Source organism: Hoplias malabaricus, chromosome 13 (assembly GCF_029633855.1).
Source record: "Hoplias malabaricus isolate fHopMal1 chromosome 13, fHopMal1.hap1, whole genome shotgun sequence".
In the NCBI taxonomy this organism is placed as follows: domain Eukaryota; kingdom Metazoa; phylum Chordata; class Actinopteri; order Characiformes; family Erythrinidae; genus Hoplias; species Hoplias malabaricus.
In genome coordinates, this window is record NC_089812.1 from 35,184,507 (window position 1) to 35,255,788 (window position 71,282).

At 39.9% G+C, this 71,282-nt stretch overlaps 1 protein-coding gene, 4 non-coding genes and 1 pseudogene across 5 annotated transcripts; 4 read left to right on the top strand and 2 right to left on the bottom strand.

Moving 5' to 3' along the window:
• Positions 1 to 29,659: 29,659 nt before the first annotated feature.
• Positions 29,660 to 34,248, bottom strand: wfikkn2a (info WAP, follistatin/kazal, immunoglobulin, kunitz and netrin domain containing 2a). Its single transcript, XM_066642832.1, has 2 exons — positions 34,060 to 34,248; positions 29,660 to 31,813 (listed from the first exon to the last, which is right to left on the bottom strand). The coding sequence occupies exons 1-2, from the start codon at positions 34,246 to 34,248 to the stop codon at positions 30,302 to 30,304; spliced, it is 1,701 nt and encodes a 566-aa protein (XP_066498929.1). The 3' UTR covers positions 29,660 to 30,301.
• Positions 34,249 to 41,874: 7,626 nt separating this feature from the next.
• Positions 41,875 to 41,956, top strand: trnas-gcu (transfer RNA serine (anticodon GCU)). The gene has a single exon. It is a non-coding gene; the product is annotated as a tRNA-Ser (tRNA).
• Positions 41,957 to 42,277: 321 nt separating this feature from the next.
• On the top strand, positions 42,278 to 42,359 carry trnas-gcu (transfer RNA serine (anticodon GCU)). Its single transcript has one exon. It is a non-coding gene; the product is annotated as a tRNA-Ser (tRNA).
• Positions 42,360 to 42,680: 321 nt separating this feature from the next.
• Positions 42,681 to 42,762, top strand: trnas-acu (transfer RNA serine (anticodon ACU)). Its single transcript has one exon. It is a non-coding gene; the product is annotated as a tRNA-Ser (tRNA).
• Positions 42,763 to 43,083: 321 nt separating this feature from the next.
• trnas-gcu (transfer RNA serine (anticodon GCU)) lies at positions 43,084 to 43,165 on the top strand. The gene has a single exon. It is a non-coding gene; the product is annotated as a tRNA-Ser (tRNA).
• A 6,629-nt stretch (positions 43,166 to 49,794) lies between these two features.
• Positions 49,795 to 53,113, bottom strand: LOC136665116 (immunoglobulin lambda-1 light chain-like; annotated as a pseudogene).
• Between the last annotated feature and the right edge of the window lie 18,169 nt (positions 53,114 to 71,282).

Below are 71,282 nucleotides of genomic sequence, written 5' to 3' on the forward strand. Positions count from 1 at the left end.
CACACAGACACATATACCCTCACTCTCTCTCTCACTCTGTTCTGTCTTTTTCTGTCTTTCACACCTTCTCTCTCATCTGTCTCTTTTTTCTCATAATATATTTCTGTCCCTCTCCCCCTATATATTTCTCTCTCTTTCTCTCATTCCTTCATACACACACACACACACAGAGAGAGAGAGAGAGAGAGAGAGAGAGAGAGAGAGAGAGATTCACTCTGTGCAACAGCTGCATTGGGCACATTTGTTGTATCCTCTTCTCACTTTTTTTTTTTTTGCTCACACAGTACAGAGAGCGTGGGGTGGGGGCACTTTCAGCATAATGCGAGGTGGTGGCCCTTGCCCCTGCTGATACAGGTCTCCCTTTATGTGGCCTGTAATCTGAGCTTTTCTGGCCTGGGCCTCTTCTGCCCCTGAATGGATGGGCCCGCACCCCACCACTGTTTCCTGAGCTTTCACTCTGCTTAGCTCGGCACTATGATTATAGTAGGGCCTGTGGTGGGCCGTCCACATTTTGTGCTGAGGAGACATGGAGCCACAGGGTCACCTCACGCTTGTCCACACACACACACACACACTTACACTTACGTGATGATTGATTGCTCATAGAGCAAAATGAGTTTGCATGGCAAGGAGGTCAAAAGACCCGAAGATGCACTGAAGCACAATAATTACTATCAATTTTAGGTCATTCATTATGCATAGGACACTAGAATGAAGAGAGTCTTGTTACATATGTACTGTCTTCCTCAGTATCATATGCTCTCTCTCTCTGGTCATTATACGCCAAGGTCAGTTTCAAAGAACTGTTTTGTGGAACATTCAGGAAAATGGCACCCTGATTTTGGAAAGCTATTTACATGAACCACCATTATATTACAGGAGCAGATTAACCCCAAAAACTTTTCCTTACTCTTTTAACTACATAATTTACATAGTAGTTAGTGGTTATGCGTTCATGTCCCTGTTTAGTTCAGAAAAATATACTAATTAGGTTTAGAAATGTCATAATCATAATTTAAAGTTTGAGATGTGAATAATGTCCTCCATAGGGGTTCCATCTTGAAGTGGTGCATTTTGTTGAGACTTACAGATTTACCAATCTCTTTAGGGGTTGCTGATAGGAACCGGAGAGACAATGTTTATAATCAAATTTAGCCATTTTACATTTTACCCAAAGTGACTATAGATCCGGGGTACTGGGGTTGTGGGTTCAAACCCCACCTTAGGTGACTTGTCTGTGAAGAGCGTGGGTTGCTATGGTTACTTTCACCAGTCCAAAAAACAAACACTGATATGTTAACAGCTAGTCATAAGTGTCTAGAGGTGTAAATATTGTATGTTGTGTAGGTCCAGGGCCCACTGAGACCTTAAATATGATTAAATGTGCACACTTTCTTGTGTAATCTCCATAGAGCAACATGAACCAAATGAAAAAATCTGAAGCACCTATACATGAGCTTAAGGTCACCAAGCTCAATGTCAAGTGTGGGCCAGCAGGCCACAAACCCCCCCCAGTGTTAGACTGCATTAGACTGTGTTCTCTGGAGCAATATGCAACATCCAATGCTTTTGGAATAACCTGAGTTATTTTGTGCTGTAGAACTAATCCTCCAAGAGCAGGACCTGACCTTGCTAAAGCTCCCATGGTGAAATGGCATTTAGTAAAGCACAGAATACCTGCAACTGCAGCAAAGGGTACAAGCTGCCAATAAATATTAGTCAATTTTGGTGGAGTAGGTGCCCAAAAAAAGAAGTTTTGGCCAAATAGTGTAGATGTGCTATTTGTGTGTTAAACCACGCAATACTGATTTGTTCCACAGTTCTTTATATCCTCTGCTATACGGCAGGTACTCTTGCTGTGTTACATGTTTGCAGGTGGGCTAAATCCACTCCAATTCTCAAGTAGAGAACCAAGAACAACGCAAAAATGCTTCCTGCGACCTTCTTTTCTACCAACAGGCCTGTTTTTTTCATGTTTCAAATGTCACATAACTGTCCTCTCCAAGCCGTGAGTAAACAGTATGAGAGGGTGGTAATGGTCTCTGAGGAGACTCCTGCCTACGCCCCCCTCCTCCCCTATCCCCACCACCCCCCGTTTTTTTTTTATTGCTTTAATTGGAAGAATGACTCATGCCGACTACTTCTCCAGGGAGCAAATTAATATGTATCCTTGAAACAGCACTAAGAGCCTTCAAAAATAGGCCAAGCTCAGGAATGGTATGGATTTGCCTGTCACACTGCTTTACCTTGAAGGTAAAAACAGAATGTTACTGTTGTTTGCTGGAAAAGGTAGAGTTTAACATAAGTCTTTAGCAAGTGCTTCTGTACTTCTTGATCTTCAGTGTTTAGCCAGTTAATCAAAAGTCCTGAGTAGTTTTTAAAGGGATATAAATGAATGCATTATTGAGAAGAGGGGAAGGAAGAAAGACTGGGCCATATGGTAAGGGTCCACAGGATCTTTTTTTTTTTTTTTTTTCTTGTGGGTGGTTGTTGCTATGAAAATAAGTAGAGATGGGAAACAGCAGTCACCAAAAAATGGCTCTGTCACTTTCATTCTATATTTGTGTGTGTGCTTATGTTTAGCGGCTTGGCTCCCCGCCAGTAGAGAGTCCAAGAGAGAGAGTTTGAGAGAGAGAGAGACAGACAGACGGAGACAGACAGACTAGGGACACGTGGTTGTCTTTTTCTATCACACACATTGTTAGAGCAGGCAGTTTCCATTGTGTCTTTTTTTTTTGTGAAACCACCCATCTCTTTCCCTGTAGAGATGCAAGCACACAAGTTGTATTCATTGCTGTGAATAAAACACAAAGTCCCCCTGGGAACTTCAGCATCTCCATAGCTGTTTCTTCTATCGTTATATCTTTCATCTATTGTTGTATATAGAACTGTAGAAGAAAACTAAAGCCTCAACCTCGTTAGAACATCCAAATCTTTCTGTAGAACTTTCACTGTACTGTGAAATCCTCATACCACTTTAAGAGTTCTGATTTGCATTGAAATGAATGCTAAGATCTGAAGGTTGGAGCTGTAGGCCCTCTGACACAAAACACAACAAAATGAAAAGAGGTTTGTTCTGGAAGGCCAATCACAAAAGCCATAGCCTTGCTTTGCTGAGGCCTCCTCACATATGCTTAGTGATTGGGTGCTTTGTACTAGCATGTGCTGCACTGGTGGTGGCACTAGCATTGTGTTAGCTTGTGTGTGTGGGTGTGCGTATGTGTGTGTGTGTTTAAGGGAATGTGGTGCTGCTGTGGTGAGGTCAGGGTTAGAGGCCCAACAGGCAGGCAGCCCAGAGAAGCTCAGAGAAAACAAGTCGGCTTTGTCAAGGCAAGGCAATGTGTGGCCATGTCTGTACAGCATTACAATGGACCTGAGAGAGAGAGAGAGAGAGAGATTCAGAAATGTGTCCAAACATTATCATACTCTACCAATTGGTAACTTAATCCTCCTCAGCCATATCCCATGGATTACCACAGACAATGCTTTAATAAAGCAAATACAAAAGAACAAAACAGCAGTTGTATATATATATAAAATCAGTGTAATTGCTGCTTCTGGAACCAGATCATTACACACTCATGTTTAGCAGGTTGAAAGTTCTCCACAAGAGGGAGTTTTATCATTCAAACAATTTTGGTGCTGTTATGTTGCATTAGTATAGCTTTTGACAGTTTAGAAGATATTGCAAAAATTTGTTTAATACATTACCCAGCAGAGACATAAACATAGATCTAGAATGTTTTGTCTAGGCTAAAATATATTTCTTATATCTATAACAGTGTTGCATCATGAACTTTTTCTCACTGCTCAGCCTCTGGGAGGCTGCTTGTAGCCCACATAGGCATCAGTGTGTTGGTATCTGATTATGTTAATTGCATAGCTTTCACACTTTCTGCTAAAAAATAATACAATTACAGATCCATATATATAAACACAGGAAATGTGATTTACTCTACAGCATGCAGTTCAGCTCCATACATTTCAAGGAGCTTTAAAAATGCTGTATTGAGTGCTGGGTTTATAAAAGGCATAATTATTGATTTCAGGCCAGTCATAGTTTCTAGTGAGGCAGAGGCAGCGGTATGGAGTGTGTGTGTGTGTGGTGTGTGTGTGTGTAACTGTTCAGATTGTAAAAAGAAAGGGAGGAATAAAGTGCTTATCAATTTGACCTTGACTGCCCAGTGAAGGACACTGTCTGTGTTGTTCATCATTTTACTACATATGTAAATGGGCAGGTTCACTCCCCATCTACTTTGCCTGAAGCTGTTAGACGAAGGCTTTTAAGTGATTCCATTATATATCCGAATGTGCAAAACACTTAAACCCCTTATCTGTACAATCTAGACTGCAGGGTTGCTTTGCAAGAAAACATCAGCATATGATTTAGGATCCCCACTTACCAAGTTTTATTTATTATTTTCCTAAAGGAAGGATAATAAGAAACCTGTCCCACTTCACTGCAATAACATTTCCTGTAGAAGGACTTTATTAGAACTTGTTCTAGATATTAGATATTTCATTCCATTTCATAAACGTTAGTGAGGTTCTAATGTTGAATGTTCTCAGGCCTTTGCAGTTCCACTGTTTTATAGCCCAGTGCTGGGAGGCTTTATACCCCACACGTGAGAATGCTGAACTTAAGCTCATGATACAAATGGATATACAATATTTCGGAATGTAGATTTTCATGCACTTTTTAAGATTATTAGATTGCGTACGAGCGTCTATATTACCTATATTAGAAATGTAGTTTTATTTGCTGCATATATATTACATATGTAAATAATATTAATGTCACCTGTCACAGGGACAGTGTTTACATTCATTCATTCATTCATTCATTTCCTGTAACTGTCTTATCTTGTCTAAGATGCTAGGCTTGGAATCAGTGAGTGCAAGGCTGGAACACCTGCTCCAATGGAGAGTGAGTGTAGAAACAAGTAGGTAGTAATAATATTATGGTTGATCTGTGTATATCCTGAACTGTAAGAAGTGAAACAAACAGACATTTAAAATGTTAAATGTATTTTTTTTTATATAAATGTTACAGTGATTCAGGGACCCTGAACAGGATCAAGTGGTTCAGAACAAATGTATGATGAATAAATGAATGAATTAATGTGTAAACATATTAGTTGAGAACGTTGTCAAATTTAGTTTATGTATTGGCTCAGATTCCATGCTTTTTGGCGCCTCACTCTGGTGTAGTACTGACTGCCTTTAGCAAATTTGAGCTGAACACCACAGCACTCTTAATTGTTTTTGCTTTGTTTTTCTTACTCCCCCCACCCTTTCTTTAAATGCTCCTCACCTATGCCTTGCTTCTAACCCTGCCTTTTAATTAATCCCAAGCCTTTCTTGATGATGCTGTCATATAAATTCCTCCTTTTGTTTCCATTTGTCCTTGCCATGCATTGTTTTTCTTCTTTGTTCCCTCATGGGTGTAGTCCATGTTGCTGCTTGTTTCGTCAGTTTGTTAAATATATGTTTCCTAAGTCAAAGATTTGTGTTCTGAATTTTGTGACCAGCCTCTAGCATTTTTTAAAAACTAATTTTTGTTCTATTTGTGTATCACTATGAATTATACCAATAAAACCAGCTCAAACATGCATACTGCGTCCATAACTGCAATGTCACAACATCAGCATATTGTTTGGATGAGAAAAAAGACATAAAAACAAATGCCCACAAATAGTAACCCAGTGTAAAAGAGTTATAATGAAATCATATTTCATGTTCATATTTCTCTTATAAAAAATGGGAAATGTAATTCTCCTGTACAGAGCAAATTCTTCTTTTTTGTGACACTGGACTAATTCTCTTGAATTTAATTGGACAGCTGGGTGGAAACCTGGCTCACGTGAGCGAGTTAGTTTCCTTGGGTACACATAAAGTAACCTGACAGTTTACATACATTTAAAGGTGTACATTTATCTCTTGTGGGTTATACGGTAAATAATATAAATGGTATGTGGTGTGTAGATCCATTTCTCTGTATGTTTAAATAAGTGCAGTGCACATAGTTGGCATGACGTCTGCTCTGTGCTCAGGCCTCTGGAGCAAGGCTATAACACAGTGGTAATGAGCTGTCTCTAAGGATTCCACCTGCCAAGTGCCAGCTCAGCCCACGGTTGCATGGACTGGCAATCAGGGGAAATGAAATCAAATGTTTGCCGGAGGACACTGGCATGCTGAGCTGTTGTCATGGTGACAGGGCTTTGAGGCGAGTGATTTAGCTGACAGAGTTGTCCTGTATTCTGGAGTATTGGTTAGGGAGATTGTTTTGTAATTGGAGGCTCATAGTCTTTCGATTCTTAGTTGAGGCCAATGTAAATGCTCCAGGTTCTTTTCCACATTTGGCACTGTATTGGCACCGTAAATATCTGCAGATGAACTCTTACTTTATGAAGTACCAAAAGGCAAGAGCTAGTTGCACAGAGAAGTTACTAGACAAGTGTCACCTGTAGGTGCTAAATTCAGAAATCATCATCCTTCATCCCTGAGGTGAAAAACTTCTTTAGCAGGTTTATATCCTTCTCTGTGGAAGAAAAAACTTTTCAGTTCCATGGTGCTTTGTTTAGTCATACATTGTGATACATTTACTTTAGTTGATTTCCATTTGATTAAAATATATTACATCAACCTAAAAAAGTAAGTAAACTAAAAAACAGAACAGTGTAATATATATTATTCATGTGGAAATTATACACTTGAAATTAAATCAAGTAAGTTCAATGCATCACTTCTTCCAGAGTAGCATTATTATGTATTATTTATGAGTTTTACAAGTGGGAATAAACTTTTGAACATGAGTTTTAAAAAAGAGGTGCAGTGAAATGAATGATACATATGTAAGAACTCCATCCAGTGTATCTTGACTTTTTAATTTTGTCTTTGATACTTATTAAATAATATTCTGATGACCTACAAATGCTCTTCTATTCCTTCTAATTTCTTGAAAGAGATTTATTCAGAGTACTTGTCAGATCCTAATGAAGTTGCTTCTAATTAATTTTTCTTCTTAAGGTTTCTGTATTTGTCTATATTGTGTATAGTTTGTATGCTGTAGGGCCCTGCCATTTCTGCATATGGCATTTTTTATCATCATGTGTGTCTTTTAATTTTTGTCCCAGGAACAGCTTGTCCTTTTTGGGCTTACATTCATTTCCTCCTGCACTGCTATCTTTGACTTTGAAATGAAAATGGGGCTGAATGTGAGGCAGAGCAGTTCTCAATGCCAGATGGTTAGCTGCTCGCGTGCCAACTCTGAGCGTAACTCTCAGCGACGATTATCCCCTTTCAATCTCCTCCTTGCAGGATATTGCTCTGAGATTCCGTCATGGGACCAAACCAAGGTATTTGTTTTCATCTGTTCATCTGTGGACTGAACCCAACCCCAAGAGAGAGAGTGCAGACACCTTGAGCTGACCTAGTGAACAATACTGCTATAGAAAGGGTGGGCACATGATGACTCCCCCCAGTGGTCATTTATTCAGTTGCCAAAGGACAAGTTCCAAGATCTAGTTAACCCTCAGGTGCCACATTAACTGGCACTCTGGTTGTCAAGGCTAGCAGGGCAACATATGTACGTCTGAGGTAAGGCCCCAAATATTGCACGTCACATATTGAGGTATGTTAATGTTTGTAATTCAAAACATGTTGAACACCTAATCTTTCTTCTGCATTTGCTGCAGTGACACACTCTACACCACTTTTAGATATATATTGAAATACTGCTGCAAGGATTGGATTGCATTCAGCCTTACAAACACTTGAGTTGTCAAGCACTGATGTTGAATGCTTAGTTCTGCATCAAAAAATGCCATTCCAACTTACCAATAATATATTGAGTTCCATCATTCCAGAGAGCACAACTCCAAAGCTCAGCAGTGGGGGCAAGCAGCTGCTCAGAAAATCCCATTCTATTGACTTTGTATGGAGATTTTACTAACTGTCTTTGCAAAATTGAATATTTGTGTACTTAAAGTAGTTGAATCAGGTAACTCAAATTGGCGTATACACACATAAATATATTGTAGTTTATTTTTGCATGCTCATTTCTAAATCTGAATTCATGTACTAGAATTCAACTGGCTGTTTTAAGACTTCCTTTAATTGCACTTCAGTTAAAAATCTGTGTTGAGAAACTTTCTGAAACACTTCAATGTGAATGATATAGGCTGAAATGTGAACGTATAAAAGATTTGTGATGTCACCACATCGCAAACTTAAAGTTATATTTGCTTTCATCTTAGTTGCAGATTAGAAAGTGAACATTATGTTTTGTACTTATTTAGATTCTATGTCAAACTCTAATATAAAAATGAAACAGTATTTGATTTTCCATGATATGGAACTTTTAACATTCATACACTCATCTCAGCCAAACCATCAGACCATGGTTTTCTTAATTATATGATCGACTAAATATGAGAAGCACTGCTAGAAAACACCTCATTCTCCCCATCCTAAGATAAATAAGAAAAACTGATTCATTTAGTCTCCAAGTAATAGTTCCCAAGGGAAATTAAATGAGTGACTGGCAAGCTCACCTATTAATATAATTAACTTTTATTGTGGATGTTGGTGCTAAGAAACACAAAGTCGTTCTGAAACACTTCTCTCTGAATCACGTCCCAGTGTTCTTCACAGTGCTTGTGAGCCAAGTTTTGATTATAAGCTTTTACTGTGAAATGATTACCCTTCAGTTAAGTGTGACCTCAAAGGAAATGGCAAAGTGATGGCTTTTCCAGAAGAGTAGAGCTGAATCTCCAACAATGCTGGCTGATAGCTTCATTGTAATCTTTACGCTCCAAAAAGGAGCAACTTAAAATGCCTTCCTTGGGAAAATAATAATGGTTTGGGGTACCTCTAGAGAATTAGACCTAACTGAAACTGAGACTGGTACAAGAGTCAGTGCATTAAAGCATCGCATGCTTAAATTTTTTCCCCCAGCAACAGCATTCAATAACCTTTACGGACGTTTCAGTTATTAAACTACAAACTGAATTTAAAAACCCATAATGTGTAAATGTATTACAGATCTGTTTTAGTCCTACAGAAATGACCTAAAGACTCCTGTGAAATAAAAAATGGGCAAAAGAAGGATCTAAACTTAACACGCACTGAGCTTCTTACCAAGGGACCCCTGAACACCTACTCATTCATGCAATTATCTAATCAGCCAATTGTGTGCTATTAGTGCAAGACATGCAGATATGGGTCAGCAGATTTGAGTGATGCTAACGTAAACCAACAGAATGAGAGAAATGTGATCGATGTGATTTTGGAGGATTGTGTATTTCTGGTGCTGGTTTCAGTATTTCTATAATTGCTGATATCCTGAGTTTTCCATGCACACCAGTCTCTGGAGTTTACTCTGAATGGTGCAATAAAGAATAAATATAAACTGAACAACAGTTCTGGGATGACAATGCCATGTTGATAAGACAGGTCAACACTGACTGGTCAGACTGGTTTGAGCTGACAGTAATGCTGCTGAAACTCAGATAACCACTCAGTCCAAATCTGCTGAGCAGAAAAGTATCTCAGTCAAACTATGAAGTGAATGGGCCTCAACAGCAGAAGATTTCAGGTTCCGTTCAAGCTCCATTTCTGCCAACTAAAAACAGAAAGCGTGAGCACAACTCACCAAAACTGAACTGTGGAAGACTGGGGTAATGTCAGAACTTGCGCTAACAGCATGACTCCATCCAATACACAACCTGTATCAGCAGTCAAAGCTGATGTGAGTGGTGTAATGATGTGGAGGATATTTTCCTGGAACTCTACCGGCCTGTTAATAGCAATCTATCATAACTTGAGTATTACTGCTGGCCATGTACATCACATTATGAGCCCATCATTCAACCATTTTGTAATGGTTACATTCAGCATGGAAATGCACTATTTCACAAAGAAAAATTTACACTGACTTCATGAACATGAAAATATGCTAGATGTTCTTCACTGGTCTTTCCAGTCACCAGATGTGAACCAGGTCAAACCACTTTGTGGCAGAACAGGAGATTTACGACATTAAAATCTGTAGAAACTCGAGCGTGGATCAAAGTCTCAAAGCTAAGTTTCTAACACGTTATGGGATGAAGAATGCAATGAAGAATTGAGAAGATTGAGAATAAAAACTGATATGAGTTTGTCATATATACTGTCTGTATTTCTCATGTACTGCATTTTACTTCCCTGATAGTTGCAGTGTAACATTTTAGAATACCTAAGGTTAAATAACACTGTAGGTACTGGGGAAATACATTCTAAAACTCAGGCGCTATTATAATGTGTTACCATTGTTTATACAGCCAAGGGAAGAGTTAACCAATGAAAATAATAATGATTGTATTAGAAACACCTATCTTGTATATACACTCATTGTCCATTTTACCAGCTTCACTAACTATACTCGAGCAGCACTTATGTGTCTGATCCGCTTGTACCAGTGCAGCGCACACTAAAACACCACCAAGTCAGTGTCACTGCAGTGCTGAGAAGTTTCCACCATTTGAATCATATTTTCTCTTTGGTGGTCCTGACCACTGAAGAGGAGGGTGAAAGAGGGATAAGAAAGTATGCAGGGAAACAGGTGAAATACAGTCTGTAAAACTACTCCTGTAGAAAGTGCTCCTGTGTGGTCAAGGGAGCTGATAAAATGGACAATGTGTGTACATACAAGCTAGGCCTCCTTAATCCAGTGATGTGTCATTGTGGCATTCCTAATAAAGTTCTCTGTGAATTTATTTTCTCAATTATATGTACTGTCAAGTCAGCTCTCCCAATGTTTAGGACTTCAGGGGCTGACATATCAGATTAACCACATAATTTGTAACTGAGAGCAAATGTTTTAGTTTCACATTTTAATTGTATGTTAAGATCAATCCAAGCTTTCTGAAAATACTAGATATATCCCTAATGGTGATGAAAAACTCAAAAGACTATACAGTGTTTCAGGTAGTTTTAAAAATGGAAAATGTGATGCTCCATGCTAGGGCTCTTTACTGTGATGAACCTGCATACAAGGCACATTTTATATACTTAAATATTTTTTAATAGAGAAGGACAAAAAATGTTAATGTGAATTAGCTATCATTAGCTTAGTGCTAATATAACCCAATAGGGTGACTATCAGAAATGGACTTTATTGCATTGTACTGCGTTGTTCCTGCAAAATGTCCTTGTTGTTTAGATGATTGTTTTCCATTAGGTTCCAGAGAGACCTGAGGTACCAAACATGGCCAGAGCTGCAGAAGAGTTATTCAGGACCTAATAATAACCACCACTGCCTTTCTCCACTTCACTCGCCCAGAGCGTCAGGACGCAGCCAGGGGACACTCTGTACAAATACTGCATTGCATTTCTTACTGCTGACAACAGGCACACAAACTCAAACACTTCCTCACACATATTTATCCTCTCCAAGCCCCTCTGTAATTGGTACACATTCCTGAGACCACCACTCATGCTCATAGTGTGGACATTTGTACATTTGTAATAGCACTCTGGATTGCATGCATTACTGTGCAGCTAGTGTACTCTAAATTTAACAGATGTAGTGTAAGTGTATATTTCACACACTGAACATACAGTGTACAGTTCATGCATACACCACAGTGTATATAAATTGATATACAGTAAACTGATAAACACTACTTCCCCATAATGTATACACTCATTCATTCATTCATTATATGTAACACTTATCCAGTTCAGGGTTGTGGTGGGTCCAGAGCCTACCTGGAATCATTGGGCACAAGGCGGGAATACACCGTCGCGGTGCGTACACTGTCGCGGTGGCGCAGCAGATAGGCGTCGCAGTCACATAGCTCTAGGGACCTGGAGGTAGTGGGTTCAAGTCCCTCTCCAGGTGACTGTCTGTGAGGAGTGTGGTGTGGGTTTCCTCCCACAGTCCAAAAACACATGTTGGTAGGTAGATTGGCGACTAAAAAGTGTCCATAGGTGTGAGTGAATGTGTCACCCTGTGAAGGACCGATGGCCCCCCTCCAGGCTGTGATCCTGCCTTGCGCCCAATGATTCCAGGTAGGCTCCGGATCCACCGCAACCCTGAACTGGATAAGGGTTACAGATAATAAATGAATGTCACAGACAATTCATGTTCTTAATATTAATATTGATTGTTTATTCTCTTGTCTTTGCACAGTGCTACTATTTACACTTTTGGTAGGCCTTAACTGCATTTTGTTGCCATGTGTTTATATTGAGCAATGAAAATGAATGAGGTTAAAATGATTGTAGGCTACAGGAAAAAAAAGCCCCCAATGCTATACTGATATAAAATCCTTCAGAAATGAAATAGAGCTATTTTCTTATGCAGAACTTATCATCCACATCAAATCTCACTAATGTTCTTGTGACTGAATGCCATCAGATACATATAGACAATTTCCAACATTTACATAAACACTCTAGGTATACATATGTGTATTGGCTGGTAAAGCAACATAGATGTCCAAACTATCTGTTAGTAAAATTCATTTGTTTGTCCACAAACGTTTGGACACAGTGTATTTCCATAGTGTCCATATGCCTATACTTCATTTTTTAATTACATTTATTCCCAATGACCTTTAATTATCTGTGTGAATTTATATATCAAAACTTGTCATAATTAATTTTTACAGGACCATCCTCTAACCTATGTTCATCCTGTAGAATTAATCAGGATGTTGTTTGTTAATATAATCTTTAAGAAAGGCATATGCAAATGAACTCATTTGCAAAGGACTGGTAGCCTTCTCCCACACAGAAAACAGTTCAAGCTGAAACACCCCTTATGAGTGAATTTGTTGAACACCTGCACATCCAACATTTCATCTGAAATTAGGGGTTTAGTCGAGATCTCAGTAAAGTTTCACAGTGTGCTCAAATTTGCTGAAATATTAGCACTCATGTTCAAATGCAGCTGAGACATAAGCTGAACCAGACTTTTGTTCAGGACTAAGTGCTTTCTCAGTTTTCATCCTGTGTTCATAATTTTGATCTCCTTTTGTAGATTGTAGTTATAGATTGTAAGTGCTTTTACACCATGGAAAATTTCCATGGTGTCTCCCGAAGCAGCAGAGAACATCTGAGTAATAAGACATTTCCTCTGGGCCGTTATGTATCAAAACATTCATAATTTATTGGTACCTGAATCTCTCTTGAGCCCTTTCAAAACACGCTACTTTTGTTGCTGTGGCTTTAAGGCTGATATACTTAAATGACCTGTGTTCTGACTGGCTGCCCTATATTGTGCCTCATTCAAAAAAGAGTCTGGGATGAAATGTACAGAACAAACTGTTAAGTTTGGACTGAAATCCTCAGGGATGTTGATAAAAATAAACTTCATCCACTCAGTTTGGAAGAGGATACACAATGATACATCTGCAGCCAGGAACAGCTGAGCATTTAATAATCCCCTCCACAATTTTCACTCCAGTAACCCCTTAACAATGCAATATTTATGGGTAGTATAATCTTTGTCAATCTGAGTATCTGGTCATATGAAAATCTGTCACAATCATTTTTCATTCAAAACAAGCTACTTTTGCTGTTACAGTGTTTACAGACTACAACAGCAGGCAGATTCCTCTACTGTGTTCTATTTTGTTCCAATGATTTAAAATGTATTTAACTTTATATACAGTCCATATACATAAACTAAGCTTTAAAACAAGTATATGTGGAATTAATTGTTTTGGTGATTTTACAAAATATAGTGTATTTTCATGTGTCTGCCTATTTAATCTACAGCATTCTAGCTCAATTCACTCACGCTGACGTAACAATAAGTGTTTTCTTAAAAGAGCAATATAAAGAATAGCCTGATATATCATAATGATTAAAGTGTTTACTGCTATTGGTACCTAACAATAAACACTGGTTTTAACAAATATAAGCAGGATATTGTCATCATTATCATCATCATCATCATCTTTTTCTTTGAAGCTTAATCCATTTCAGGTTTGTGATGAACAGCAAAAAAAAAAGAATACTTGTCAAAAACTGTTCTCGAAATGCAGTCTAACATTTTAAAAAGTTAAAAGCTGTTTTGCAGATTAAATACTGAAAGTTTCATTTTTGAAAGTTAAATGGAACCAAATCAACTCACAAGAGAAACCAACAGATATTTTTGGTTTTCCATGTTATAGGTTCTTTAACACACACCCACACAAGCTGTATAACACTGCAACAAAAATAAAGCTTAAAAAATGCAAAACTCCTTGTCCTCATATTCTCTCTCTCTCTCTCTCTCTCTCTCTCTGTCTCTAGTTCACACACACAGGCACATAAAACCCTGTCTCACAGAACAAACAATGAAGCAACATGAATATGTAGAAGCAGTGCTCCCCTCACTGTGTGAACAAGGTTAGAAGGAGATAAATGTATTTTCCATTGGCTTTTTATAGAGCCAGCACTGTGATGAAGATACGACTGCGCATGCTCCAACACCCTGAAGTGATAAAACCCAGGGTACGTCAGAGCACTGTCATTTGATTAAGAAGCATAGTCGCTCCTCACTGTGCTAATTATGGACTCATTGGCAGGCAACAATGACAGGAAGGCAGTCATTCTGAGCATGAACAGCCCAGAAGAACATGAGAACTCATTTAAATGTAAATCTCTCTCTCTCTCTCTCCCCATAAGTCAGTGTGCAGCAACTTTATCGGACCACTGCTGGATCTTTGATGACTTCAGCTTAATTTCTTCTAGACCACAGTGGAAAAAAATGTTCAATGGACATTCTGGCACAAAAGAAAAATTAACTTATTGCTAAATTTACATCTTCAGCATTTGGCTGACTCTTATGACTCACAATTTCAGTCATGCAACACAAATTGGATAATGCAGTGTTAGGAGCCTTGCCAAAGATATCTTACTAATATATAGTGGTTCACCCTCGAGTTGGGAATTGCACATTAGGTGGCTGTGTGGAGGGCATTGGTGTTAGTCAATAAGCTATACCAACTGAAACTGCTAGTGATGTGTGACACCACACATTTCCCTTCTGATCTAAAACCAAGTAAAACCCATGCTGTTACTGCTGATGTGAATACTGATATTTTGAATAGTTTTTAAGTCTGATTCAGAAAGGGCAAATAAAATGTAGAATATTGTATAACTATTTTGTTTATTTAATTAAATCAAATGAATTTCATTTGTTTAACAATTATATTTATTTAGAACTATTTGAATTAACATGGGAAGTATAGGGAATGTACACATAAACTAAAAATGGGATTAATGACTCCCCACAGCCAGTTACAATCATTGCATTATTAGTTAAGCACTGCCTGGGTAAAGCCAGCCAAGTGGCTGTCTTTCCTACTTTTTCAACATGCCTGTGTGTGATGGGCAGCAGAGGGAGTAGGCAGAAGGAAAAATAGTTATTTTGTATTATTAATAGACACTTAGGATATATATCCATCCTACAAAATAAATGAACAAATTATATCAATATTTTGGAGCCAGAATCATTTCTTAAAAATAAACGCAAAGATCGTAAGTATCTGTATTTAGATATTGATCTGCCCATCACTAGCAACTGTTGTAAGCTTGCTAACTTGTGTCCCACAGCAGAGCTGTTTTATGGCAAGTTTGTGATTATGTGCCTGCATTTCTGCAAACATGCAGATATTATACGCAGACATTTTCATACAGTTATCAGCAATGACACTTTAATGAAACCTGAATATGTGCATTTGATGGCTGCATGTAATACAGAATTTATAAATAATACAGTAAAATTCTGTGTACAGAATACTGCGTATTACACTATAATTTTAGGTCAAAATATGTTTTTTAAATAGGATTCAAAATTTTAATGTTAGATGAAAATTTTTGTCATTAAAAATAACTATACAAGCTCCCATACATCTGTGTATATGTTGTCCCAGACAATGAAATATATAAAACATCCACAGGAATAATCTATTATGTAACTAAATAATTAATAATATAATAATAATAAAAATAATAAATATAATAATAATAAAAATAATAATAATATTAATTTACATAAAATTAAATATGGAAGACAAATCAAATTTATAACAAAACAACATCACTTTTCTAAAAAGTCATTAGGCTGGAACCACTGCTGTCACCATACTGGCTCCCACAGCCAAGGTTTAATTTTTAGACATGTGCATATGAAGGTCTAGAAAGTAATTTCTACTGACATACCACAGTGTCATTGTGTTCTTCCAGTGGTTGAGTGATTGTCTTCACAAGAGGCAGTGCTTGACTTTTGTCTTTCAGCATGGTATCCCCCTGCTCAGCATGTGACCAGCAGGCCAAACTCATAAAAAACAGATGTGAAGAAAAAGTGCTCCATGAAACATCAGTGACAGAGAATAAACTCTAAACCTTAAACTGGTTAAGCTACAGTTTAACTGACATATTTTTCCCTTACCCTACTTGAAGCCGATCCACTTGGATGTAGGCTGTCTGAAGTTTGCTTCTTTAGTTTTGCACTGAGCCACAACCCTAATGTTGGTAATAATTAATGAAAGTTTATAACATAGTTAGCAATGTGCAAACTGCATATATTATTATCACATATTTTCCTCATGTCAAACCGACTTGTTAATGTGGTTTCTGATATGCGTGCCATATTGTATTCTACAAAAAAGCCACTGTGTAGACATCAAGGTGCGTGCTACCAGGGATAATTTTGTTCATGTGACTGGAGTGATATTTTCAGGTGGGTGGAGTGGGATTGCATTGCAAACAGTTTATCCATTGTTACACAGCTTAAATATTAGTATGTAAGCCCTGAATACCTAGAGCAGGTTTGTAGGAAATTGATTTAGAACAAAAATGTACATAGAAGTACCTATTCTTAAATGTTTGTACTGGCTTACTTTGGACAAGTATAATTCCCCATCTTGTTTAGTGCCTGTGGCCACAGCTATCATATTTTAGTAGGGCCCTCCCGCTACTCATGTGGAAAAAAAATCTGCCCGATCGGACTCAAGGGGGCACTACAGTGAAGGAAAGCGAGAGACGAAATCTTTTTTTTTTTCTGATTCCTTGGATCCTGGTAAATCAAAAGGTACATAGGACCACTAAGCTCTGTCCACTTAGATTTTATGCTATTTTGCATAATTTGCCAAACATACTTTTCTGAACTAGTCCACGGTTTTCGCCCAATTCTCTTGAGCTTGATGAAAAATGTTTGCAGTAGTCTGAAGTTAAAAAATAATACAACAACTGTTGAAATTTCGATTCAAGATGGCAGTCATATGCAAATGAACACCTCAGGCTTATTGCAAGTTTTACATAAAAATCAACAATTCCTTCATATTTTACTCAAATGGGTTCATATTTGAGAGTCTGCTTAGGGAAACTATTTTGATGTACCATGTCAATTGTGGTGTGAAAATTAATGTAGGGGGGTCTGTAATAGCTAGGAGTTGATATATCAGCATCTGCAAGGCAGATCAAGCTGATACTTGGCCTGCTGCTCCTATAGACAAGGCTATAATTGGAAATTTAAGGACAACTTCATTCATTCATTATCTGTAACCGCTTATCCAATTTAGGGTCGCGGGGGGTCCAGAGCCTACCTGGAATCATTGGGCGCAAGGCGGGAATACACCCTGGAGGGGACGCCAGTCCTTCACAGGGCATAAGGACAACTTGATACTGAAAATTTGTTGATGTGATTGGCCAATCAGATTTCAGCAGCCGTTTGACAATCTTAAAAAGGACCAATCTTCTTGAAAATTGAATGGTATGACTATGAAGTCACTTACTAAGTACATCAAACATTTCATAATGATAGCCACTAGGTGGCCCAATTCACATTTTTAGGATTAAATATAGAATATGAAAATTAAGCATATTAACAAGCAATTTGGTTTAATGTGTATTCTCTGTCTCACAACTTTGCAAATTAGCATGTCCAATATGATCAAACTGCACCCACAGGGGCATTACCATTGGCCAATAGGTATTGGCCAATATTTTCAGCTGAATGCCACAATGAACAATTACTTTTAAGTTTTTTGTGAAAGTGTTTCTGAGTTACAGCTGTATTTGTGTGATTCGTGGAATGCATGCATCATATGTTATTGGAAGGGGTCTAAAAGCCACACACTGATAAAAGTTCAACAGTTTTTTGATAATTATTATTGTTCAGGTTCCTAGGATTCTGCTGATACCCATGTCCATACTGGGTCAATATCCACAGACAGCTCAAAAAACCTGTATGTCTGCATTTTTATCCTGGATGGCTGGAACTTGCAGCAATAATAATTAAGGATAATGCTCCATCTTGTGTAAAATATTAGTTAAATGCATTTCTAACCTGATATTCATCATAATTTAGACTGTACTCAACAGTATTAGCGAATAAAGGCCTTTTAACCAACATTGACTGTGAATGAGGTTCAACCATTTTATAGCGGTGTCTGAAAACAGTGGACAATTTTCTGGGCACTCAAACAATCTCACAACGCATTGTAAAACGTAGTGTACAGTCTATGTACCATAGTGGACAGCAGATACATATAATGTGTTTGGTTGTGCCTGAAATCGCTCACTACACTTCTGAATTTGTTTCCTTATAATACTGCCCTGTATAGTGAATAACTATACTAGGGAACTAGGGGACTAGGGAACAGAGAGCCATTTTGGACACAGTGCTGCATTAGTCTATAACAGGATATATGAACTAACATGCTGATTGACATAACATCTCAAAGGACTTCTCTACCCTTAAACACTTACAAACTCCAGTTTTTTACTGAGGGGCTGGGAGGGAGAGAGCCATGAAATAAACAGAATTTATGGCATTCTGACTTGAGCGCACAATAGATGAGGGGAGCAGAGAGGAGCACTAAGTCAACACTGGGCGTGGAGCTGACACCACTCTGTGTAATTTGCCTTTTGGCTCATAGCTGAATACTGATTGTTTTGTGTTTAGAGCGTCACAATGTTCTGTACTAAGTTCCATTATACAGTGAACCCAAGGCCCATGAAACACTGCATACTGAAACAAAGAGTTTATTTTCCACAGATTTGATTGTATTGCTTAAAAGCAACGTCTATGACCAAGAATGGCAAATCAGGGCAGCACGGTGGCGCAGCAGGTAGTGTTGCAGTCACACAGCTCCAGGGACCTGGAGGCTGTGGGTTCAATTCCCGCTCTGGGTGCCTGTCTGTGAGGAGTTGGTGTGTTCTCCCCGTGTCCGTGTGGGTTTCCTCCCACAATCAAAAAAACACACGTTGGTAGGTGGATTGGCGACTCAAAAGTGTGAGTGAATGTGAGTGTGTGAGTTGCCTTGTGAAGGACTAGCGCCCCCTCCAGGGTGTATTCGCACCTTGCGCCCAATGATTCCAGGTAGGCTCTGGACCCACCTCTGCCCTGAACCGGATAAGGGTTACAGATAATGAATGAATGAATGATTAATTTGTAAATCAAGCTGTTTAGTTTTGGAGCACTTTCGGTAACAAAGTTAGCTGTCTCCTGAGTTTGGAGATATTTCCACCTTAAGTGATGTGAAAAGCAAAAATATGTCAATATTACCCACAAATGGACCAAGTATATAATTTTGCAAATATAATTTTGGTTCTTACTTTTCGATGTTTGGAGTTCTGTCCATTATCTAAAACAACTCCAGATGCCTCTGCCATGAGCAGAGAGAGGAAAAGGTACACAGTTTTTTTTTCACTCATGTACAAACACTGGGGCTTTGTAAACACAACAGACCGGTTTTAACACACACAGATTTAAGAGCTAGCAAATGGTGAGGAAACATCTTTTCAACTTTATATAAAGTGTATATTGATTAGAATAAAAAACGTTGCCTTTAATGGAATGTACCAGAGACACATTTGAAATGTATTCACCCAATTAAAGATAATTCAGAGTTCCACAAGATGGTGCAAATTGACTCAAATAGATTTTTTTAAACTTAATTTTAAAGAGATAAAGCCAGTTGACTGTAATGCACATAATTTGAGTTTGAAAGAGAAAAGTCTGGGGAATTACCAATCAAATAAATTTAATCCTCAAACTGCACTGTATAGGTATGTATAGTAGAAAATAAAGAATGAAAGACTGAATCAAAAGTAGTGTAACCATTGGACACAATTTATAATCCCATTATTGGAGTCTGACCTTTCTGTATTTTCTGTATTTCATATTTGCTTCTACGCCTGCCTGCCTGCTGCTGGGGGAAACACCAAAATCTATATTAACTTTCTCTCTCTCTCTCTCTCTCTCTCTCTTTCTCTCTCTCTCTCTCTCTCTCTCTCTCTCTCTCTCGTTCATCCTTTTCTGCTGTGGGTCTTAAATCTTGAACTGCGCTGTATTACTGGGATTGTCTAATGTAAGAAGTATGGGCTGAGAGATATAGGTTTGAAAGCAAATACTTGCAGCAGCACAGCAGTGACATGAAATGTTTCCAGTGCCGCCTTCTATTCAATCTAAATGCAAGAAGGGCTAGTTATCATCCACTGTCAGCAATATCAATCAGATAAATGTGTGAGTGCATGTACATGTTTTATGTGTGTCTGGTGGCCAGGAGGGCATTTTATCTCAATGGTATGACAGTCCTGAGCAGAATACATGGGGGTAGGATGAAGAGAAATGCACTCATTCTCTCAGCATCCTTCTCTGTAAATATACATTATGTTGTCCTTGCACTCAAGAGCTTTTTAAGCTGGTTGTGTAGAGAAAAACCTGAGATTAAAATAAACAACATGATATTCTTTTCTCTTAAAGGAATACTCCAGTGTTTTTATAACCTAAGTTTTATCTGTAAAAGTAGCATGTTGTATATTACTACATACAATAATTTTTAAAAACAGGAAACCCAATAAAAATGTTATTTTGGAGCAACAAACCAACATTTCTAACTGTGGAATTGCATTCTCTGATTAAGCTTCTTCCAGGACATTTGGGGTTAGTTGAATTTTTGTGTGTGATCCTGAACTTAACATCCAACATCAGTACATGATCTCTCTAATGTTTCTATGGCTGCTATTCATTAATCCACACAGAAATGTTCCACATATTTAAAAATTTTCTAAATACTGCTCAGAAGAGTTAACACGGTTAGTGCAACAAAGTAGAACAAACTCCCCCCTGACCCCCTACAAGACACTGTCCATTTCAGATAAATACTGTATATAAAGGCAACCATCATAAAGAAATACAATTTAGTCATGCACATATCTCTGTATTCAGTGAACTGCTAATTGTTCATGGCTCAATAATAATTGCTTATAATGTAAATCAAGCTTATAGGAAAATGACAGTATTAAATGAAGAAGTTTAATTCAGACCTCTGTATCCAGGCCTGTAGGGGTGAGATTAGCACATAAAGTACAGTGCATCGCTCACAGAAGCAGTAGGGCTGCAGGGTGATTCATGGCCAGTGCAGCACACACAGGTCGATTTACCGAGCCATCTGCTGGAGTGTTTATAACACTGAGCTCTAGCAGAAGTGCCTGCACCCTTTCTGGCAGCAAGCTTCCAAAAAGGGAGCGTTAGCTGCTGCTTTGAAATAGACTTTATAAAGAAGCATGCCAGGATTACTCAGTAACAAACACACACACACAAACATATTTGAAACCAGGTTCATATTTACAATGTTCCTCTCATACACTCCAAAAAAATAAATAAGTAAAAAAAAAATCTATTTTTTTTCCACTTAATCAAATAGAGTAGGTTAAGCACATCCTATGTTATAGACATATGATTCAATTGGCTTATTCACAGTCCAACAATTAAAACATTTTTCATAAGTTGGAAGAATTGTTTTGCAGTTTTACAGAATGTTGTCAAAAATTACATACAACCTGTAACTGTAGCACACAACTCTAGTTTTAATGACATTGTAAGATTTATACACAAGAATGGAAATAAAGTCAGAAAAGGCCAAATAGAGTTTAAATTTGTTGTGTAATTTAGCAAATGTGATGCTGGGGATATGCCCAATAACTTTTTCTAAAATGTATATGAAAGGATCATTTTTTCTTTAAGAACTATGTGCAATACTCCAGTTTTTATTGCTGTTTGGAGAGGGAGGGACATGTTTGAGAAGATGTTTTTGGTCAGCTCTACCTCTTATTGTAATGTTATTACAATAAAATTGTAAATACAGCACCACCCCACATCCACTGCACCATCTGCACCATCATGCAGACAGTCATTGCCATGTTTGTACATTTTAGCTGGCTTTGGTATGACCCAGTGTGGTGGAACAGACTAGTTTAAAATTGTTATAACACCTCAGCTAATTATGCTTAGCATTGGAACTACCTCTAGTTCCAAATACAAAGAACAGGTTAAGACTAAAATATTATTATATTATTATTTATATAAATGTTATTAAAATGACACAAAATTAACTTGGTTAACAAGTACTGTGCAGATGTCACATGGGCATCAGGAAAAAGACATCTAAAAATTCCAAATTCAACCATATTTTGACCAGGAAAAGACATCGTCTCATGTTTTCAACTGACCTGTGCCCACTGGGATACTGCTTTAAACTTTCCTATAAGAGAAGCAGAACCAGGAAAAGGTTAGATACATGTCCAGTCTGCATTCTTGCTTCCAGCAGTTTTGGACTTAAAGTGAACACAAGGTGATCATCAAAACCTTTGTAATGCTACTTTGCAATGAATTACTTCATTTATTGGATCTTGAGAACGTTCAAAAGAGAAATGTGTCTTGTAAATGAGTGATATATAACTCATATAACTTGTAAATTGCTACCAGTGCAGTGTCTTTTACTTTTATTGACTGCAGTTCTGCACCTAAACGCCAGAGGACGCTACATCGAGTGAAATATTTTCAGATTTCCATCAAAATTATCAACCTGTAAAACAAATCGATGTAAGATTCATCAGAGCAGAAGTACTCAAATTATGAGGCACATCTCACTAAGATGATATTCTGGGTAAGACCAGGAGTTTTGCCTCTAGATCAAATTCTGCTTTAAGGATATAGATGTATAAATATAGTAACATATAGGATATCTGTAGAAAAATAAAATTGATCTGTTGTGTGTAATTTTATGGTCCTTTGTAAAAATATGATTTAGGTTCACAATAAACTGAGATTGTTCTAAAGAAGGGCTTTTCCCATTCTGTTATTTTTAATATTTAATTTAAAATAAATATCTATGTTTAAATAGGCACTTTTTCAGGTGCAACACTAGAACTGATGTTTCACTTCTGGAAAGGTGCTGTTTTTGTCCTGTATTTATTAAGGGATGGGATCACTGAATCTCTTACAACTCATTTATCAAGGTTCAGGTTATAAATCACTTGCAGTAACATTAATTTGTTTAGTAATTTTTCACAAAGACTGATCAATTTGTAAATGTGGCACTTGCCTTTTTTCTATTACCACATAGTATAGTTTGAATGGGTAGCATTTCAGACATGGGACACAATAGAATGTTGATATATTTTCTGTATCTTCTCTTTAGTAAATCCAAATAAAATCAGAACAACAAGTTCCATCGAATATCCAATTTTAACATTAGAAATATCCAGTGAACTTGTATGTCCATCTCATTTGCAGATGACATTACGGATTCAAAGACATGCTTTTCTAGACAACAGCTCTCTCATGGTTTCATGATAAATGAAATGCGATGTCCGGCATGGTTCTGTGTATGCATAAATTTAATGCAGGATTCTTTAGCATCGTGATCAATTCTGGAGGTCAAATGGACGTTACAGTTATGAAAAAAGGGTCAAGACGATATTTGTGTCTTGTGGCTCCCCCATACAACATCTGCCTTATTGATCCTGCAGTCCAGATCAATGAAGCAGATGATATATGATGTTGATTATTCACTAGATTACTCCCTCCTCCCTCCTTCCCCTTACTCTGCTTATTACACTGCACACGTCCTCCAATTTCTTCCCACCTGCTGGAAGCAATAAGTAATTATAGGGCAGGGATTTGACAAGCCAGAGGACTGTCGCTGGCCGAGAAGGTCACCAAGCAATGGAACAGAGTTCACTTCCCATCTGCAACCCGCCTCTGACAACAGCAGTGAGTGGTGCAGGTACGTTTTGACATTTCCATATTTTGTCCAAGGTAGACTAACCATTTAAAAGCAAACAGGAGAACATGCTTTTACTTTCTTCTGAACAGTCTCAAACAAGACAGTCATTTCTGTGACTTCTATAGAGATGGCACCAGCTAAGCACAGAAACGACCAGATATCGACAAAGAAGATTTCTGTAACAAATCAAGCCTGAGATAACACTTGTACACTCTGTGATGTTACATTGTTTACTTTTTATATATTCTCTAGGGCTGAAGTGTTTTTATGATCTAATCCTGATTTAGATGCTCATCAGTAGTCAATTCCATCAATTAAAAACAACTTATTTTTGAAGTTTAGTAGTTTTTAAGGAAAAATATTGGAATAGTATGTGTTCTGGCAAATACTCAAGGTTTCAATATCTGTATCAGAGCCAAAGTGCGTTGTCTAGACTTAAACAACCAATTTTAATCTATGTTAATCCATGTGGATTTGAGGAAAGAGAAATCAAAAAGGAGATCTCTGGAATTTTCTCTATTAGTTTCTCCTAGTTTCTCCTAGACAACAATGAGATCAGATTGATAAATAAATGTGACTTTAGCGTATGTCTCCTGCTGCTCAAATGTGTCTTGAAATAAAGACCTCATTAATCTCATGCATCTCCTATTGAGTTTCAGTGGGGATGACAGTAAAGTTGAAAACTGTGCTCTGATTGGCCTTGATTAACTAAACTACTGTCTTCTTTATATCTCTCTAATGTCACATGTATTATGTTTGTTTGTTGATTTCTCCTAAGTGAATCACAATTACCTCTCCTAAACCATTACAATGCATAATATGAACAATATATTTTTCCACTTGTTAATTAAAGAAGGTTGATTATTTTTAGTTTTCTTTAAAAAAATAAAAACTACAAAAATTGCAGATTTACATTTGATGAAATTAGATAATTCAGGTAAAATAAAGTATCTTAAATAAAACTTAATTTGTCAGATATGTAGTTATCATGATAAATGTTGTCACAAATTGGCCCAAAACCAGTCTCTTGGGATGTTTGAAAAATGACTTTGAAAAATGACCATGGCACCATCCAGCATCATAAGCTATTAAACACATTCAAATTGCATCTCTATAGACTTTTAGCTTAACAGATAGACGCCTGTTGTGTTAACCCACTAAGCTAAACTGCTATATGTACATTAATGAGGCCTGTACTTTTCTGAGTTGCCATGGCAACTGCAAAGGCAAATGAGGTCACGTCTTCTGCATCATCTCATGCGTGATGCCTGTAGTCAGTTACCCATCAAAAGAGAAATGTTTCGCATCCAACAACCTTTCTATATGAGCTAACCTGAGTGATATTTTTACATTTATAATCATAATCCACTTCACTCATTTATTAACCCTTGTGCCACTGTAGTTGTATATAAACCTAAAGCTGTGGTGAAATATACAGGCCTTCAGCCCACAGAAGAGAAATGATATAATATTACCATGTGCATGGATACACTCATACAAGCCATTCACGAATGTAAGATAGCTAAGGTTTTGGCGCCATCTAGTTCCATGTGCATAAAATGTAGAATATTACAAACCTAAACATCAAGTATTTTAATAAAAAACTTCATCCATCACTATTTATTATTATTATTATTATTATTAAAGGTTTTCAATAGATACTTATACAAAATCATCTGATTGGATACTGGTATTAGTTTTCACTCTTCTACTGTAGTAATAACCTCTGGGATATCTCCAGAACATTGCTTTGGGGCTTTTCAACAACTCTGTGACAATGGTGTTCTGGTATGTGATGTTGGACGTTTAGATTTTGATCACCAAACCCATTCCAACTCATGCATTTTAAAGGAACTGTGGCACAGAAGGGAATTTCTTTCTCATACAGCTCCAGCCCTTTGGGCACACGACATGGACGTGATGCAATTTTTTTTTGGATTCTGGTCGCAACGTCACATGACCTAAACACAACTCATTTTCAACATTAAAAGCATAAGCGTGATTTAGTTTGTGAATGACATCGGCTGTGTCTGAAACAAATGGAATGCTGTCAACTAAAGCAGTATTCTGAACGAGGGAGGCACAGAGTCGTGTCTAAAATGAATGTTTGTATAAATGATGCCTGTTTCTAGTCCAGTATCTTCAAAGATATAATCACATTGGCGAACACACTGTACTTGTGCCCTGGTAATGTGTTCAAATATTTCTGCATTTAAAGCCTGTCTCTAATGCAACTCAGTTACAAACACCTTCATTATAAAATATAAAACGATCAACCAAAATATTAAAACCACTGACAGGTAAGTTAAAAAAACTGATCATCTTGTAACAATCCCCATATCGGGTGAGCCCTTGCTAGTTTTGTGTGTTTTTCCTGTGTCTGTACTGGTTTCCTATGGGAGCTCTTCTTTCTTCCCACAATGCAAAAACACATGCTGGTAGGTGGATTAGCTGTGTGAACATGTCCAGAGGTGTGAGTGATTGTATGTGGGTTTGATGACCTGCAATGGACTGGTGCTCTGTCCAGGGTGGGCTCCTGCTTTCTGCCCAGTTATTCCCAGTAGGTGCTGGACCCAGTGTGACCATCAACGGGATCAAGCAGTTGCAGAATATCAGTGAATGAATAATGAATGAATCAATTAATGAATGAATAAAAACCTAAAAGACCCTCTTCACCTTCATTTTTAAGACTGTATTCTGAAACAAGCTTCCTCTAATCCCAATGTATGCCCAGTATATATAATATATTAACCTGATCACAGATAATATTTTTTTTTGTAGTTTCATAGTTTTATTCGTACTATGGTGGCTTCCTATTTCGTACAGTTTATTATACCTTATAGCCATTAATATTAAATTTGACCTCTGTATTACACAAAACATTTTAAAGTCTTTGCACCACCTCAAAGCTCACACTCTTCAGGCAGTCTTTGCCTAATTTGCTTGGTAGCGGAAGGTTCAAGCCCCAAGGCTGGTGGGAACATCCCCAGCTGAAGTGCCCTTGAGCAAGGCACTGCTCCGCAGTTCATTGCCACAGATGGGTTAAATGCAGAAGACACTTTTGATTGTAGGATGACAAATAATTGCACATTGTTATTATTATTTCAGAGCACTGTTATTCTGCCCAGCAACACAGCCTTCAACAAATAAATTGATGAGTCAGTGGCTGGCACATAAATCATGACCTGTCATAGACACAGAAATAAGAACTATGTCTAAAAGAACTATGATAGACTTTATGGTGTCATGTGCCCACCACCCAAAAATAAAAAATCTCTAATTTTAACAGAATAAGGTACAATTATGTTCTCTAATTAAAGGTACTGAATATGTACCAACCCAGTAACAGCAAAAGTTACCACCACAGTGACAGTGAGTTTTTCTGACAGTGTAGAAATGAAATACACCAGCCTCACTTAAACTTTATTCCTAAACTGTGAAAGATCCATTTTTATTGTCTTTGGTTCTGCCTCTGCAGCGCCCCTCAGGTTCCACAATGCTATAGGCACAGATGATGTGTCTATGTACTGAAGAATGTTCATGCTGCAATCTTACTAGGAAAAAATGTATCTAGGATTGTTTCTCAGTAGCAAGAACATGAAGAATAGACTTGTGTTCATGAGACGTCACCTTGCAAGAATTCCTTTGTGATGCTGTAGTAAGTGATGGGATTTAAGGTTATTCTCGCTGGCAAATCATGAACTGATGCATCCTCTTTGAAGAAAAACATTTGAGTACTTTGAGTATATTATTTTGGCTTTTTGTTTTTTCTTGAATATCAGAATGTAAGTTTGGCACCAAAAGAGCCATACATTCAGAAACAGCCTGTGACTTACTTGTTTGATTTGTGAGCAGCACAGTGGACTGGTTTCCTTCCAGCCCTCAGCTTCTCTTCCTCTCCAAACCACTTGTGAATATTTTTCAAGTTTAACTAGAGGTACAGTTAGCTGGTCCTAGGGGGTGTATTATCCAATTAGACATTAATGTCACCACACCATGCACATATAGTCATTTTACTATGTTCTGGAATACCGGCTGTGTCCAGAAACTCTAAATACGTATGTTTTTTCTCACTAATGCTCATCCTCTCCTCCATGGCTAGGAAATTGTTTTGGAGAAATCATAATACTGGCTGTCCAAATACTGGAGGATATAAGAGACGAGACTTCAAACACCTCCTGGAGTATGTTTGAGTGTATGCTGCCAAGGAAATCTTTGACTGATTTTAGAATGATGTATTTTCATGCATGTTCATGTCATTATTTGTCAGTGCTCATCTCAGGTTAGCCAGCAGATGTCAGTGTGGCAAACATGCCCATTTCTGAGGTAAGTTAATGCATTTATGGAAAATATAAACAAAAAAACCCCCATATTTCGATAGTTGTGTGATAATACAAGCACTTTGCGAATGATTAAATGCATATCCTTCATTGTAACAGGGCATTCCTATATTCTAAGGGTTGAAAAGGCTTGAGTATTTATTTGCCAGAGAAATTTCTCTCTCCACACACACACACATGCAGTAAGCCAACTAATCTTAATCTTACTAATCATAATAATCATATAAACATCTAATCTAAATACGTTTATATATATGTACATACATACATTGGGAACATCAAATTCTTTAAGATTAACACAAGTAAAAACATGACCCACCCAGCTTGCTATAGTCATGTTTAAGGGTTCATAATTAACACAAGCAGACCAGGGCTAAGGGGGAAAATGGTGCGTTTGTTAGTATGAGCTGTCAGTGACCAGTGAACTTGAGCCTGACTGCTGTACTTGACACTTGTCAACAATTTTAATGAACTCTCTCCCTCTCCCCTTCCCCCATCCCTTTCATTAGCCTCTTACAGGGTCATGGACCAGGGCCTCATTGAACAGGCTGAGGTTGCCGCCATCAGAGGCCCACCTCGGGGAAAACAAGCATATATTGGCCCTCTCTTTCCATCCCATCCGGCTCAAGTCAAGAGCTCAAAACACTGTTTTACAAATCATAGAGAATGTGCGCATGTGTATAAGTGTGTGCGCACAGGTTCCCCGCCAGCGCTGTGTCACGGCATGGCTGGAGTTAGGCCGAGAAGATGAGAGGGCCAGGCAGCAGGGTGCTCAGCCGCCAGAGCCCAGGCACTCACATGAAAGGTCGGCGGGAGATGAGAGAGCCCCAGACCCAGACACAACACACGGATCAGACTGGCCCCCCTCGGCCCCCTCAACAACCTCCCCCTTCTAACTCCCACCACCGTACAGCTGGAATGTGACCCGTTCAAGTACAAGGGCCAGCAATGACCAACAATGGAGGAATGAGAAAAAGGGGAGGGAATGATCCAGCATAAAATGTCCCCTCTTCACAAAGCACAGGCAAAACCCATTGTGCATGAGCTGAAAAATTTGCATGTTAACTCAACACTATGTGGATAAAGGAATAGAGCTGTAAACGGGGAATTTGAATCACTTTTATTCCTTTTTATCATGTTACATATATGTTATTTACATCTGCAAACAAGCTACAAAACCAGTAATTTTGTTAATATCAATAACAATTTTGACAAATCATCCTTTTAAAAGCATATTTAGGACTACCTAATAATTCAGTTCATGGTAGGTTTGAAAAGTTAGGATGGTAAAATAAATAAGCATAAAATTTATATATATCAATAAATCAAGTTTTAGGGTAAATTGACTAAAATGTAATTACAAGGTGCAAGAACATGAAACTGAACATGCCAGGAGCACAAGAAAACTGCAAGTGTACATATGAACAGTTATGGAAATTCTGGAGGTTCTCCACTATGTTACCAAAATAACCTGGGTACCTGAAGGCAGTGAAACTTAGCTTAAGTGACTGCCTTTAAGACATTACGAATATCCTGTAATGAGCATAAGCATAAGATTAAATATAAAGCAACTGATACAATTTCAGTCAAATTTAGTGTTTGTATATATAACTTTGTACAAAATAAGTGCTTAAAAAACAGTATGTTCAGACTACAGAAAAATCATGTAAATAGGAAATATAAATCCATAGGTACATGGACTTCTCTGTAATGTGTATTTAACTGAGGTCTCTGTATTGTTAGTTCATATAATCCAAGTGCTGATGTATAACACTGATGATTTAAAAAAAATGCAAATAATGCCTGTAGCTTATTCGGTTTTATAGAAAGAGGAAGCTCAGAAAATGGCACTGGTACCATCAGGAGTCCAAAGCATGGGAATTACATTGCACAGTGAGCTTGCAACTATTGTGTGTTGCCAAACTCTTTAAGAAAGGCACATGTCTTCTTATTAATGACTTCGCGGAGCTTGCGTACACGGCGGCTGCTGGAGCTGCCAACAAAGCTGTCAGGCTGCAGCACTGCCATGCCATTATGCACCTCCCCCATTATAATTAGCTGGCCTTCTGAATTAGTAATGTTGGGACATGGGCAGTTCCAATCCATGTTGAGCAGTGTCACCTCCAGCGGCTCCTGTCCAAAGAACTTCAAGCCCATCTTCTCATCCTTCAGGATCTCCTCAACAGTGATGAGTGCGTGGCCAGAGTCCTGGTCTTCTGTCATTTCTGTCATCCGGCCTAAGATCACAAAGTCACTCTTGCAGAAGCTGGTGACCATTCTCTGCCGCGGCTTGCACAGCTTGCAGTTGTTGTTCTTAGGGAAGGGACACATGTCCTCACAGGCCTCCTTGCTTTCAAAATTGTTTTCATTGCCACCGCAGCCACCATAGACAAAAGACTGGCATTGCTTAAGAAGATGGTTGTATGCCCATCGTGGTTCATACGCTTTGCAGGGTCCTTGGAGGCTGGGCAGGGAGCAGGGGTGAGCCAGCTCAGCTCCACAATTCAGCATGCATGACTCATATGTGTCAAAGTGATTCCTGTTTTTGTTGCACTGGCTGTAGGTAAAGGTGAAGCAGTTATTGCGTTTGGATTCATAGTACCAGCTGATGCTCTCCTCTCCACAGTCACCCATGTCAGGGGCTTTCAGGCATTCCTCGGCAGGTAGTCGAGTTGAATTTTTATAGATGTCATCCTTGCCCTGCTCCCTATGGATGACAGACAATGGGAAATGAGCTTGTACGGTTCCTCCCAGATTCTTAGCAGTGCAGGTATAAATACCAGCATCCTGAAGTTGGGCATTGTAGATGACAAGTTGGGCAATGTTTGTAACTACCACATTGCCACGTACATGGTTAGGCCGCATAACCATATTCTCCTTCCCCTCCACCTGCTTCTCCCAGGTAATCTCTGGTTTGGGTTTACCAGTAACTTCACACAAGAAGCTTGCCGTCTCACCAACAAACACAAAGTTGTGCGCTGGATTGCTGATCATAGTGGGACGCTGGATGTCCACAGGTGTAGTCTCCAAACTGATTGTGGTGGGATGCATGGTGGTCTCCTCAGGCAGAGGGCTGGTGTTGGGCCACATGAGGTGAAATCGACAAGTGACTTCGGTGAGGGTCACACCCTTAGAGCAGGCCTCTGCATCCATGTAGCACTTATTATAGTAGGTCATGCCATCGGAGGCACAGGTGAAGCGTGGCTCCCTCTCACAGCGATCACGACACTTGCACACTGGCTGTCCATCCCAGATGTCACATTCTGATCCTTGCTGGTTGCACATGAACTTGTCACAAGTGGCTTCTTTTGGCATTCCCACTGGTCCTTTGTTGCCTTTTATGTCCATATAGCGTGCAGCCACACAACTCTTGCCCCCACACACATTTAAACAGCATTTCTCAAATGTCTCACAGTCCTAGAGGGCATGAAAATAACAATATGGTCCATCAGCAATGCGTCATCAAGCAGAGTAAGTGTTAAAAAAATTATTAAGCAGTGTAAAAAAATACTACATCATTCATAAATCATGTTTTTTATAGTGATTTAGACAGTCTCGTATTGGACTATTGAATATTTTTGGATATACATTGTTTTAGCAAGTTGCTGATTTACTGTAGATTTACAATTATAAAGACAAACTATATTGCCCAAAGTATTTACTCATCCATCCAAGTCATTGAATTCAGGCATTCCCATCACTTCCATGGCCACAAGAGTATAAAACCAAGCACCTAGACATGCAGACTGCTTCCACAAACATTTATGAAAGAATGGGTCGCACTCAGGAGCTCAGTGATTTGCAGCATGGTGCTGTGAAAAGATGCCACCTGTGAAACAACTCCGGTCATGAAATGTCCTTGCTAAATATTCCACAGTTTAATGGAAGCAATAGGGAACGACCTCAACTGAGCCAACTTTCAGCGGAGTCAATCACTACAGACCTTCCAACTTCATGTGGCCTTCAGATTAGCCCAAGAACAATACATAGAGAGCTTCACAATATGGGTTTCCATGGCTGAGCAGCTGCATCCAAGCCTTTCTTTATCAAGCGCAATGCAAAGTGTTGGATTCATTGGTGTAAAGCACACCCACACTGGACTCTAAAGAGGTGGAAATGTTTTCTCTGGAGTGAAATATCATGCTTTTCCGTCTGGCAATCCAGTGGACGAGTCTGGGTTGGCAGTTGAGGGCAGAATGGTATTTGTCTAATAGCACTGTGCCAAGTGTAAAGTTTGGTGGAGAGGGGATTATAGCGTGGGGTTGTTTTTCAGGAGTTAGGCTCAGCCCCTTAGCGCCAGTGAAAGGGAACTCTTAATGCTTCAGCATACTAAGAGAATTTGGACAATTTCATGCTCCCATCTTTGTGCGAACAGTTTGGGGATGGCCCCTTCTTGTTCCAACATGACTGCACACCAGTGCACCAAGCAAGGTCTGTAAAGACATGGATGAGTGCGTTTAGTGTGGAAGAACTTGACTGGCCTGCACAGAATCCTGACATCAACCCCATGAAACACCTTTGGGATGAATTAAAATGGAGACTGTGAGCCAGGCCTTCTTGTCCAACTCCTAAACCTTGTGGAAAGCCTTCCCATAAGAGTTGAAGCTGTTATAGCTGCAAAGGGTGTGCTGACATCATATTAAACCTTATGGATTAAGTATGGGATGTCACTTAAGTTCACATGTGTGCAAAGGCAGACAACTGAATACTTTTGGCAATACAGTGTACATCAAACCTACATAAGTTTTCACGACAACTGACATTAACGTATGACATGAAGACTAATTGCAACAAGCTTCATATATCTGGGGTGATTTTATATTAATATTCACTTGAAATTTTGGATATTTGTGAAAGTACATGTTGTCATTAAAGGCTTATGAAGGTATAATAAGAGAAGAAGACGACAGTATTAGATGTTGTATAAATATATAAAAAACAATAACTACTCTCAACATATCTTGAATATTATCAGACATTATCATTTTAAACGTCATGTTTAATTACAAACAGGAACATTTATTTTGGGCATTAACTGGATTTAGTTCTGTAGATTAAGTGGTAAATGTTTACACCTTGAGTTTATGTCACAATTTCTAGTTCAGTTGATACTAAAATATTGTGCTAAACACCATGAAGCATTTTTCAGAATATAACCGTTTCCCATACAGCCCACCCCACATTGTAATAGCTTTACAAATGTTCATACTCTTTAATCAATGTATAGAATTTCATTTAAATTATTGAACTCACATCAGAATTACCTACAGTCGTGTGTAAATAAAATTTGAAAAGATATGACCAAAATAACTTTTTTCCCCTCAAACCCCTTAAAAAATGTTTATATAGTCTAAATGTGGAATATAAATAATATATTAAGTGTACTTTTATAACGACCACATTTTATGAGAAGTACGTTCTCTGTAGTTATTTATGTACTTTTAAAAAATCTTTAACCCCCCAAAAAATTGAATTCCACTCAGAAATAAAATTTTATATGTGCTTTTATAAAGGTTCCATTTTATAAGACGAGACGTTAAAGTCGTTAATGTGCATGGCATTGAACCATCGTTTTTAATGCCATGTACATTAACGGCTTTAACGTCTCGTCTAGTGAGAGTTTTAAAGAGAGGTAAATAAGGTTTAGCCGGAGGCTAACTCACCTGGTCGGATTCGCATTCGCGCATGCAGGTGCTCATGGCGTCCACCCACAAGTTGGGATTCATCTCATTAGGACACATGCCCGCGTGGGAATAGACAACTTTGGAGATGGTCATAGCTCTGACCAGTCGCAGGACACAGAGCTGCCCAAACAAGAACCAGATCCAGCGGGGAAACAGCATCCACCACATCTCCGACACTTGGAGGCAAACTGGCAAGTGCAGCGCAGTGGGGGGCGGGGGGGGCGCCGTCCTGAAGTAGATGCGTCTTTGTTTCGAGCTCAGAACAAGTGAAAAGTAAATGCCAGCGCTCACAATAGCTTTCCAACAGGGGCGCCTGGCGTTACAGAGTGTTGTGGAGAAGTCGGTGCTCCAACAGCTTTTAACAATCCACTGAGATTAGGTTGCGGTGTTTCAAAACCTACTACTTATTATCTGACGCCCTTCAGCTTTCCAAGCAAATTTCATGCAAAATACAGCCGAGATTATATCCCGTCTCAAATGATTTACCATTTGGCGTTTAAGCTCTGGTACCTGAGTGACGTACAACATCTTTTAACTCTTTGCTGACCTCGTGTGTGGCTCTGACAGTTTTACTGGCGCAAATGCTGTTTAAAAGTAACAGCAATGAGTGCTTGTTATGGTTCTTATTCCTTTCTATTAGTAATTTTAAACATTTGTAAAATGCATTGTATTATTATTGGTTTAGCGCTGGTTAATGCTGTTTGATTTAGTGCTATACTGGCCTGATGCTGATTATTGCTGGTATGATGTTGGGTAATCTGTGTTATTATTTTAGACTAGAGCTGGTAAACTTGCTTTAAAAGTTAATACGTTTTTAGTTGTAACATTTTGGCATGCAATACTACAAGTCAACACAATCACTATTACAGAATATATTCTTCCTCTGTCATTGTCAGACATGTGGAAATTAACTCCAGGTGTAGGGGCTTCTGGGTTCTGGGTCGTCGGGTTCAAAGGTGCAACCTGTGGTGCAAGCAGTCATCACACAAAGGGTTATTATGTCATGTAGCGTGGCTCTTTGCACACGATTAACCTTGAAGTGCTCAGCTGAGGCCTCTGGGGCTTATGGACACCACACAGGGAAATGATTATGTGCATACATATAGAAGAAATAGAAACATGCAGAAGCCATTAAGTAAACGGGAGCAGTCTTTCTTCATGTTTTGAGCAACACTATTAAGTGTGTGTTTCATTAAACTCTGTGCCATTTTTTTCGTAGATATTTTAAATGCTGGGTATCACTCAAACCTGAAACACCTGCAGTCCCAAGCACACATTGGCACACACTTTCACAAACACAATACTTTCTTATAAGAATTTTCTCTCTTTCTCTCTCTCTCTCTCTCTCTCTCTCTATATATATATATATATATATATATATATATATATATATATATATATAACACAATTGACAGTGTTTTATTTCTCCACTGTACAAAAAAGTCATTTGTTTTGGAGTTTTCAGGCTGTCTAAGCATTGGCACTATCATCATTGCCACAACAGATACCTCAGCCATCTAAGGCCAGGAGTCCAAGGAAGCTTAATTAGCTGTACTCTCTGGGTGGGAATGTTGGACATAAAAATTGGAGATCATGAATGCTCTATATGAGACATTATAAATGAGACAAGTCCCTAGCTGAAATATGTTAAGAAATTTTTGAAACGCTTAACACTGCAACTTTTATCAGATAAAATCCAGCCCACCAACAAGAAGAGCCTATCATCTTACTGAAACATCTTGAAAATAAGGGAGATTTGTGGGGCAGCCCTCCCTCTATGTGGAGAGTAGCAAGAACTGCCAAAATCATAATGTATTTGTGTATTGTTAAGTCAAAAGCAATGTATTCATGAGGCTTTTGTAAACATATATCAGTGATCATAAATATTTTTTGAAAATGCAATTTGACCTTCAGTTTTAAGGTCTCTTTTCATTCAAAGATATTGGTGCCTGGTGTTGTCTGTCTGCATACTGCATAGAGGCGTTATAAACATTTTAAGACAGTTTAGGTGGCTGCATCCTCAGGGCTACAGAGGAGGGGGCCCGTCAGTTTTGTTATAAGCACACGATTCAAAAGTTAGCACCGGTGATGGTATTGAGGTGCATTAGTGTGCATAGCATGAATAAATTGTACACCTGGGAAGGCACAGTTAATGGTGTAATGTACATAAAGGCTTTGAAGGAACATGGTGCCATTCTGCCATGCTTCTTTTTCTTAGTATACCTTACTGATTTCAGGCCAGTTCATATTCTGGATGGACTGCAACAACATGGTTCCTTAATATAAGGGTTTGTCTGCTAAACTAGTTCAGACCTGTCACCTGTTGGGAATTGCTAATTTTTTCTTATTTCATTGTATTTTTGATGATTTTTGATGATATTCTCTGTTGTTTAATTTCATAATGCAAAATACATTAAGGTGCATTTAAAAATATTACAAGATCTATGTCAATAAAAATTATATAATATAAAATAAAGGTTTGATACATGGAAAAAGTATTTACAATACCAATGGCAATATATGAAAAAACTCTGTTTTTTAGTGTGTTCTTCCCAAGCTCAGCTCATGCTGGGATACTGAGGCCCACAGCCCCCTGTCCCTAACCTCTTAGAGACCCACTGTGTCTGCGCTTCACACATGCACATACCACACTGCACACAAATGTACAAGCACACAGACAGACAGACAGACACACACACACACACACATGAACAAAAAAGAAAAAAAAATATTGAGTGACTGAGAGTGAGATAGAGAGTACTGGCCTATATGTGTAAATATCAATATCCATAAATATATAATCTCAGATATTTTGTCAGAGCATTATGGTTTGCCAGTACAAATCAATGGCTAAATACTGCTTAATACTCTTATTACAGGACATTGGACATCTGTCAGATTATCCCCCAATTTTTTTTGGGTGAAAACCACTTTAGCATTTATTCATAATACAAAGTTAATACACAGTATTATCACAGTATATGAGGTTTTTCTTTAACATAATTTTATCCTCAAACACTTCCTCCAAGTTGACAACAATATTTCTCAACCTTAGCTGAGTACATTTCTCAAGAAGCATTCACTTTGTTTTGGCCACTCTGGCCCCTAAGCCTTCAGACCCTTTCAACCCCTCACCCTTGGAAAGCAGAGCCCTAGCATTCCACACATAGCACTTACACTATACTGAATGTGTGTTTGATATTGGATAACAGCAGTTTAGGCTGCTGCATCATAAAGAGACAGACAACTCTAAAACTATTCTCCCATATTTTTTGTCCAGTCTCAGACCAATGCATCTTTTCCTGTAAGGCTTGGTCAAGGTATGTGATGAAAACACTTGACACATATCTGTGTAATCTGGTGAACTGAAACAGATATTGAAGCTATTGACATAAATGTTAGGATCCAGGTACAGAGCCCGCATTACTGCTGACGCTGCATCGATCCGGCTGTCAATTTCCCACTCCTTATTTCCCTCACTCGTGAAGAAGACCCCGAGGTATTTAAACTCCTACACTTGAGGCAGGATGTCACTTCCAACCTGGAGAGAGCCACCCTTTTCCGACTGAGTACCATGGACCCGACCTTGGAGGTGCTGATCCTCATCCCTACCCCTTCACACTCGGCTGCAAACTGGTCCAGCAAGAGCTGGAGGGCCCAGCTCGATGAAGCCAACAAGACCACATCAGCAGACATGGAATCCTGAGACCACCGAACCGGACACCTTCCGCCACTTGGCTACGCAGAGAAATTCTGTCCATAAAAATTATGAACAGAATCGGTGACAATGGGCAGCCCTGACGGAGTCCAACTCTGACTGGAAATCAGTCTGACTTACTACTAGCCATACGAACCAGACTCCTGCTCTGTTCATACAGGGACTGGATGGCTCGTAGCAAAGAGCCCAGTACCCCATACTCCCAGAGCAACCCCCCCACAGAATATCCCGAGGGACATGGTCGAATGCCTTCTCCAGATCCACAAAACACATGTAGACTGGTTGAGCAAACTCCCACGCACCCTCTAGGATCCTAGCGAGGGTAAAGAGCTAGTCCTGTGTTCCACGACCAGGACGGAATCTGCATTGTTCCTCATGGATCCTTTGGTTCAACTATCAGTCGGACTCTCTTCTCCAGGTCCCCCGCATAGACCTTACCGGGGAGGCTGAGGAGTTTGATCCCCCTATAGTTGGAACACACCCTCCGATCCCCCTTTTTAAAAAAGGGAACCACCACCCCAGTCTGCCAGTCCAGAGGCACTGCCCCCGATGTCTACGCGATGTTGTAAAGACGTGTCAGCCAGGACAGGCCCACAACATCCAGAGACTTGAGGAACCAGGGGTGAACTTCATCCACCCCCGGGGCCCTACCGCCAAGAAGTTTTCCTACCACCTCGTCCACCTCAGCCCCAGTGATAGACAGGCCCCCTGGGGTCCCCAAACTCTACTTCCTCTAAGGAAGACATGCTGGTGGGATTGAGAAGATCCTCAAAGTATTCCTTCCACCGCCTAATGACGTCCCCAGTTGAGGTCAACAGTTCCCCAACCCCACCATATACAGTGTTGGTGGAAACCCTCTTTCCCCTCCTGAGTCACCTGATGGTTTGCCAGTAACTTCTCGGAGCCTTTCTTCTACAAACTGTGACGGGCAAATAAATCCAATAACTGAACACCACTCGGGTTCAGATCAGCGGGGCCGTTCCTCCCAATCACGCCCCTCCAGGTCTCCAGCACCCCCTCTAGGGTCCCCAAGAAGGCATGGTACTCTGAAAAGCTGTTCGGTGCATAAGCACAAACAACCGTCAGAGCCCTTTCCCCAACCCGAAGGCGCAGGGAGATTACCCTCTCGTCCACTGGGGTAAACCCCAACGTACAGGCGCTAAGCTGGGTGTCTATGAGTAAGCCCACTCCTGCCTTATGCCTCTCACCCTGGGCAACTCCAGAGTGAAAGAGCATCCAGCCCCTCTCAAGGGGTTCCAGAGCCCATACTGTGTGTTGAGGTGAGCCCAACTATATCTAGCTGGTACCTTTTAACCTTGCGCACCAGCTCAGGCTCTTTTCCCACCAGAGAGGTTATATTCCATGTTCCAAAAGCCAGTTTTAGTAACCGAGGATCAGAATGCCAGGGCCCCTGACTCCGGCTGCCACCTGATCCACAATGCACCAGACCCGGATTACTACTTCTCCCACAGGTGGTGGGCCCATGAGAGAGGGGACCCATGTTGCTCCTTTGGGCTGAGCCCGGCCGGACCCCATGAGGGACAGTCTGACCACCAGGTGCTCGCCAAGGAGCCCCTCCCCTAGGCCTGGCTCCAGGGTGAGGCCCCAGTAACCCTACTCCGGGCAAGGGAAGCTGTGTCCCTGTTTTTAATCTCTTCATCCTTGTCTTTATGGATCACTCTTTGTCTGGCCCATCACCTAGGACGAATTTGCCTTGGGAGACCCTACCAGGGGCTATTGCCCCCAAAAACATAGCTCCTAGGCTCACGCAGGCACACAAACCCCTCCACCACGTTAAGGTGGTGATCTGGGGAGGGGGCACTCAGGTTACTTTGTTTGTTTGTGTCGATAACAACTTTGAGTGCCCAGCAGAGCTACATGGACATCATGTGCTCCACCCCTCTGTGGTAGCGTCACAATCCAAATCTGGTCATGGTAAAATTTCTAGGTGCATTTGCAGTTATTGAAGGGAGTAGCCAAACCCCTTTACATCCACAGCTCCATCGAGGTGAGTTATGTTTACCTTGTTTTCTTCAAATTTCACAGCCACGTCTCATATCCGACGTGGAGAGTTGGTGTCAAATGTGGCAAAGCCAATAGAGTGCTTTTAGAAATAGTGCTGTATTACTGAACAGGCAATTCACTACAATTTATAAAATACTGTGAAACTGTCTAGCCTAAGCCCAGTGCAGGACAATAGGTGATTAGGAAAATAAAAAAAGATTGGGTTTTAAGTAAAAAAAAAACAAGACGTAGTAAATATTGTCAATCAAATAATCTAGTTAATTTACAATTTATATCAGAGAAACAAATGGCAGACTTTTCAAAATTCCTGTTAAGGACCTGACCCTCTAAAATATATGAACACAAATTAATCAAGCTCTGGATTTCAGCTACTATATTGATCAAACTAAATCATTTTACCATTGCTCAAAAATCAAATCATTTGTACTTACTCAAAAGGATGCCAGTGAGTTTGTCACATACAATCAATGTTTCATTTGGAACATGGATTTAATCAGAAATAATCTGCAGTAAATTTTTATCTTAGCCAGGTTGATGTGAGGTAAGCACAGCACCACCTAGTTCCCACTGACAAATAAACCTTCTCAATGAGCTCATAAAACTTTAATGAGCCAAGAGTTGGTCAGTAGGGTCAACATTCAATGAAATTGATGAGCTAAACAAAAAAAAAATGTATTAGTTACAAACACAATCCTGTATTTGGGATTGTGTATGCAGCTGTGACTTTACTGGACTGCCTCGGGGCCTGCCACTGCCTCAAACCCCCACAAAGTCATGCAACACAGGCTTAGAAGAGAGTGTGTTGACATGAGAGTTTAAATCCTTCTCACACTCCCCTGATCAATGTCACAAGGCTGTATGTTGAACAAAATTCTTTGGGTCCCTTAATATTATGATGTGCTGATTGGTTAATAAAGAGAAAATCAAAAGATTAATCCTTATAGAGTAGATTCTGCACCCCTTCCAAAAGAAAGACTGGAAAACAGTTCTGGATGATAGACACTTCTTGAAAGATATGAATATGAATATTAATGTGGAACCAGTGGCATGAGATGACCAATATGAACCTCGATCACCTCAGAAACCTGAAGAATCAGAGAAGGAACATTGCTTGCCAGATGATGGAATCTGCTGGTAGCATGGCCACTTCCATAACCACAAAAAGGAATACATCTTCCCAGCTAAGGGGGAAGGTGGTAGTGGTAGCCAGGGGGGTGGTCAGGTGTTTGCGGTCCTGGATTTTTAGTCCTAATTAAAAAATTAATTCACCTAGACAGTGACTTAAACCTCTTACCTAAACTAAATTCACACTTTGTAGCTGCTGTCGTTTCTGTTTTGACAGACACATCCCTTTAGTTCATTAGTGTGGACTGCAGCAGGTCTAGTCGAACCCCACATAAGGAATCAGGATAGTGAAAAAATCAGTGAGTTTTGAATGGGGCAAACTAACCCTTAAAATCTATAATTAATATAGAATATGGTAAAATTATGTTCTCTCATTAAAGATACTGAATATGTACTAATGAGGGCAGGGGTTCTGCTAGGGGCCCTGTGAAAAGATATCACTCTGGGTCCCATCAACTCAGGATATACCAAAAATAATATAAAAAAATGTAGAATTTGATTACAAACTAATACACTTTATATCAGGGGTCACAACTATGCAGACCACAGTCCAGGTCCGGATCCAAATGCTGTCCTATCTGGACCTGTAACTGGTTCGAATCCCACCCTCGTCGAGTTGGAGTTAAAGGGGTTTGTTTACTTGTGAAAATACTCTGTGACCCGGCTAGCGCACAGCTACAATACCGAGGGCTCCGTCTTATGTTGGATCCCCATCACTCTGTTACAAAGAGGTTGACGTGTTAATAATATGTCCTACGGTTCTCTGCAATTGCTGTTTTGAGTCCATGTAAATTGTTTTTTATCAAGATTTTGGAAGGTAGATGACAAGATAAGCAGAAATTACGTGAGCATTCTGTTTTAGCAACACTGTCAACAGCTATATGAATAATACATCTGTTTTCATAAATGAGCTGTGGAAAATCAATGGTGAGGTGGCCGAGAGGTTAAGGCGATGGACTGCTAATCCATTGTGCTCTGCACGCGTGGGTTCGAATCCCACCCTTGTCGAGTTGGAGTTAAAGGGGTTTGTTTACTTGTGCAAATACTCTGTGACCAGGCTAGCGCACAGCTACTATACCGAGGGCTCCGTCTTATGTTAGATCCCCATCACTCTGTTAAAAAGAGGTTGACGTGTTTATAATATGTTCTACGCATCTCTGCAATTGCTGTTTTGAGTCCATGTAAATTGTTTTTTATCAAGATTTTGGAAGGTAGATGACAAGATAAGCAGAAATTACGTGAGCATTCTGTTTTAGCAACACTGTCAACAGCTATATGAATAATACATCTGTTTTCATAAATGAGCTGTGGCAAATCAATGGTATGCCGGACGAGGTGGCCGAGAGGTTAAGGCGATGGACTGCTAATCCATTGTGCTCTGCACGCGTGGGTTCGAATCCCACCCTCGTCGAGTTGGAGTTAAAGGGATTTGTTTACTTGTGAAAATACTCTGTGACCAGGCTAGCGCACAGCTACTATACCGAGGGCTCCATCTTATGTTGGATCCCCATCACTCTGTTACAAAGAGGTTGACATGTTTATAATATGTTCTACGCATCTCTGCAATTGCTGTTTTGAGTCCATGTAAATTGTTTTTTATCAAGATTTTGGAAGGTAGATGACAAGATAAGCAGAAATTACGTGAGCATTCTGTTTTAGCAACACTGTCAACAGCTATATGAATAATACATCTGTTTTCATAAATGAGCTGTGGCACGTCAAAAGTATGCCGGACGAGGTGGCCGAGAGGTTAAGGCGGTGGACTACTAATCCATTGTGCTCTGCACGCGTGGGTTCGAACCCCACCCTCGTCGAGTTGGAGTTAAAGGGATTTGATCACTTGTGAAAATACTCTGTGACCAGGCTAGCGCACAGCTACTATACCGAGGGCTCCGTCTTATGTTGGATCCCCATCACTCTGTTAAAAAGAGGTTGACGCGTTTATATTATGTTCTACGCATCTCTGCAATTGCTGTTTTGAGTCCATGTAAATTGTTTTTTATCAAGATTTTGGAAGGTAGATGACAAGATAAGCAGAAATTACGTGAGCATTCTGTTTTAGCAACACTGTCAACAGCTATATGAATAATACATCTGTTTTCATAAATGAGCTGTGGCAAATCATAGGTATGCCGGACGAGGTGGCCGAGAGGTTAAGGCGATGGACTGCTAATCCATTGTGCTCTGCAGGCGTGGTTTCAAATCCCACCCTCGTCGAGCTGCAGTTAAAGGGGTTTGTTTACTTGAAAAAATAATCTTTGATGGGTTAGTGCACAGCTATTACATCGAGGGCTCCGTCTTATGTTGGATCCCCATCACTCTGTTACAAAGCGGTTGACGTGTTGATAATATGTTCTACGGTTCTCTGCAATTGCTGTTTTGAGCCCATGTAAATTGTTTTTTTATCAAGATTTTGGAAGATAGATGACAAGATAAGCAGAAATGATGGGAGAATTCTGTTTCAGCAACACTGTCAACAGCTATATGAATGATACATCTGTTTTCATAAATGAGCTGTGGAAAAAGTAAAGTATGCCTGACGATGGACTGCTAATCCATTGTGCTCTGCACGCGTGGGTTCGAATCCCACCTGCCGGTCGCCATGTCAGCAACCTGGGAGCAGGACAGAATAAACATAATCTAATCCACCTTAAAAAGAACAGATCTCTCAGACTCACAGCAGACCTGATTTGACATCTGTGCAGAAAGGAGGACTCACAGGTGTGGGATGGTGCTTTTGAAGATGTCCAGCATGCAGTTGCAGGTTTTGTCCCAAGTCTCTGGTGTGAACTTCTCTCCATTCAGAATGACCACATTCTCCAGACAGTTAGTACCTGACCGGGCCAGCTGCTCGTTATCTGTTAAAGAATAAGACGTGTGTAGAGCATGAAGCATAGATCATTCTGAATAATCCAAGGTGTAATTCCTTCATTTAAAATTATACAATTCATTTTTTAATTTAATTAATTATTTTTAGTAAAAGAATTATGAACATCATTCATTTATTCATTTCCCTTTTTAATTCATTAATTCATCCATCCATTATTGATTAATTTCCTTCTTTAGTCAATTAATTCACACTTTGCTTCATTCATTCATAAATTAATTCCCTCATTCACACATACATTCATTCTCTCATTGCTTCATACATTTATTTCCTCTTTCACAATATTTTCATTGCTTCATTCACACATGCCTTCATTCCCTCATTTTCTAACTCATTCCATTCATTTCTTCATTCATTCTTACCTTAATACCTTATTTTTGTTAATTAATTAATTAATTCCCACATTTGTTCACTCATTCACTCACGAATGCATTAATTGCCTGAAAATTCATTTTTGCTCTAAATCCATAAATCACTTTTAAAATGTTAGAGACAGAGTGAATTTAAAATAAGATGCACGGGAAATAATTATTGTTGAAATCAACTAACCAAATTGTAATGTTCTTCAGTTCCTCTCCATGTTTTTTTTGTGTGTGTGTTGATGAGATTCACACCTTGCTGGACACACCAGTAAAGCTGAGAGCATGAGTATCTCATCCAGTAGAACGTCGCTTAGAGACTCAAAGTATTGCGTGAAGACGTTGCAAATGGCGTAAAGTGCATGGTTACAGGTAGTTGTCATCCACTCTGCTTTCTGCAAAGAAATTAGCTTATTCACGGCTCTGAATGCAAGCCAAATAAACTGCAAGAATACTGTTTACCTTCATTTGTACATGTCTCATTTCATTGCTCCTCAAAGCAAAGACTGCTTTTTTCAGGGCAAACCCTTGTATTTCCACTTGCATAATGTTCTGTCATTTATAAACACCAGCTGCCTTCTTACCTCAGATTTCTGCTCTGGCAGCTTCATGTTGTCAAAAATCCTGAAGACAGTATGGAATAAGTCTTGCCACCAGTGTTTTTCATTACTTCAAACCCCTGAGGAAGACACACACACACACACACACTCAGTTAGCACTTACCACAGCTGAGCTCCACTTTAACTGTATTTCAGGGCATTATCGAATTTATCAAAGGGGAACACAACAGGCCTTCTTCTGTTCCTGGGAATATAAGGTGGCCTGATATCTACTAGCTCTTCATTCAGACTTAATTTAATGTTGGTACAGTAGTTTCATAATACTACAGTGATTAAATGTAGCACTTGAACTTTTAGCAAGGCAAGCTACATTAGCACAATGCAGTTTAGAGCAATACCCTTAAGCTAAATATTATAGAGTTATAAGTCTTAAGCACTAGCACTGGATTAATTTTCCAACAGGAGGTTTTTTAATGTAACGTAATTGTAATGTAAACGGCTGGTACAAGATAAAGTATGTGTGGAATTTCTACAGATTCCAAGATGTTCAATCTTACAATACAGGACACTCAACAACAATAAACCTGTCTCATGGCTATGTTTTTCTGTGTCTTTTATTCATTTAGCAAGTGGTGGAATGGAATGGAATGGCTATTGCTGAGAAAGCTTGATTTTGAGACAAAATAAATAAATAAATATCCTTCACTGCACACAAACCAAATTCATTACAGAGTCATATCTTTACTGACAGACTGAAACCTGACTGCTGAGGATTCAGTCTGCCTTCAAATCACTCAGTAATTAATGCTAGCAGCCTGAGAAAACTATAAACTACACAGTTTTCATACTGGATTAAGGTCATGTACGTTGTCAGTTATTATAGCAACCCCAAAGTTAAAATAATCCAGCTCCACCAGCACATAAACACAAGGTAGTAGGAGCCATTGACCTGGTTCTGACATCCAGTTTGCACCGGTTGATGATGCAAGAGAGTTCAAAGAGAATGGGGAACCAGCCTCAGACCCACACACGGTCTTTTGGAGCTACATTCATGTCATAATTTGTGTTGTTTTTAAATGCTTGGCAACACAGAAGATTTAATTTAGATTTAATATGGCACAAAACAACCCATTTTGACTGGGTCATATTTATAGATCAGCTGGGGTTTCTCTCAATCTGGCAACCAAGGAATCCTGCAGGTTAACTTCTCTAATCCACACTTAACACACACATAAGCCTAAAGCTTTTAATACTGTACCATAAGTGATGCACAGGGCAAGCTCAAGCTTTAAAAAGAAAGAGATTCTGTCCTCTGTGTACTTTAATACAGATTATATTCCAGAATGAAACAATGATGGGCAAAAGTGGGCAGAAGTCTTCAACATCTATAATAATAATAATAACTATTCATTCTTTCCTAATAACTTTAACTAAGAATACATTTCCCACCGCTTGATTTTAAGCCTGAGGAGAATTTAAAACCATGAAAAGGGCCTATTCTGGTGCAATAAACACACTGACTTGAGATAAAATATAAAAAGAATATTTCATATGTAAAAATACAGATTCTGAGGACAGCGCACTTGAATTGAAATGTGTTATAAACTGAGGTCTGACCTGGGGCCTGTCTGAGACATATTTGGCGCAGTGCCGAATCAGACAAATGGCCTCCATGCTGGTGTCAGGGAATGAGGCGTTACAGGCAAATTATAAAAAGCACTTGACAGCATCCTGGAAGGAGTTGAGGAGTTATGAGCGGGTGAGGCAAACTGAACAGCCCGAATTTATCTAGTTCTCTGCTCCTTTGAAGCCAGAGTGCATTGCACCAATCCCCTGAAAGAAGAGTAGGGTCAGCCAGAGCGAAGCCGGACTCAGGCGGGCTCGGAGCAGGGCCCTGACCTTGAGAAATTTAATTAAAAAAAAAAAACCCATGGCAGTATAACATGATTCCTTCAGGCACACCCACTATTGGACTAGTAACTGAAGGCTAAAGAGCCACTTCTATTTGCCATGTGAATTGGCTGTCTTAAATAGGACCACAGATGTCTGTTCTCTTCATTCATTCATGGTGACTTTAAAAAAAAGGCGGGACTTACAACTTACACCTTTTCTTCACCATCCTTGAGAACGTTAGTTGTCTGATAGGAAAGGTTATCATATTAAATCATTGGTTCCCCGAAGCCAAAAGCATCCTGAGCCAGCCGAATGCGAGCGGAGCGAAGCCGGACTCAGGCGGCGCGGAGCAGGGCCCTGACCTTTTGAAATTTCAAAAAAAAAAAAAACCTCAGAGGTATCACATGATTCTTTTAGACACACCCATATTTTGACTAGCCACTCTAGGCGAGAGAGCGACCTCTGTTGGCCATTTGAAATCGGTGTCTTAAATAGGACCACAGACCACATTCATGAAAAAACGTCCTTAGCAGGATCACACGATTCCCTCATTAGCTGTCTTAAATAGGACCACAGATGTCTGTTCTTTTCATTCATGGTGACTTTAAAAACAAAAAAGGGGGGACTTAGAGCTTACACCTTTTCTTCACCATCTTTGAGAACTTTAGTCATCTGATAGGAAAGGTTATCATATTAAACGTGGCTGAAAATCAGTCTGTCTCTTTCTCTGAGTGTGGTTTGGAAGAGTTTCTGACTTGCGTGATTTAAGCTCTGCCCAGTGTGGGCAGGTCCAACTAGGACTACCCACTGTTGACACGTTCTGCTCTTTTGAGCGGCTGAGGCAAATTTGTCTAGTTCTCTGCTCCTTTGAGGCCAGAGTGCATTGCACCAATCCCCTGAAAAATGACTAAGCTCAGACTCAAAATTTTAACCACCATCGTTGAGAAACCTAGTTGGTTCTTCAAAGCCAAGAGCACTCTGAGCGAGCCGAAGTCGAGCGGAGCGAAGCCGGACTCAGACGGGCGCCGAGCGACTTGTGAAATGTAGTTACAAAAAACAAAAAACTTAGCAGTATCATGTGACTTCTATAGACACACCCACAATTTGATTAGCCACTCTAGGGCGGAGAGCGACCTCTGTTGGCGATTTGAATTCGGTGTCTTAATAACATATTAATGCAATAATGTATCTGCATACGTTCTTTTATATTGATTGACTCTGTTAGATGTTAAAATAATGAAAAATGTTTTTATAAGTAAATAAATAAATAAAGACAACTAACAGGATCCACACAGAGAAAATGAAACAATGTTAAATTAAAAGGTAGTTAATGAATGTCTGCTGTTAAACAGGATTTTTTTTGTTTATTTTCTTTATAAACGCTTCATCTGTAATTTTTCAGGATCAGATGTTGCTGCCAAAAAAGCAGAATCCAGCTTTCACTAAATACCCACGTCATTGTTGGACACTAGCTCATTATTATTAACTAAAATGATCTATTGTAGGCATCTTTATGCATTTCAGTTCTTTGTTATATCAAATGTTTATTTTTGATTATTGCATTTATGTTTATTTCAGAATAATTTTTATTAATAAATATATTTGTTACCATGAAGTTTGGAAATATTCATATACTTTAGGGGAAAAAAGCACATCATTAATTACATTCACTTACAGTGTTTCTACTCTTAAAATAAGAAACAGAAGCTCATTAATTTGCATAGAGCTAAAATATCAACTTGGTGTTGAGCAGGTGTATCCTCAGTGTGTGTCAATGTCTTATGTATCAGTTTCTGTGTTTAACGGACAGAAAACATGCTGTAAGAAGGAGGGGGCAGAGGAAGGACTCACACCATAAACTAGAATTATATCAATAGATTATATCTTAAACACTTTTGAGTTTATTTACATAGTACTGACTCAAACGTTGTATGACTCAAGGTGTTGTATGGTCTAAGCTTTGATGGTCAAGGTGGTTGAAAAACTGCTCATCAGGTTAAAACATACCCTATGCTGGTAAACTAGTTGGCTAACCAGCTCCTTTTTTAGTCATGCTCAGTCTTGCTGATGGTGATGGTCGATCACTTTGGTCATGCTGGTCAACCAGGTGCTGGTCATGTTGGCTGACCAGCTTGGTCTTACTGGTTGTTCAGGTTGATAATGTTTGTAGACAGGCTAAACCATCAAACTTAAACAAAAACTACCCTATGCTGGTCAAGAGGTAAACTGGTCAACCAACTTGAGGTGGCTAGGCTGTTTTTTTTCTGCAGAAATTGGATTCATCAGACAAGGACATTTTCTTTAATAGCTCCTACGTCTAGTTCTGATGCCCACACGTAAAATGTAGATGCCTTCTTCTTTGGACTGCAGAAGACTGCAGTTCACTCTTCTGCGGACAGATGGCCACTAATGTTCCACGGGTCCCCGTCTACGGGTGGCAACGGGTTCACTGCACATCCCCTTTTCTACATTCGCTTTATTCCCCCCCGCCATAAGACACCTACAGGTCTTTCTCTTTTAATTTGTGTATCTGTTGTGAGAGTGGCGGTAACTGTTCAGTATAGCGTTCTGAAGACTTTCAGGCTCTTTTTGAGTGTAGTTTAAGCCTCAGGACCTGAATCTCTCACTGGAGCCTGACATTTGAATTCACTCTCTGTACTGCACTTGTCAGGACAGTGACCACTGACTCTGATCTGCTTTAGATCATTATTTTTCATTTCCAGTGACATTATCAGTGACCACAGGTTTCAAAACATCTCAGTGTAGCTGAATGTCCATATCTCTCTTCACTCTACAGTCAGTTTATAATCTTATCATTTTATAATCCTGTAGAAACATGTTTCACTCCTTTAGTCATTCTCACTCTTATTTTTACATGTGTTTCATTAAGCTGCTGAGGTCTCTGATTAATATCTAAAACATTATACTGGACTCTCCATCACCATGAAAAATGAACAACAGTTTCTTTAGTAATGCATTTTATTAAACTTCAGCAAACAAACATGTTATAAAACAGAAAAGATAAATGACTACGTCAGCAGGAGATGATCCAGTGTTTGTTAATGACGTCAGCGTTCTGTCGCTACACATTAAACTACTGTTTCTATGAAGCTCTGTTACTGTGAAGAATAAAAGAGTGAAGATGCATCAGATGTGATCAGGTTCAGACGATACATTCAGACTTCTTCAACTTTTTACTGGCGGTTTTTGAGGCAGAAGACACTTGACACGTTACGTCTTTATCTTTCTCCCACTCTGACCTCTCAATGGTCAAAAAGCTGCTCAGTCTGAATTTCTTATTGGTTTGCTGCTCTGCAGAGCCAGTGCTCACTCCACTGCTGACCGCTTTACTGTCCACCAGCCAGCTCACATCGGCAAACCCAGTGGGCATATCACTGACCACACACACTAGAGTGGCTTTGTTAGACTTCAGCTCTTCACTGGACGGAGGGAAGAGGGTCAGAACAGGGGCCGGGGCAGAAGTGTCTGATCAGAGAAACAGATAAAGACATGATTTAATACACTACAAACAATGAGAATTAAAGACTGTTTGATTGACTGTTGGCTGTTATTGAACGTATAATGATGTCCTGATAGTAAACACCTATACATTTAATAAAACTCTATATGGTGTTACAGTGAGGAGGATTACAGGGAGACACCATGAAAAAGCATTTTTGTTTTCTGACTTTCAGCATGTTTTGCTTAAATTGTAACAGTTTTTCTCAGAAGTTTAAAATGCTCAGCTGATGTTATTTTTCATACTCTAAGTAAATATAAGCAGGAATATTTTAAAGACACACACTCAATTATGGCCCAGTCTTCAGTATGAAAGGCACAACATTAAATTATTTTAAATTTATTTTGTAGACAATAAGATACTGCCCAAATTCTACTCAGACCTCATTTATGTCCTTTTCCTTGTAATATGTGTTAAATCCAGCAGATAATTAGTGACTTTAAAATCTGAGATGTGTGTTCTCTGTAGAGAACTGGAACTTATTTTCAGTTAGAAAATCAACAGAACGTAGCACCCAAACATTTGCAGCAGACGTTATATAGAACAATGTAACTTCAGCAACAGCTGATTTAAAGCATAGTTTTGAAATAAGAAAACTGTTTACATATTTATCAGCAACCATAACACACAACAGAGCAAAACAGGTTTAGATTCTGAAATTATAGACTGTTTATCATCCTTTATTTCATGTCTGTCTCCAAGTTTAAATCTCTATCAATCATTTTTATCAAACAATAAACAACAAGACAAATAAAATCCTTATTCTGTGTTATAAAGTGCTCTCAGAAAAACGGTCACATATTCAGTACGTTATTTAGGGACAATAATTGTACCATATTCTCTATTAACTGTAGATTTTTAAGCTGTGTTCATTTCATCTGCACACATTCTTTTCACAATTCTGTAATAAAAGTTCACAAATATTCACCTCTCCTTCTGGAGAAGACAATGTAATATAACTTTAAGGAACACAACTAGAATTAAAAGCACTGTTGTAATGTTAAATGTTTCACACTCTGTGTTCCATTAGTCACAATGATGTATAGTACATTGTTTCTGACGCTGCAGCAGTTTGTATTAAAGCTGAGTCTGAAACATTAAATGAGTGAAGTGTAGATAAAGAGAAGAGTTTCTTACCGGTGACGAACAGCTTTGTTCCTTGTCCGAATACCACAGTGCTTCATTTCATATTGTCACCCGTACAATAACCTCCTCAGTTTCAGAAGTGAAAGTAGCTTCAGCTCTCTCTTCTACTGTCTGTGATCAGCACTGAGTCCTTCCACATCCCGTTTCAGTTTCTGGGAATTCCACAGCTCTTTTCTCCTGGGATTTCTTCCCACTTTCAGCTCAAGAGACCTGCACTCCACGGTTCACTTTTCTGCTGAAGATGAGAAATGTGTTCAGTCAGATGGAGAAATCAGTTTGAACTAAGTCTCCTCTCTGGACCTTATTGATTTATTTATTATATCATGTATTTACTCTTTACTTTATTTCAGTGTTGGGTTTTACTGTATGTGAACACTACTAACAAAAAGCTGTGTACATGTTGCATGTTTAGAAACAGAATGTTGTATAAAACTAAAGTATTTAAAAAAAAAAAAACATAATACCATAATTTGTCCATTTTAATAAATAGGGGAAATAATGGTATAAATAGGGCAGCACGGTGGTGCAGCAGGTAGTGTCACACAGCTCCAGGGAGCTTCTCTAACCTGATATTGTTCCAGTAAAAGTACGTGAGGTATGAATTGTTTAAGCTTATCTTCAGCCTGACTGAGCAGACAGAGAGCAGCCAGAGAGCAGTCCTTTATGGTCATTGTTGTGGAAAAAGATGTAAGACACTGCAGAAGTGTCATATTGATAGATGACATCCAATGATTTTCATTTAGTGATAACAATTTGATTTGTTTAAAGAGCATTATAGAAGCATTATAGAAGCATTTCTATTTTAGATTTTAATATAACAAATAAGAAATCATGTATTTAATCAATATTCATTCATTCATTCATTCATTATCTGTAACCGCTTATCCAATTCATGGTCGTGGTGGGTCCAGAGCCTACCTGGAATCATTGGGCACAAGGCGGGAATACACCCTGGAGGGGGCGCCAATCCTTCACAGGGCAACACAGACACACATTCACTCACACACTCACACCTACGGACACTTTTGAGTTGCCAATCCACCTGCAACGTGTGTTTGTGGACTGTGGGAGGAAACTGGAGCACCCGGAGGAAACCCACGTGGACACGGGGAGAACACACCAACTCCTCACAGACAGTCACCCGGAGCGGGAATCGAACCCACAAACTCCAGGCCCCTGGAGCTGTGTGACTGCGTATTTAATCAACATTTCTTTTCAAAATTGTTTTTCTTGTTGCCTGCCTTTTAATGCGGATATATTTATTTCAATAAATGTAAACAAATTTAAAATGTTAAACATTCCTCTGCCATTTCAGTAGAGTAGTGCCACCCACTCTTTAGCAGAGTTGTCATATGTCTGACAGTAATACACTGCAGAGTCTCCTACCTCCACTGTATCAATAATCAAAGTGTAATCAGACTGAGATGAGTGTGTTGATGTGAATTTAGGAAACGAGAAGCCAGATCCATATTCGGGGAACTCCAGCTATGATAATTCCTTAACACAAACTGTGGGACCCCTCCTGGAACCTGTTTATACCACAGAGCTCGATAATTTTTAACAGACCCCAGGTTACAGTGCAGAGTGGTCTTCTCTCCTTTAGTGGCTGTGAGAACAGGGGGCTTCTGGGTCATCACAGTCACACCACTGACACCTGCAATAAAAGCAGCATCCATGTTACATTAGTTGATGCTCACATTAGATGGAGGTAAATGCTGAGGAGCTCCAGTGTTGTGAAATCTTACATGAGAGAGCAGTGAAGAGAGTGCAGAGTGCTGGCAGCATCTTGTCAGTGTGTGATGACTCTCTGTGCTGAGTGAAGAGATGAGCAGCTGGAGGAGCAGATAAAGGACAGAGAGCAGGGGTGTGCTATAAGACTCAGGAGGAGAGAGGGAGGGGGCTCTTTAACTTTGTTTATGAAACTTTGCTAATCAACTGAAGTTAGACCCCGTAAAACATTTATTTCTATGAGTACTTTTCTACATTGGATTGTGTTTGGATGGTGTTTGTTCTCTTCATAAACATTAGCATGATGTACAGTCAGATCAAACTTCAGTCTGGCTACTTTTAGCTTCTATTTATAGTGGCAGAGTATGTGTTTATTTCTTGGTTGTGCTCTGTTAATGATATTTTACAAAGACATGTTTAACCCAAAAACTATTTCTCTCAGATTTAGAGTGATGCCAAACAATCACTCATTTTAAATCTGAATGCTGCCACATGAAGTTGACATTCCTAGATTTAATGAGCTTTAATAAACTGTAGCAGTAAACACATCTCACTGCACTTTACAAAAACAGCTAAAGTCACTTATATTCACTTTAACATTAGATATGAAACCTGACTAAACAACTGAGGTCAGACCTGATATGTGACAGATGCACACTAAAAGGATGTGGATTATCCCTGGAATCAAATTTTTCATCCTTTAAATGTACAGTGTTTTTCAGTCACTGAGTGTCTGTAACCACTACAGGGTCACGGTGTCTATGGAGCCTATCTGGAATCACTGGACGTGTAGCAGACTTGAAACTGCGCTGGTCACAGAAGCAGGCACACGCACACCAGGGAGTGGAGATCTGGAGATTTATTCTGAATAAAACAGCATGGGGCACAGTAAGCTCATGCAGCAAATCAGCACCCTCTCTCACCCTACACCATACAGCATCCACTATGCTTCTCACGAACCCCTAATCATATAAAATGATTTTTACTGTTTCATATGAAGAGAATGAAATACACTGATGAGGGTTAATTTGCACCTGACCACAGATATGATGAATTTTGTGATACATGACAGTATTACATTAATTCACCTCATCTACTCATTAACAGTGTCAAACAAGTTCCATACAGAACCGTACAATGCTGAACTACTACAAAGAACTCAAAAACCCATGTGAGGAAAAATAATAATAAAAAATATAAATGAAATAATTACATGAATAAAATGTAATATTTTAATCGTATAGTGTTTTAAATACTACATTAGAGCCCGACAGATCTCAATATTTCATATAAACCCTTATTACAATCACACAACAATGAACATCCCTGAATAAAACAGCATGGGGCACAGTAAGCTCATGCAGCACATCAGCACCCTCTCTCACCCTACACTGGTAACGCCAAAGAAATGTGACCGTGTTATACATCGCCAAATATCGTTCATATTTGACACAAAACTGACATTCCAAACATTTTCTCCTGAGATATTATATTACACGTAATCACAATTTCATTATTTGGTGGCTTAATACTGCATTTTTCAAGGAAAGAGCGCAGCAGGTCTTACCCATACAGCATCCACTATGTTTCTAACGAATCCGGAGGAAAAACGCTGCATGTGCTTACTTTGCATGTTACATTAATTAAGACCCCAAATAAAACAGGTTCAGGGGAACCCAAAACGGTTAAGAAAATTTAACTTATTACACTTCAAGCATATAGAGACACACACAAAAAGAAATAAAGTTTTGGTGAAGTTCACAATAGCCATAATTAATTTATCACAACAAACAAAATAATTATAAAAAAAAAATAAACCAATTTAATCTCAGCTACAGATGCAAGGTAGGAACATGCCCTGGAGGGGGTGCCAGTCTTTACAGGGCGACATACACACGTGGACACTTGAGTCGCCAATCCACCTGCCAATTTATGTTTTTTTGACTGTGGGAGGAAACCAGAGCACCCAGAGGAAGTCCACGGGGAGAACACACCAAACTCCTCACAGACAGTCACCCGGAGCAGGACTTGCTTCCCACTAGACCCGTGAATGGTTAAAGAAGAAGAAGTTTGCTGATGACCAGATTATGCAGTGACCTGCTTCCTCACCTGACCTAAACCCTATTGAAAATTTCTGGGAAATTCAGAAGCAGCAAGTTTATTCAGGTTTACGGCCAAAATGTCTTATTTTTATGTAATTTGCATATATATGAAGAGGCTGAATTGTTGAGGTGACACTAGACTCTAAAATATAAAAAAAGAGCTTCTTGTTTGAGCCTGGAGGATAAATGGAGGTACACTGTGGTGATTTTTATAACCTAGAAAATATTCATTAGTAATAGTCATTTGTAGGACTAAAATTATCACGTCCCAGCCCATCAATCACTAATTTTAAATTTACATCTCACTACACTTTTCAAAAACACCAACTGTCTTATATTCACTTTAACTTTGTACATGAAACATAACTAAGCTGAAGTCAGACCATGTAAAACATTTATTTCATATTTAAACTGGGATTTAGACGTGAGAGATGCATACTGAAGTGATGTGGATTTTCTCTGTAATCAAATATTTATTCTTTCAGTGTACAGTGTTTTTCAGATACAGATTTATTTTTTAGATTTCACCACGATGTACAGTCAAATCAAACTTCAGTCTGGCTACATGTAGCTTCTATTCATAGTGAGATATTGTGTGTTTATATATAGGTGGTGTTTTATTTTACAAAGACTGACAGAAACTATCTGTTGGATTTGCATAAGTTTCCTGACCACGATCATGTACAGCTGGGTTTCCCCTCTGCAAGTTGAAACAGAGACAGTGTATGTTCATCTGTGACTTTAGTTACAATAAAGAAGAACGATTTACAATGATACACATGATTGAATAGCACATGCGTCTAAGTATTAAAGAATTACATGAAAATAACTGATACACTCATACACTTACTATTTCCACATTGATTATTGGCTGAGTTCTCTCTTGTGGAAATATCCAGGTCTGTGCACTTCACTCTGATCCTTCACTGCCACCTACCCCCTCTCCTCTCACATTAACATTAATTCACTCCATAGTCTGTCTATGAGAGAAAGGGGCAGAGGAAGAATGATAATTTATAAAACAAACTGCATCAAAGCAATTATGTCTCAATTTTGTGATATAAATATGAAACAATGTAAATAAACTAAAGTATTAAGAAATAAGAGAAAGAAAGTTGCTGGGTCAATCCCCTATAAAGGAGCAGGAGGTGTGAAGAAACAGAACTGTCTCTTCCCTCAACATCCATGGCTGATGTAGCCTTGACCAAGGCTCCTAACCCACAACTGCTCTGCACTGGGATGGCTGCCTTTCACTCTGGGGTGTGTAGACTCACTGCTCTAGTGCACTAGTGCATGTGTGTGTTTACTGGCACAGATGAATTAAATGAGGAAGTACAGTTTTGTTGTACTGTTTAAATTCAGCTCAGAGATGTGAAAAAAAACCCTGCTGGTTTCTTTGAAAGACATAAAAGGTTTTCAGTTGAAGTAAGATGTTCTTTCACTCACCCACCCACAGTCATTTTTAGGCCACAGCTGCCCCTCTGACTTTTGCAGACTGATTGTTTCAAGAAAAACATATGATGTAAGAACATTTTGGACTTATCTTAAAGCTGATGGAGCATCCAGAGTGTAGCCCTTCATGCTGATCAAGGATGAACAAGATATAAGACACTGCTTAAGTAGCCGTACTGAGAGATGATCATTCCAGAGTTGGGGGGCTTTATAAGAAAAGGCTCTTCCCCCAGCTGAGGCCTCCTGAATTCTGGGAACAATAAAAAAAAAACAGTATTCTGTGATCTGAGTAAACATGGAGGCTCATAATAGGAAATTGTATCTTGAAGGTATTCAGGAGCAAGCCCATGTAGAGCTTTATATGTTAGTAAAAGAATTTTGTAGTCGATGCAGAATTTTACAGGCAGCCAATGAAGTGATGATAAAACTGGGCTAATATGTTCAAATTTTCTAGTTTTAGTGAGAACATTACTAATGTTTCTGCGTCCTGCAGGGATAAAGCATTTCTAATCTTAGCAATATTGTGAAGATGTAAAAAAGCTGTCCTAGTGATACTGTGTGTTGATCAAATGATACATCCGGGTCAATTATGACACCAAGATTTTTTTGCTGCTGAACCAGGTTTAACTGAAAAGTCAGCGAGATTTAAAATTAAATCGGATAATTTATTTCTTGCCATCTTTGGACCCAAAAGCAGGACCTCTGTTTTGTTGCTGTTTAGAAGGAGGAAGTTACGCAACATCCAGCCTTTCACGTCTTTTACACAGTCCTTTTACACAGTCCTTTTACACAGATTTTGTTTAATCTGTGTTTGTCATCGTGAAAGTTGACAGTGAAAGTTAATGTCATGGTTTCTTATAACTGTGCCTAGCGGTAACATGTATAATGTAAATAATAATGGTCCTAAAATAGAGTCTTGCGGAATTCCAAATCTTACTTTAGAATAATTTCAATTTAGATTGTTTACTTTTACGAATTGATAATATTCCCTTAAGTAAGATTTGAACCATAATAGGGCTGTCCCTGTAATTCCAACCATGTTTTCTAACCTTTCTAGGAGAATATTGTGGTCTATTGTATTGAAGGCTGCGCTGAGGTCAAGAAGTAGCAACAGGGATACGTGGTCTTGATCAGAGGCAAGAAGAAGATCATTTGTTATCTTGACTAGAGCTGTCTCTGTACTATGATGTGGCCTGAATCCAGATTGGAATTTTTCATGTATATGATTCTTATGTAGATATGAACTAAGTTGTTGGGCCACGGCTTTTTCTAAGATCTTTGATAGAAATGGCAGATTTGAAATAGGCCTGTAATTAGACACTGTACTAGCATCAAGATTTGGTTTCTTGATCATAGGTTTAATAACTGCTAGTTTAAAAGCTTTGGGTACATGGCCCAGGCTAAGGGATGAGTTTACTATAGTTAAAAGAGGATTGATAATAGCTGGTAGTACTTCTTTGAGTAATTTTGTGGGAATTGCATCAAGTGTGCAAGTTGTACAGTTTGTGGAGGTGATAATCTTCTCTAGTTCTAACTGTGGGAATGGGTAAAAGGTTTCAAGTCTTTCTTTTACAATTACATGATATGACTGATATGTTTTATATCAGTCACATCGGGTGGCAGCCAGGTCGGATTTAATCCTGTGGCTTGAGTTTGTTGTCTAATATTCTCAATTTTATTATTAAAAAAGTCCATAAAATCTTTACTGGTAAATATGTACTTTAGTTGTTCAGAACCTGCTTGATTTTTTGTACTTCTGGAAAACACACTAAACAGTACTCTTGGATTATTTTTATTATTGGAGATCAGCGAGGCCAGATATGCTGAGCGAGCTTTAGTGAGGGCATTTCTATACTCTATAAGGCTGTCCTTCCAGGCAGAATGGACCACTTCCAGCTTGGTTGATCGCCATTTCTGCTCTAGTTTCCGTGATGTTTGTTTTAAAGTACGGGTTTTATAATTATACCATGGTGCGAGCTTTTTCTGTCTTATACTTTTATGTTTAAGTGGTGCTACCTTTTCTAAAGTAGATCGACAGGTATTTTCTAAGTAGTCAGTTAGTACATCTAGGTCCATTGGGTCTGATGGAGTGGGAACTGGTGTTGATATTTCTGGGAGGTTTTCTATAAATTGTAGGGCAGTAGATGGTTTTATTATAGGCTTTGTAGAATAGCGAGGGGTCTTACATATATTATGGCTAAGACGTAGCTCATATGAAATTAGGTAATGGTCGGAGATTGCTGAGGATTGCGGTAAGATATTAATTTTGTCAATGTTAAGACCTAGTGTCAGAACTAAGTCTATAGTGTGACTGCAGTAGTGTGTAGGCCCTGTTACATTTTGAGTAATACCAATAGAGTCTAAGATTGAGGTAAATGCCTTTTTAGTGGGTCACTTTCCTTCTCAAAATGGATATTGAAATCTCCTACAATTATAACTTTATGATTGCAAACTGCTAGGCAAAATCGCTGAATTCTTTCAGAAATTCTATGTAAGGCCCTGGTGGTCTGTAAATGTTGCATAATAAAAATGCATCCTTTTTTTGTGACCGAATTTGTAATGATGGTGGAGAAAACCTCAAAAGAATTGAAGGTGTCACATTGTTTAAGACTAATTTCTAGGGTATTTTGGTAAATTACACATACTCCACCTCCTTTGCTTGATAATCTTGGGCTATGTACATAATTATAGCCTAGGGGGGTGGCTTCATTTAGTGCTGAATATTCATTTGGTCTAACCCACGTTTCCGTGAGACAGAAAACGTTGAATTTATGATCACTTATGATATCATTTATGATGACTGCTTTTGAGTTTAGTGATCTTATGTTGTGTAACCCAAATTGTAGTTCTGAGGTGTTGCTGCTATCATATGTGTATGATTTAATATTGATTAGTTTGCTGAAACAGGCTGATTTTGTTTTTCTACTTTTACATTTAGTTTGAGGGAAAGACAGTCTCAATACAGTTGAACCTAGGTGACGCCTCAAGGCAGTTCGCAGACGGTCGGTTTAACCTGTCTGTCTGCGGCCTGGTCCCGGCTCTGGATTGTCAACAGCTGTCTATGTGGCGCTGTTATGCCCACTTGGGAGGTAGCCATTCTCTGATTGGCTACTGGGCCTGGGGAAGTACATGTGACTGTCTCAATTTTCCCAGAGATATGCTTAATGCTGCTTGCGCGAATAAAACATCCTTGAATTAATACCTCGTATATACTTGAATGTTAATATATTTGAGTATACTGATGCAATTACACCAACTTTTTTTGGGACAGAGAGAGAGAGAAAGAGATAGAGAGAAAAAAAACAGGGTGCTCTTGGTGACATATGATTTCCCAAATGTCCACTTGGAGGCACTGTTGGTCCATGCTGTTCCGGCTGGGTTGAACTCCGATTGGAGAGAAATTAACGCATTCTTCGGGGGCCATCTGCCGATCGGCCTGTAAGATTAAGTCTGAGAATAAGAATGATAAATGCTCCAGGGGGTCTTGGGTCTCCCCACATGGTAAGTTTATGATTCAGTTCCCAGGCTCTGGTGAGTTATTTTTTGTGTCTAGTGGCATTTTTTATCATCATAAAGTTTGAAGAAGACCACTATGTCATTATGGACCCTTCTGTGTTAGTCTCAGGGTCACTGGAAAAGGTTCTGCTTGGCCTTCTGGCCATCAAACATACAAACCGGATTCCAAAAAAGTTGGGACACTAAACAAATTGTGACTAAAAACTGAATGCAATGATGTGGAGGTGCCAACATCTAATATTATATTCAGAATAGAACACAAATCACAGATCAAAAGTTTAAACTGAGAGAATGTATCATTTTAAGGGAAAAATGTGTTGTTTCAAAATTTCATAGCGTCAACAAATCCCCAAAAAGTTGGGACAAGGCCATTTTTTACCACTGTGTGGCATCCCCCCTTCTTCTTACAACACTCAACAGACGTCTGGGGACAGAGGAGACCAGTTTCTCAAGTTTAGAAATAGGAATGCTCTCCCATTCATGTCTAATACAGGCCTCTAACTGTTCAATCGTCTTGGGCCTTCTTTGTTGCACATTCCTCTTTATGATGCGCTAAATGTTCTCTATAGGTGAAATATCTGGACTGCAGGCTGGCCATTTCAGTACCCGGATCCTTCTCCTATGTAGCCATGATGTTGTGTTTGCTGCAGAATGTGGTCTGGCATTATCTTGTTGAAAAATGCAGGGTCTTCCCTGAAAGAGATGATGTCTAGATGGGAGCATATGTTGTTCTAGAACCTGAACATAGTTCTCTGCATTAATGGTGCCTTTCCAGACATGCAAGCTGCCCATGCCACAACCACTCATTCAACCCCATACCATCTGTGATGCAGGCTTCTGAACGGAGTGTTGATAACAACTTGGGTTATCCTTGTCCTCTCTGGTCCGGATGACATGGCGTCCCAGTGTTCTATAAATAACTTCAAATCGTGACTCATCTGACCACAGAACAGTCTTCCATTTTGCCACACTCCATTTTAAAAGACCCCTGGCCCAGTGCAAATGTCTGAGCTTGTGGAGCTTGCTTAGAAATGGCTTCCTCTTTGAACTGTAGAGTTTCAGCTGGCAACAGCGGATGGCACAGTGGATTGTGTTCACTGACAATGCTTTCTGGAAGTATTCCTGAGCCCATTCTGTTATTTCCTTGACAGTGGCATTCCTGTTTGAGGTGCAATGACGTTTAAGGGCCCGAAGATCACAAGCATCCAGTAGAGTTTTACGGCTGTGACCCTTACGCACAGCAATTGTTCCAGATTCTATGAATCTTTTGATGATGTTATGCACGGTCGATGATGATAACTTAAAAGTCTTTGCTATTTTACGCTGGGTAACACCAATCTGGTATTGCTGCACTATCTTTCTGCGCAACAATTGTGGTATTGTTGATCCTTTTACCCTCTTTGGCTTCAGAGACACACTGACACTCTGAGAAGCTCTTTTTATACCCAATCATATTGTCAATTGACCTAATTAGTGTTAATTGGTCTTCCAGCTGTTTGTTATATGCTCAGTTTCCTTTTTCCAGCCACTTATTGCTACTTGTCCCAACTTTTTTGGAATCCGGTTTGTACTATGTATATATAACATTCTGCAAATCCTCCACATATTGACATATTGGGACGTCTATCCAGAAAGTCTGGCTAGGCAGAGGTACCCTTTCTGAGGTGTCATGTTGATCATAGGTTAGTACGGCCTCCCTAAAGGGGGTGTTAACCAACCAACGGTTTCCAACAGTCTCAGCTTGGGTACTGTTTACCAAACATTGGGGTGTGACGACCACCGGGCACTGGCTATTACTCATCATTCATACTCATCATATAGAATCCCCTGTACTAAGGATAGAGGAACCAGATAAGGGAGAATCCTCCCCATGGCTAAGCTGTCCACAGAAGAGCTGATTTCTTGTAGCATATCAGACAATACCATATTCACAAGCTGGATGTGGGCAAGGTCAAGTTGTACTACTAAAAGCAAAGAGTTAACCGTCAGGAGAGTTTTGTTCAAAGTGACACTGTGAGCACTGAGTTCCACAACAGTGCCTTGTAGGGTTTGCCCAATTGTTTGCAGGTGTTGTTGCTGCTTGTTTAATTGGGTTTTAATGTTTGGAATTTCAGCCTGCGATTCCCCTACTTGATGTTTGACAGTGGCTAATTTGACGGCGTTGACGGCCAACGTTCCAAGGCTCAGTAGTGATCCCACAGTAGCAGCTGCCATTAGCAATCCCCCTATGAAACGTTTAGGTCATTTATTAAAACCACTTAATTCTGATTGCATTACTGTAAACTTTTGTAGCTGGTAGAGCATATGAGTTACGTCAGCTTCATCATGACTTCCTCAGTCCATCTAGCTCCATTCCGGCCAGTTTGCAAAGCAGTTATAGGTAGTTTTTTTCTACATGCTTCGCAGGGATTCAACCGTATAAATACCTTCTGGGTACGTAGGAGACAGTTAGTGATTAGCAATCCTGGCTGGTCTTTCAGTATTATGTCGTTTCATTATTTCGTATTCGACCCGTTTCATTTACTTCAGAAAGTATGACGGTTCCTAGGGAGCCGATGATCAGGAGAATGAGCAGCGGGGCCATCCTACCGGGAAAAATGCTCATGATTAGATTTGAGTAATTATGACGAGTCACTTTTAGAAAAATGTAACACTATACCCCACTTTTGATAAAGGTTTTATACCTAAGATAAACACTCTAAAATATTAACAATGAGGGACTAGGGTCTTGCACCCTGAGTGTCCTCAGTCTGACTAGAAGCTTGTTGCCTGCTGAAGAGTGAGAGGAAGAATGGAAGAGATATTGAAGAACTAAGGTTGGGAGTAGAAGGCTGAAGCAGGTTGTTAACCAACACCCTTCATGCCTTTGGTTCTATTGTTTATGACCTAACACAAACGTTAGTGTCCCCTACAGGTCCCATAGGGTTTTGTGTGCCCTGATTTGGTTGCGGTGGACCCATTTGAGATTGGCACTGCCCTGACCTTTGTTGATTTTGATCTGGTACACAACAGGGGACAGTTTGTCAGTAATCTCATAGGGACCTGGCCATCAGGGTAGGAATTTGCGGGCCAGATTCCCCCGTTTTTCCAGACCTTCCAACAGGTTGGACAAAGATATAGTACCACGCCCTGTCCCCTATTTTGAGTTTATCATGGGATGCCTTGTGATCATAGTACCCTTTGCGACCTTCTGCACTTTTTTCCAGTTTCTGCTAGGCAAATGCAAATGTGGATTTGAGGTGTTTCATCAGTACAACGGGTAGCTTGACATCCCAGTCTCGCTGGTTTGCTGCTACATACTTTTTCAGTATGCTGACAACAGTTCTGTTGACTCGCTCTGCCTGACCTGAACTTTGAGGATGGTAGCTAATGTGAAGACTGGCTTTTACTCCGAAGAGCTGCCAGAGCTGCTGCATGACTTCTGCTGTGAAATATGTTCCTCTGTCAGAGTCGATACGGCTGGGTAGGCCAAACCATGAGAAGACATGGTTCATCAGTAAGTAGGCAGTGGTTAGCACTGTGTCATTCGGTGCGGGGAGGCATTCTACCCATTTAGTGAATGCACACGTGACTGTGAGGAAGTACTTGTTAGCTCTCTCTGTTCGGGTGAGTGGTCCAACCCAGTCTATCTGGAGGTTTGACTAAGGTAAAGATAACCCATTCTTTTGCAAGGGGGCTCTATGGAGAGGATTGGAAGGTTGAAATTGGCAACATACCAGACAGCCTTGAATGTAATTAGCCACATCTTTTACAATGTGGGGCCAATATGCCACCTGCTGGAACACATGGTGTGTTGCTTTGACCCCTTTGTGTTCTGCAGATGGGGAGTCATGGGCGTGCATCAGCATCACCCCCCCTGTAGCATAAACAAAGCAAGGCTTTGACGACCTGGAGAGATGCTCTGGTGTTGTATAGGTCTTTAAGGCCTAGTATCGTGTCAAGATCTTGAGCCGAGATGGGACATGTAGAGGGGTCAGAGACATGCATAAGCATTTTTGAAATGGACGAGTCCTGCGCCTGGAGAGCAATTAAGTCAGCATCAGAAAAAGCAGGGTTAATGGAGACAATGGTACTTTCAGCATTGTCAGGTGAGGCTGTCGCTGCTGTTCGAGACAGTGTAATAGCTAGGACATCGGTGTCATGTGGGTTTGGATAAAGGGAGGGATCAAATGTTCATGATGTGCCTTCGCGGGCCCCTTGTTGGCTAAGCTATCTGCCTGGTCATTGAGTTCTTTGTCATCTCTCAGGATTCAGGAGTGGCCCCTCACTTTCTTTCAGTAGATCTGTAGGTCATGTGTGTCTACCAAGTGTTCACATGCTGCGAAAAGCTCTTTGTGTTTGACTGGCTTTTTGTTTGATGTGGTGTAGTTGTTGGTTTTCCACAGTTTCAAGTGGCATGTGAAGCTTAGGCGCACATAGTTGGAGTCTGTGCAGATCACAGCGTTTTTATGCTTTTCTGGACCACAGACTGAACTGTGATGAGAATTCCTGCTATTTCAGCATAGAGGCTACTCGAGCATTAGTCACTAAACCCTCTATAATTCGTTGGGTGTTCAGAAAAGTGACTGGCTAATGATGAGTTTCAACACCAATGACCAATCACCATCTGACCACCTGGGTAGTTGGAGAAATGTTTGACTGCCCACACTGTTGCTAGTAGTGCTTTTTCGCAGTCACTATATTTGTGTTCAGCAGCCAGCATAGTTTGTCTTGGTCATGTAATTGATACAGACCGGAGCTGAGACAGTGGTCAGAGAATCACACTTCTAGGTAGAATTCTTTGCTACGGTCGAGATAGGCAAGGCATGGGGCCATGCATAGTTTTGATTTCAGTGCTTGCATGGCTTGTTCCTGGGCTTTGCCCCAGGTGAATTGGATATCCTTTTTTAGCAGGTCATAAAGTGGACGGGCTAGGTCTGCATAGTTTTCAATGAACTGGCGTGAGTAATTGCATACCCCTAAGAAACTACGGAGTTCCTTAAGATTGGTTGGTGCTGCAAGGTCTGTTACCCCTTGCACTCGACTCACTTGTGGTTCATCGCCATCAGTGCTTACAAGTAGGCCGAAGTAATTCACCTTTGTTCTGCACCACTGACATTTGGAGGGTGATATTTTTGCACCTGCTGTCATGATCTGGTCAAGAACATGATCAATCTCTTCAATATGTGCCTGTAAGGAGTGGTTACACATGAGGATGTCATCCACATGTATCAGGGTGCCTCGCTAACTGGCATCAGAGCATGCTTTGTTCAAGAAAATGTTGAACTCTGCTGGCGAGTTGGCGTACCCAAAGGGGCACTGAGTGAATATATACTGTCGGTTTCGCGAAGGTGGACGCTAGCTTGTGTAGGTCTTCTGCTTACACCGGGATAGTCCTGAATCCAGAGGCTACATCGATGGTGGAAAAGTATTTAGCATTTCGGACTGAGGAAAGTTCTTGCTCTAATTGTCGGCCACTGAGACAATATTTACTGAGAAACATATTCTCATGAAGTAGCCTGAGGTAACATATACTTGACTTAAAGAGGAATAAATGGTAAAAACAGACGTGTTCACGAATGAGAATATTTACTGAGTAATATTTACTTTATCCCTTTCTTAGTTCCTCCAGACAAACCTCAACAAAGGTTGATCTTCAGGCAGGAGACATACCTGATGAAACATAGCTTTTATGTCAGCAATCAAGCACTGTCGGAACCTCAGGATGACCCCAATGAGGGAAGGTCCAAGTACTGGCCCTGGGAGGAGTTGCTTGTTAAGAACGAGGCCTTGATAAGAAAATGAGCAGTTAAATACCAGTTGGTGTTTACTGTTATGCTGGACAAGATGGTGAGGTATAAACCAGGACTCGCTTGAGGCATTTACCTCCTCTGGCATGAGAAGAGTCACACATTCTCCGTCAATGGGTTTCTGTATCTCTGCTTCATAGAGCTTGGCTTTAGCTAGGTCTCTGACTAATCATCTTTCAGTGCCTCGCAGAGTTGGCATGACTGCTTCCACAGTAGCCTTCAGCTGAGGTGATCCTTTAGCACGAAGGAGTGGTGTGGCATATCTTTGCACATCACCAACTTTGACTCTGATAGTGCCAGACTCCAATGTATCACCTGCTTCTTGGTCCTGTCTGGAACGAATAGCCATCTTCTCATTTCTGAACGGTAACACGTCCAGCTGCCAGAGACGCTCTACATTCTGATACAGCTCATCTGCCTGGGAGTCAAGGGAGGTAAAGTAGCATGTAGTAGACTGTACTTCGTGTGGTCCCTGTAGGGCCAGCCGTGGTATATGGAGATAGCCTGACTCCTCTGTTTTGAAGTTGACCATCTGTCTTTCTTGAGCTCAACCCTTTCTGGCTGGTATCGCTGCACCATCTTAGATAAAAGTCGCTGCGCTTCAGCTTTAAACTTGAGCCACTTTGCAAGGTCATTTAGTCCATAAGGATTCAGAGTGTTTGTCAGTAGTCCTTGCAACTGCATGTGCTCTACAAAGCCGTCCCATAGATATTTATGGAGCTTACTCAGGAGCCGATCCGCATGACCTGTAGACATCAGTTCTATTCCTCTGGGACCTTCAAGTGATGTTAGCATGCCTACCAGTAGGTTCACCTTGAGAGCAAAGCTTGGTTGTCACAGGTGCGTCACTTCCGGCTGACTGCTCACGTGCTTGATTTGAAATTGTTTGCTGTTTGTTGCTGTTTTAGTCCTCTAGTTTTAGTCCTCTAGACGTTTATTTACAATCTCTATTGCATATTTTTTGGCATTGCTTATCCTAGTGTGCTGTCTTCATCGTTCCTAACCCACCGTGCTTCTTAACTTCATTTTTTTCGTACATATTATTTCTCATTGTTTATTTTTCTCTCTTCATGGCGCCTGCCAAGGAACGAGCCCTTTCTGAGCTCGGCGCGGAGCTCGAGCAGCTCGGTCACCGGATTCAGCGTCTCTTGGAGAAGCAGACGGAGCTCCAGCGGGAGAAGACGAGACTTGAGGCAGCCCGCGATGCCTCGTACGTGGCCGTCGCCTCTCCGGCTCCTCTGCCGCGGTGGTTCGCGGGGGTACCTTTCTACACGCCTGCACCGGGATGGGAGCGCCAGTGTGGGCGTGGGAAGCCGAGGCCGTCCCCCCCTCCACCGCAGCCAGTCTTCACTTCTGCCAACCGGTTTGAGGTGCTCAGCTCCTGGCCTTCACCTGCACCTGCTCCAGCACCGAAGACTAAACAGGACGGTGTTCTTATTATTGGTGATTCAATAGTTAGACATTTAAAAGTGCCGGGGATAAAGAGTAATGCAACCGTGTCTTGTCTCCCAGGCGCACGTGTCCTGGACGTTGCCAGGCGGCTTCCGTTGGCGCTTCGGCAGCGCGAGGACTTCGGCACCGTCATTCTCCATGTGGGAACGAATGACATCTCTGCCCGCTGCAGCGAGGTCCTGAAGGAGCACTACCGTTCGCTTCTGGACACTGCTCGGAAGAAGACGGATGCTAGGATCATCGTCTCTGGCCCCCTGCCCACCTACCGTCGAGGATGTGAGGCGTTTAGCAGCCTCTTCGGGCTCCACTCCTGGCTCCTGGATTGGCGCAGCACTGTCCGCGTGGACTACGTCGACAACTGGGAGTGCTTTCGTGAGCGTCCAGCCCTGTATCGTTGGGATGGGCTTCATCCGAGCCGTCTAGGATCCGTAGTTCTCTCTGAGAACATTGAGGTGGTTCTGCGCCGGAACTGACTGGTCATTCCCAGTCACATCAGTCAGGTAGGTGGAATGGATAGCGAGCAGGTAAGTAATATTAAAATTCCTAATGTTCCTCCTGACCATCTCTCTACTGCTAGTATGATGAGTAGCATGTCCATATCACCCACTCCGATTAACGCTAATAAATTTTTCAGCATTGAGACTGTGTTTGTTCCCCGCAAAGCTTGTCATCACAAACGCCCAAAAATCAGTTTTAACAACCTAATTAGAATTAACACCAAGGCACTGCAGCGAACGCAATATTTCAGCACTTCCAGCATTAAATTAGGGCTTTTAAATATACGATCTCTAACATCCAAAGCACTCACTGTCTGTGATATTATTACTGATAACAAACTCTATGCATTATGTCTCTGCGAAACATGGGCTAAACCCAATGAATACATTGCCCTAAATGAGTCCACTCCCCCTGGCTTCAGCTATTACACTTGCCCACGAACATCTGGTCATGGTGGTGGTGTAGCCACAATTTATGACCCTACCATTGACACAACACAATAATCTAGTTATGATACTAAATCCTTCGAAATACTTACTCTTAAAGTCACTGCATCAAAAAGGAAGCACTCTTTTATGCTCATCACAATCTATCGTTCTCCTGGCCCTTATACAGAATTTCTTTGTGAATTTGCTGATTATCTCTCAAGTCTAGTTATCGTTTCAGAAAAGGCCTTAATTGTTGGTGATTTCAATATTCACTTTGAGAAGGATCATGATCCACTTAAAATTGCATTTGAATCAATTTTGGATGCGCTAGTTTTCACTCAGAATGTTACTGGGCCCACTCATTAATGCAAACACACATTGGACCTAGTGTTAACACGGGGCATTGAGATAAATAATCTATCCAATCTCTCGCTACATGAGACCATCTCTGATCACCATCTAATCACATATGAAATTGCGTTAAACTTTGATATTTGTCCACAGCCACGCTATATTAGAAAGCGCACTATAACATCCTCAACAGTTAGTGATTTTATCAACAACCTTCCAGACCTTACCACCATTTCTTTTCCAACTCACCCAAATGACCTTGAGCTCATTACAAACAACCTACAACACTTAGTGTACAAACCTAGATAGTGTTGCACCAGTCAAGACCAAACAATTTAGAGATGAAAGGCTTGCTCCATGGTACAGTGACAGCACGCGCAATAATAAACTCATCCCTCAACATTGGAAATGTACCAAAACCTCTGAAACTAGCGGTAATCAAACCAATTATTAAAAAACCCAATCTTGACCCTCTTGTACTCGCAAACTACAGGCCAATATCAAACCTCCCTTTTATTGCTAAGATTCTAGAAAAAGTCGTGTCACAGCAGTTGTGCTCTTATCTACAAAACAATGACATTCATGACATTTTTCAGTCTGGATTTAGACCAAATCACAGCACAGAAACGGCTCTAACAAGAGTAACTAATGACTTACTCCTTTCACATGATAAGGGCTATATCTCTATTCTGGTGCTGCTTGACCTTAGTGCAGCGTTTGATACCATAGATCATGTGATGCTTCTTGTTAGGCTGGAAAATCTGGTAGGAATAAAAGGATCTGCCCTCTCTTGGTTCAGATCTTATTTATCTGATCGTTATCAATTTGTTTATCTGAATAATAAATCCTCTAATCATACTTTAGTTAAATATGGTGTTCCACAAGGATCAGTGTTTTGCCCTGTATTGTTCACACTCTACATGCTGCCACTGGGTAGACTAATCCGTAAGCATGGGATTCAATTCCACTGTTATGCTGATGACACACAACTGTATATATCAGCCAAACCTAATGATGTTGCTTGTCTACGTAAAATAACAGAATGTCTAACTGAAATTAAAGACTGGATGATGCAAATTTTCTCATGTTAAATTCTGATAAAACTGAAGTTTTGTTACTAGGTACAGATACTCAGATACATTCACTCAGAAATGCTACTATTAATCTTGATAATTCAACAGTGAAACAATACCATCATTGAAAACTTAGGGGTAGCCTTTGATTCGACTCTCACATTTGATACCCACATATCCAATACAGTCAAAACCACCTTCTTCCACCTACGCAATATTGCCAAAATTCGGCATTTTTTATCATTAAAAGATGCAGAGAAACTAGTACATGCTTTTATAACTTCACGTCTAGACTACTGCAATGCGCTCCTGGCAGGGAGCTCGTGCAAAGCGTTACACAAGCTTCAGTTAGTTCAAAATGCAGCAGCCAGGGTGCTCACTAGAGCTAGAAAATTTGAACATATCACCCCAGTTCTCTCGTCTCTACACTGGCTACCTGTAAAATTTCGCATTGACTATAAAATACTCCACTTAGCTTATAAATCTCTAAATGGTTTAGGCCCGCAGTATCTTACTGAACTTCTCATACCTTATCGTCCGTCACGTACACTTCGTTCACAGGATGCCCATCTACTCTTTGTTCCTCGCTTTAAGAAAAACACTGCAGGAGGAAGAGCCTTTTCTCACAAAGCTCCTCAAATCTGGAATAGCCTTCCGGTTACTGTTCGGGGCTCAGACACACTCTCAATCTTTAAATCTAGATTAAAAACCTACCTTTTCAAACAAGCTTTTGGTTAATCATTCACTTTCAGGTTACTCCTTCTCTATTAGTGTTTGAGCTGGTTTTCATATTATCACTGTTCTGTATTAACCCTGTCATATCACCATAGCTACAGCATTTTTAGTTAGCTTTCTAGTAACCGCCAACACGCTGTCTGTCGCTGGGTTCTCTTGCCTGACCCGTGGAAGCTTTTTTCACAGGACAAATTTGCCCGTTCTTTACCATGACCCTACTAACCGCTGTATTTTTATTTGTTTCCTTTGTCTGGTTTTCTTTTTCCCGTCTCTCTTGCGCTTTGAGATGTCCTGCTGCTCTCCAGGTGTTGCCCTGATCCAGCCCCTGTGTATCCTGTACAAGATCCTGGCCTTGTCTCATCTACACTATCATGCTTGGCCATGCTGTTTTATCTCATATTAACTCTGCACCTAATTTTAACTCACACAGAATCCCTGATCACCTTCTCCTTCATCAGACTCATACATCACTAATATACTACATTTATATTACTATAACCCCTTCATCTGTCATCATTTCACTTTTACTTCTGTTCTCTGTTGTGTCTCTGGTGTCGACCCGAGGAGGATGGGTTCCCCGTATGAGTCTTGGTTCCTTCCAAGGTTTCTTCCTCATGTGCTGAGGGAGTTTTTCCTTGCCACTGTTGCCCCTGGCTTGCTCATAGGAGGCTTGGACCCGGATCTCTGTAAAGCTGCTTTGTGATGACTTTTTGTTGTGAAAAGCGCTATATAAATAAAATTTGATTGATTGATTGATTGAAAGGCTTTGGTGTCACCAGCCTTTAAATCGGGAGCATTTACAATGGCAGCAATTTCGCTTTGTTCTAGTTGATGGGGTTGGCCAT

Coding starts and splice junctions, on each gene's coding strand:
- wfikkn2a (XM_066642832.1), bottom strand. CDS start 34,248: ATGTGGTGGATGCTGTTTCCCCGCTGGATCTGGTTCTTGTTTGGGCAG. Junction 31,814..34,059: donor GCGAATGCGAATCCGACCAG/GTGAGTTAGCCT, acceptor CATGCCCTCTAG/GACTGTGAGACATTTGAGAA.